This window comes from Schistocerca gregaria, chromosome 8, assembly GCF_023897955.1.
Source record: "Schistocerca gregaria isolate iqSchGreg1 chromosome 8, iqSchGreg1.2, whole genome shotgun sequence".
Classification (NCBI taxonomy): Eukaryota; Metazoa; Arthropoda; class Insecta; order Orthoptera; family Acrididae; genus Schistocerca; species Schistocerca gregaria.
In genome coordinates this window covers 421,755,968-421,808,654 of record NC_064927.1, presented here as the reverse complement: position 1 = coordinate 421,808,654, position 52,687 = coordinate 421,755,968, and the positions used below count along the sequence as shown (strand labels likewise).

General features: G+C 42.6%; 1 protein-coding gene across 2 annotated transcripts; it reads left to right on the top strand.

The window, feature by feature from the left end:
• The first annotated feature begins 24,485 nt into the window (after window positions 1–24,485).
• On the top strand, window positions 24,486–51,069 carry LOC126284484 (uncharacterized). 2 transcript variants are annotated; one of them, XR_007551486.1, is made up of 3 exons: window positions 24,486–24,663; window positions 47,983–48,138; window positions 48,999–51,069. XR_007551486.1 is itself a non-coding variant. In XM_049983441.1 (3 exons), exons 1-3 carry the CDS (start codon window positions 24,630–24,632, stop codon window positions 49,236–49,238), a joined length of 402 nt encoding a protein of 133 aa, XP_049839398.1. In that variant the 5' UTR covers window positions 24,503–24,629; the 3' UTR covers window positions 49,239–51,069. The 2 variants fall into 2 exon arrangements, 1 of the variants encoding a protein (XP_049839398.1); XM_049983441.1 differs by having other exon boundaries at window positions 24,503–24,635.
• Window positions 51,070–52,687: the final 1,618 nt, after the last annotated feature.

Below are 52,687 nucleotides of genomic sequence, written 5' to 3'. Positions count from 1 at the left end.
TATTTCGCTCTCATTTAAATATATGGCCGAAAGAGTCAGCCTACAGGAATTGTGAAATGAACCCTGTCATTCAGGACCGTGTGCCACAAAGGCCGCAGATTCACCACCAGATGGGGAAATTAACAGGCATCTATTGTCTATTGAGGCCTAAGTGCTGTAGTGTGTGAGTGAGACAGATGAGAACCTACATCATAGGGAAACCCGTAGAAACTGTTTGTGGCCGAGGAGACATAGCAGTGTTGAATATGGTGAACCTAAGATCAGCTATACAGGGAAACATTTATGGAAACTATTTAATTCTGTAGTAATGCAGGGAATCAAGAGACAGTAATCTGAATCTGCCATCCTCTATAAATTTTCATGGTGATCCCAATAAAACTTGAATATTGATCATATCTATAATAGTTTAGGATTACTGTTACGGTGAAATTCACAAGTTTCGTAACAAAGACCTGAATGCTAAAATCTGAACGCTTTAGTCAATCGTAACGATCGACATTTCATATTGAAACGCATCATTAAAATGACAAACGCTGTAATTATCAACTCTGTAACTTTATTGGTTTAAAAGATATAGTAAATTTAAATTATAAGTATTTTCAGTTGAGGATCAGATCATCATTTACTCCACACAAAACACATTGCACGATGACAACATGACATCTTATTGAATCATTAGGTAAAAGAATATTTGTTGTAAAGTTTAGTACATAATAGTTACTTTTGTTCTTTATTTATTTATCAGAAAGCATGGCAGTGGAAGCTAAGAAGGAAATCGTATTGGTTTTATGTAAAAGAATTTAACAATGGCTATCATTATTACGTTATTTAGAACGTTAAATTGGTCAAGCTTTGATTATTTAAATATGTTAAAATGTAAAATAATATGGAATGAGCTGTAGCCATTCAGATGGACGGCTTCAGTCAGTTGAGCGAGGATATTCGGCGCGCGGGATACACGGCCGGGGACGAGCAAAGTGGAGTGTGCTGGTGCAGATGCGAAAGAGGACAGTTCCGGCTGGAGGCACCACAGGGCACAGTTCGGATTGAGACGCGAAGGCGGAAAATCCGCCTTTATGCAGCTATGAAGTTAAGCAACTTAAAAAATTTCGCGTATGTGGTATCACGGGACTTGGTCTCTGAACGGTGAGCAGCTACGCATCTGGCGTGAAACCTAATTTTTCTTGTAGATAACTTGTATTTCGCGATGAGATTGTGAATGATCGAACTGTGTCAAATGGATATGCACTCGAGTGTAAATACGGCCACTTTCGCTATTAGTTTGCTTACAGAATAAACATTATTCTAACCAAATCGCAATGTTGGAAGAACACAAGAGGCTCTCTCCTGGAACTGCAGAGTATTCAGTAGGAACATTTTGACTGGGGAACAGGAAAGGAAATCTGTGCCGTTCGGGCACAGTTGGAGGAAGCAAGGAAGGAACTCATGAGAATCAAGGGGGATTGGGGGGGGGGGGGAGGGGGGAGGCAAACTCTTACTGCAGAACTACGTCTAGGGGTAGGGGATCACGCATTTATATCAGAAAAGAAACACAGTTCAAATCAAGACATGACCTTAATACAGTAAGTGAAGACAAAACAATGAAATATCAGCTATTGAATTAACATGGCTTGATATCACCAAGAAATTAATCATTTTGTGTGTATTTAGATCTCCCAGTAGTAGTGTGGACACTTTTTTCAATAAGTTAACAGTAGTTCTAGATAAAGTCTCAGTACAAAGGTCAACATAATTCTGTGTGGTGACATTAACATCAACACTAATATCATAAATGAATCCAGCAACACCTTCGTAAACATCCTTCAAAGTTTTGGCATGTCCCTATTGGTCAATAGTGCAACGAGGGTAACTACAATGACTTCATCAGTAATTGACCATGTAGCCACAAACATGGACAGGGAAAAATGTGATGTAGCTGTAAAAGATCTCGGACTATCAGATCATCTCTGTCAAATAACAACAGTAAAATCAGGCATCGAATCATTTCCTAAACTACAAGCCTACAAATGACATCTATCAGAAATCAAAATAAAAGATTTTTTAAAGAACTAGGAAAACAAAGGTGGGATGATGTGTATAAGGAAACCAATGTGAATATGAAATTCTCTAAATTCTCCACATTGTTTAAATTGAACTTTGAAAAGGCATTTCCAAAAGTATGCGTGTGTGTATCAACATCTCACAAAAACAGATGGATAAGAGCAGGTATTAAGAAGTCCTCCCAAACACTTAAACACCTCAGTTCCACGAAAAAGATTCGCAATGATCAAAATAAAAGATTTTTCAAAATAACTAGGAAAACAAAGCTGTGATGAAGTGTATAAGGAAACAAATGTGAATATGAAATTCTCTAAATTCTCCACATTGTTTAAATTTGAACTTTGAAAAGGCATTTACAATCCAAATTTCTATCATAGATACAAAAAGATCTGTATGAAGGTGCTGATTACTGCAAAAAAGCCATTGAATGACAAAATAATATATAATGCAGAGAATAAAAGCAAAGCAGTCTGGGATGTTATAAGAAAGGAAATGGGGAGAGGCAAACAAATGCAGAATAACATACTGCTAAGGGAGAAGGATAAGGTAATAAATGATCCACAACACTTAGCAAACTATGTAAACGAGCATTTTTCAAGTATTGCAGGGACGTTACAGCAAAAATTCCCCCAAACAAATATAACTCCTGTAAATAATATTGCACTAAATACAATGATGTTACTTCCAACCACAGATAATGAAGTCAATAAAACTGTTCAAAAATTAAAAAATAAAGAGTCAGTAGGCTTAGATGAAGTGCCAATGTGTGTACTGAAACAATGCGTAGGGATTATACAAGGCCCCTTAACAAATATAATAAATGAATCCTTCACATCAGGGACAATTCCAGATAAGTTAAAACAGGCAAGAGTTCTACCTTTGCTTAAGAAAGGTAATGCAGAAGACATAGAAAATTAATGGCCCATTTCCCTGCAGTCAGCATTCTCAAAAATAATAGAAGCAATTATGAAAGACATATTAACGAATTACCTGGATAAATACAATATTTTAAGCGAATCACAGTTTGGTTTCTGAAGTGTCAAAAATACGGAGTCAGCCCTAGTAGAATTCACAAAAGTTGTACTCGAAGCTCTTGGTAAAAATGAATGTGTCACAGGCATATTTTTGGATCTTTCTAAAGCATTTGATACAGTCGACCACAAGATTCTATCAAATAAATTAGAAACATTATGAATAAGAGGGGTAGCTACTGACTGGTTTCGATCTTACCTAAGAGATACGGTGCAAAGAGTAGAGATAACACATACTTCAAATACATCTAAACATTTAGTAAAACACTTATCAGAAACAAAATACATTAATATAGGGGTTCTGCAAGGAAGCGTATTAGGACCAATACTGTTCCTGATATAAATCAATGACTTTCCCAGTAGTGTTACTCATGGTGAAAAATTTCTCTTCGCTGATGACAGCAATATTATAGTCACTGAGAAGACATGAGAACTCCTTTCCGAGAAAGCAAATGAAACTCTCTAGGAAGTTTACAATTGGTCAGTAAGCAATAAAGCGACATTGAACATAAAGAAAACTAATTCCATAAATTTTAGTTTGAAGAGAAAAATGACAAGGTTAAATTAAATGTAGATGGCACCTCTATAGACTGTGTAACAAATGCAAAATTTCTAGGAATGGATATTACTTCTCAGTTGAAGTGGTGTGAACACATGAAGGTACTTGCAAACAGAATGTCATCAGTGTGTAACATACAGTGTCTTTTAGTTACATATTATTCAAATGTACACTCAGTTCTTAGCTATGGCATTCTTTTTTGGGGAACAAATGCACAACATATGAACACAATTTTCAAACTCCAGAAAAGAGCCATAAGAATAATAACCAAAAATACTAGTTGAGCTCACTGTAAAGAACTGCTCAAAATACACAGGGCATTTTAACTGCTCCATGTGAATACATTTACCAGTCAGTTGTACACATCAAAAAGAACATTGGTAATTACTGCACAAACAGCTCTGTCCACAACCATGCAACAAGAGATAGACTCAATCTATATTTAGCAAGAAAAAATAAACATAAAACTCAAACCAGCACTTTCTACCAAGGAATAAAAGTGTACAATAAATAATCAAAAGAGATTAAAGAGATTGCAAACATTCACTTATTTAAAAAGGCAGCTATAAAGTACCTTTTTTTTTTTTTTTAAGAATAGAGGTGGAGCCCCTCCACGCCCACACCGGCATGATGGCCAACACAAAAGGTCTGCTGCCATCTCTGCGTAAGGGTTAGTATTCACTAAAGTGAGGTGTCGCAGGATGTGGATACTGCGATGTTTGCGTACGTCTGGTTAAGATTAACCATTAATACGCGCTCATTTGGAGATAGATTGGTCGAAATCTGACGAAGAGTAGCGGTTTTAAGGGCAGAGGAAAAAAAGTGCCAAGGCAAGAGCCAAGGGAAAAAAAACCTCTGCGATAGTTAGGTCTGGTGGTAAGAGCAGTAGCGGTTGTCTTGCTGCCTGCGATAGGTTGTGCAATGAGAGGCTTTGTTAGTAGTGGGTAACATGCATGTCGATACCTTGGCGTTGTGCCCTGGGTGCTGGTACAGAGTCCTCGTTCCGCGTCAGCAACCTGCAACAGTTAAGTTTGTTATCGATCTTGTGTCCGATAGGTCATATACCGGAAGCACAGTGTGAGGGAATGTTGGCAGCTTGTTTGTGCGCCTGTGGGCGAGCTCGTCGGTGTCCCTGCTGTGGCCTGTTGGTCGGCTCTAATAGCAGCTGGTAGTTGCCAGTCAGTGTTGCTGATATGCAGGGGCTTACCGACGTTTGTCGCTGTTTGCGTATGTTAGTTTACCATAGGTGGTTATGCCCTAGCTAGCAGTGTCTTTGGCCGCCTGTGTTTCCACCTGCGGCTGTCATCGTAGTTTCCCAGAGTGAGGATGAAAGGATTGTTCGAGTGTCTCGAGTTCCTGTATAGTCGTGTGGCGTATTTTTTGAATACTTCCTTGAGGGTATCAAGGCGGTATTCATGGTGAAGATCCACGGTGCGTGTGTAGCGTGGAGCGTTGCTAATGATTCGTAGCACCTTGTTCTGTATGATCTGCAGGCGGCGCAGTCGTGTAGGAGCTGCATATCCCCAGACGGGAGCTGCGTACGTCATCAGAGGTGTAATCAGTGTCATGTATATGGACCTCGACACCCTCCTATTCAGTGTGCTTTCCCTGTTGAGCATTGGGTAGAGCTGTTTGAGCCTCGCGTGCGCTCGGTTGGCAACGTATTCGATGTGGTCCCCCCCCCCCATGTAAGTTTCAGGTCCAGCCAGACACAAAGGTACCTGATTTTCTCTCGGAAACGTATTAGCCGTGTATTTAGTGTTATTGGTCTACAGTGTTGGTGTTTGCGCAGTAGTTTCGGTCTGCGTGTGAACAGAACTGCTTCGCACTTGTCGACGTTTACTTTAATACGCCATCTCTCCAACCAAGGCTCAGCTGTTCTGAGTGCTGTCTGTAATCGTGAATTGATGTTCGACGGTTTCCAGTCTTGCACGAGGATGGCTGTGTCATCCGCGTAGACGGCTAACGTCGTGTTTTGTGTCGCTGGGAAGTCATTAATGTACAGGTTAAACAAGATGGGCCCTAGAATGCTTCCTTGGGGTACTCCAGCTTGTATACCGTGTTGTGTTGATTGTTTGTCCTGCACGTTAGTGTTGAAACATCTGTTCGTGAGATAGGAGTGTATGAGACGTACGAGTCCGTCCGGGAAACCAGCTTCGCTTAGTTTGCGTATGAGTCCATTGTGCCAGAGACGATCGAAAGCCTTTTCGATGTCTAGGAACACGGCCCATGTGGCTTTGTTCGTGTTGTAGCCGTGTGGTATATGTTCGACTACGCGGAGGAGTTGTTGTGTTGTCGAGTGGTGATTCCTGAAGCCGAATTGCTCCGGCCTTAGGGTGTCGTTGGCGATGCAATGCCTAGTGATACGTTTCAGTATTACCTTCTCAACAATCTTGCTGAGCGAGCACAGCAGACTGATGGGTCGGTAATTTTGTGGGAGGGAGTGGTCTTTCCCTGGCTTCCTGAACATCAGGACCTTGGACGCCTTCCAAAAGTCAGGGAAGTGTTGGTGTGTCAGGATGGCATTCGTTAAGTGTGTGAGGTATTCTACGGCTTTATCCGTGAACTCCTGGAGGACACGGTTTTGAATGCCATCAGGCCCAGGAGCTTTTCTAGCGTTGGTGTGCTTGATAGCCCATGTGATTTCATTTGTGCTAGTACGTCTTATTTCGTTGCGCGAGGGCTGGGCTACAAGTCGTGTAACCTCCTGGTCCGTTTCAAGTGTGAATGCTGTGTCTGAAGGAACCAGATTCGGCATGAAAGACGCTGCAAGTGTTGTGGCCATAAGCTCTGCCTTCTCCGTCGCGGAGTAGGCTTGGCCGTCTGGTCCTTGTAACGTGAGAATGTAATGTTTCTCCCTGGTGAAGTGTCTGGCCAGTTGCCACACGCCAGGACGTGTGGTATCCAGCCCAGCGAGTTTATGTGCCCATTGCTCGTTTCTGAATGTTTGTATTTTATTCCGTATTATGCCCTGTAGTCTGTTGACGTGCAGTTTAAAGAACGGGCGCCTGGTACGCTGCTAGTATCTCCTGAGGCGGTTCCTCATTGAGATAAGGCCCAGGATTTCCTGGGGCAGGGCCGTCGAGTGTTGTCTTGGTGTAGTATATGGAATGGCGTCAGTTATTGCGTCTTGAACGGCAGTTGTGAGAGCCTCCACAGCCTCATCGATTTGCTGTGTGTTGTTAATTTCGTGGGTGTCAGGAATGCGACTATCAAGCGTTTCCTTGTACAGTGTCCAATTCGCACGCTTGTAGTTAAGCATCCTGCTTGGTTCGATGTCCTGCAGTGTCTCTTCCATGTGCAGTATTACAGGCATGTGGTCTGAGTCCAGATCGTTTTCAACTGTAAGGTTGAGTGTGCATGTGATGCCCCTTATGAGGGCTATGTCTAACACGTCTGGCCTATGTCGAGCCTGTGTAGGCACGAACGTGGGAACGTCCGGTCCAAGTATAATGTAGTTTCGGCCTAGTGCGTGTTCGTACAGTTTCTTGCCGTTGGAGGTTCGTATAAAGTACCTGTTATGCAATATATTTTATACATTGAAGGATTACTTAGCTGAAACAGAGTAGGGGTTTGATAAAAAAATTATATAAATAAATGATAATAATAATGATTATAAAATATCCAACATTCCACATAACACCTTCACTTTATGGTGTCGATAGGTCGCATAGAACATGATTAACATCATATTTGGACTCTTATTGCTCTGCCGAACTTCCATGTTAGTTTTTAATTCTGTTCTGTATCTCAAGCTATGTACACATACATGACGTACTGCGAAATATATCTCTATGTGGGATTTATTGGGAACAGTTATTGCATTCAACCGATAATCGTATCCTGTTCCCATACCGGTGACCCCGAAGTTTCTATGTTTTCTGCGACTTCCACGCCGGGTGCTCTAAATCAACAGGTTATGCGCATGATACCATGGCTGCCTCACCCAATGCTTTGTTAGAGAATTTGGAAGCCCAACCACGACAACCGGGCTACTCCAATCCTCTGCCAATGGTCGGCCCTCCACTAAACGACAGTGATTCACGATCGCCAACCAAGTTAACCTGAAACTTTGTTGTTCCACAGCAGTCGAGTGCTACACCGTTAACTCAAACAATGGACTCAGGTTTCGTGTTACCAGACTGTCCACACCAACATGTGATATCTGAAGCGGATAATTTTCAGAACTGTGAAACTACCGATCGATCGTGTAATTTTCATAGTGATGTCATTCACACATGTACTTTGACTTTCAATAGGCTGCAATGTCAGTTACAGTCATGCCGAGTGCAACACCGCCATTTGTGCAAAACGCACACGCTATCAACGGCTACGAACCTATTCCGGTTTTGCCTCACTCACAAACTAATGATGCACATTTTCATGCATAAAATTCCCCTTGCTTACCCACCAGACCTGTTGCTCAGTTTTTCGACCATGTGGGCTCGAGCACATCTTACGGCGCTTCGCCTTCCAGGAATGTTTTACCGCAACAGTGTGATCTTCAGCAAGTTTCGCCGGTAATTTATAGTCTGACCACATGGGGTGTGTTCCCGATATGCACAGAAAACTCACACTGTTGTCACACAAAAGACTAACCCACTCACCCTACCCCCCCCCCCCCCCCCCCCCCCCCCCCCCCCACGTGCACGGGGTGGGCTTGATTCAGACCACTCAGCCCCTCGCCTCTCCAACAGTTCCACCTGTGTCTACCGCACTGGCCTTCCACATTATGTCCAGGGTGGACAATTTCAAATCTGTATCTTAACCCCCGATCCAGTTTATGGGACCGCCACATGTGTTGCCAAGCATTCGTTCCCATGGTACTGACTGTGCCAGCCGCATCATGTTTTCGCGACATGTCAAGGACAATGCAACCCGCCATTGCTTTGGATGTACTTGCCAATAGCACACCCAAGCGTATGGTGCCGGGCTGCAGTATTGCCCCTCCTACTATGGACTAGCAGGCCTTCCAAGATACACGGAAGCCGCCTTCATCCACCCCCCTGGCCCTCTGCTGAAGTTGCTCCCTTTATATGGGGACAACCCAGTATCATGTTTTATGCTTGTGGAGCATCTGTTTGAGTTACATCATGTGGTTCAGAGCTCCATGCTACATCATCCCACTAACACTCAGATACTATGCTCCCGCACTTATGTTCCACATTCTGTTTCTCTTCCAACCCCTGAGTTAGCACGCGAGTGCTCCGCACTAAGGGGCGACATTGTGACCTGCGTCACTAACTTACTGTCAGAATACGACTTGGCGGCACAACTCCTCCAGAAAAACGACAAGCTGAAACAACGAATAGCACACACAACGAGATCGTCGCGGCTTGTACCTCGCTGCTGAAACTGCAGACCACAGTGGCACCTCCTAATCATGTTTCTCCAGCAGACACCATCTTGGACACTCAGCAGGTTAGTCCAAAAACATTAATTATGTGTGACGATTCACGTCTGGTAGACACTGCACCCCTGATGAGCTTGCCACATTCAGTGCCATGTGTTTCAAACAGTGCTTCTAATGACAGTCGCGTGCACAATACGACCACGCCCACCGCATAGGCTTGTACCTCACTGCTGAAACTGCAGACCACAGTGCCACCTCCTAATCATGTTTCTCCAGCAGACACCAGCTCTGACACTCAGCAGGTTAGTCCAAAAACATTAATTGCATGTGACGATTCATGTCTGGTAGACACCGCACCCTCAACGAGCTCGCCACATTCAGTGCGATGTGTTTCAAACAGTGCTTCTAATGACAGTCGCGTCACAATACGACCACGCCCACCGCATACGCAGCCACCCCACATATTGATAAATATGCCCTCTCTCTCGGGCGTGAGCCACCTGACTCGGCGGCCATCGCTGTTTCCCGTGCGACGCCAACGCCTCTCTCGCCCGCGCCGGTTACCCAAGGCAAGGCTGACAACAATCACTGTGTCAACGCAACAAAATCGGCTACCACACCTCCACTCCAATAGGCAAGTTCGACATTCTGCAAGGAAGATTTTGTCATGTACATATCGACCTTATCAGTCCACTACCACCATCGGAGGGCCACAGATATATTTCCTCCACAATCGACCGCATGTCTTGCGGGGTGGAAGCTGCTCCTTTATCCAACATCACTGCTGAAACCGTGGCCAAGGGTTTCGTCTCCTCATGAATTGCCAGGTTAGTTTGCCCGACCACCATTACCACCGACCAAGGTCGGCTGTTTGAGTCTGCCCTGTTCACCATTTTATGTAACATCTGCAGCATTAAAAAATTCATACAACAGCCTACCAGCCACAAAGCAATGGGTTAGTTGAATAGTGGAACTGTACCCTCAAAACTGCCCTCAGGTGCCATGACTGCGTCTGGTCTGAGGCGCTTCCATGGGTGTTACTCAGTCTCGGTTCGACCTTTAAACCAGACTTACAGGGAACCATCTCTGAATTCGTTTTCAGGGAGAACCCAGTCCTACCAGGGGAACTTCTCCTACCTCAAGCACCCGAGGATTTCATTAGTCATATGCTCATTCACTTCAGACTTGCACGACTACATCCACCTATCAGCCATTCCCCGCTGGACACTTACGTGCCAACCACACTCAACACTTGCTCCCACGTTATGCTCAGGGATGATTCCGTTAAACAACCCCTGCAATCACCCTACCTCAGCCCCTTTTAAGTACTCCAACAGGGCGAGACAACATTCGACGTTATGGTTAAGGATTGTCCTCAAACTGTTTCATTACACAAGCTCAAACCTGCTTTCGTGGACTCCGACGCCCCTCTAACGTCTCAGTCAGACCCTCTTGATGACTTTTCAGTTACGGAACCTGAAAATACTTTGTCTTATCCCGTGGTGCTGTTTTCTCCAATGATTCGTGGTCGCCATTCGCAGGTTTTCCAGGTATGTCGCCATCCACCCCATGTGCATGTTTCGCCGCCACTTCATCGACTGCGGAAACTCGCTCTCCCACATTCAACCTGTGCTGCAATGTGCCACCACACCGCGTGGCTGATGTGTCGATCGTCACCTTCGATGACCGATTGCTCATGCTCCTAACAGACACCGTGGCCTCGCTCTCCAATGGGCAGTTAAATGTTAGTGTAGTGCATAGCCTGTCCCTCCCCAGCGAGTGCGACCTGTCAGAAATTCGCGCGTTTTTCTCCTCGGACGACTATCTGCATTCGGGGTGGGCACACCTGCACCATAGCACAGACCGTTGCACAAGCCTGCTCTCAGGCCAGCCAACGCATCGTCAGCCCCTGCTGCTTGACTGACTACGAGGTGGACCTGCTGCCAATCACTCTGCCTCTGTGCACCATGTCGACCAAGATGGACATCCGCGTTGTGCCCCTGCCGCCTCGCACGACTACTACCGACGCCGACGCCCACTTAACCTCCACTCAAGCCTCACAGGTGGTACTGTGTATTGAGGGGGGGGGGGGGGGAGGGGACTGTGTGGCGTCGATAGGTCGTATCGACCATGGTTCTACTACATCTACATCTACATCCATACTCCGCAAGCCACCTGACGGTGTGTGGCGAAGGGTACCCTGAGTACCTCTATCGGTTCTCCCTTCTATTCCAGTCTCGTATTGTACGTGGAAAGAAGGATTGTCGGTATGTTTCTGTGTGGGCTCTAATCTCTCTGATTTTATCCTCATGGTCTCTCCGCGAGATATACGTAGGAGGGAGCAATATACTGCTTGACTCTTCGGTGAAGGTTTGTTCTCGAAACTTTAACAAAAGCCCGTACCGAGCTACTGAGCGTCTCTCCTGCAGAGTCTTCCACTGGAGTTTATCTATCATTTCCGTAACGCTTTCGCGATTACTAAATGATCCTGTAACGAGGCGCGCTGCTCTCCGTTGGATCTTCTCTATCTCTTCTATCAACCCTATCTGGTGCGGATCCCACACTGCTGAGCAGTATTCAAGCAGTGGGCGAACAAGCGTACTGTAACCTACTTCCTTTGTTGTTGGATTCCATTTCCTTAGGATTCTTCCAATGAATCTCAATCTGGCATCTGTTTTACCGACGATCAACTTTATATGATCATTCCCTTTTAAATCACTCCTAATGCGTACTCCCAGATAATTTATGGAATTAACTGCTTCCAGTTGCTGACCTGCTATTTTGTAGCTAAATGATAAGGGACCGATCTTTCTATGTATTCGCATCACATTACACTTGTCTACATTGAGATTCAATTGCCATTCCGTGCACCATGCGTCAATTCGCTGCAGATCCTTCTGCATTTCAGTACAATTTTCCATTGTTGCAACCTCTCGATACACCACAGCACCATCTGCAAAAAGCATCAGTGAACTTCCGATGTCATCCACCAGGTAATTTATGTATATTGTGAATAGCAACGGTCCTATGACACTCCCCTGCGGCACACCTGAAATCACTCTTACTTCGGAAGACTTCTCTCCATTGAGAATGACATGCTGCGTTCTGTTATCTAGGAACTCTTCAATCCAATCACGCAATTGATCTGATAGTCCGTAAGCTCTTACTTTGTTCATTAAACGACTGTGGGGAACTGTGTCAAACGCCTTGCGGAAGTCTAGAAACACGGCATCTACCTGTGAACCCGAGTCTAAGGCCCTCTAAGTCTCGTGGACGAATAGCGCGAGCTGGGTTTCACACGACCGTTTTTTTCGAAACCCATGCTGATTCCTACAGAGCAGATTTCTAGTCTCCAGAAAAGACATTATACTCGAACATAATACGTGTTCCAAAATTCTACAACTGATCGACGTTAGAGATATAGGTCTATAGTTCTGCACATCTGTTCGACGTCCCTTCTTGAAAACGGGGATGACCTGTGCTCTTTTCCAATCCTTTGGAACGCTTCGCTCTTCTAGAGACCTACGGTACACCGCTGCAAGAAGGGGGGCAAGTTCCTTTGCGTACTCTGTGAAAAATCGAACTGGTATCCCATCAGGACCAGCGGCCTTTCCTCTTTTGAGCGATTTTAATTGTTTCTCTCTTTTTTAATTGTTTCCATCTTTGGACTCTTATTGCTCTAACGAGCCTCCATGTTAGTTTTCAGTCCTGTTCTGTATCTCGAGCTGTGTACACGTTTATGACTAACTACGAAATATATCCCTATGTGGAATTTAATGGGGGTAGTTATTGCATTCGACCGATAATCGTATCCCATTCCCATAACTTTATGTTTTCTTCCTTCTTCTTTCCTTTCTAGAAATACTTACCCCCAAGCTATGCATGTTGTTGTTGTTGTTGTCTTCAGTCCTGAGACTGGTTTGATGCAGCTCTCCATGCTACTCTATCCTGTGCAAGCTGCTTCATCTCCCAGTACCTACTGCAACCTACATCCTTCTGAATCTGCTTAGTGTACTCATCTCTCGGTCTCCCTCTACGATTTTTACCCTCCACGCTGCCCTCCAATGCTAAATTTGTGATCCCTTGATGCCTCAAAACATGTCTTACCAACCGATCCCTTCTTCTAGTCAAGTTGTGCCACAAACTTCTCTTCTCCCCAATCCTATTCAATACCTCCTCATTAGTTATGTGATCTACCCACCTAATCTTCAACATTCTTCTATAACACCACATTTCGAAAGCTTCTATTCTATTCTAGTTATCGTCCATGTTTCACTTCCATACATGGCTACACTCCAAACAAATACTTTCATAAACGACTTCCTGATACATAAATCTATATTCGATGTTAACAAATTTCTCTTCTTGAGAAACGCTTTCCTTGCCATTGCCAGTCTACATTTTATATCCTCTCTACTTCGACCATCATCAGTTATTTTACTTCCTAAATAGCAAAACTCCTTTACTACTTTAAGTGTCTCATTTCCTAATCTAATTCCCTCAGCATCACCCGATTTAATTTGACTACATTCCATTATCCTCGTTTTGCTTTTGTTAATGTTCATCTTATATCCTCCTTTCAAGACACTGTCCATTCCGTTCAACTGCTCTTCCAAGTCCTTTGCCGTCTCTGACAGAATTACAATGTCATCGGCGAACCTCAAAGTTTTTACTTCGTCTCCATGAATTTTAATACCTACTCCAAATTTTTCATTTGTTTCCTTTACTGCTTGCTCAATATACAGATTGAATAACATCGGGGAGAGGCTACAACCCTGTCTCACTCCTTTCCCAACCACTGCTTCCCTTTCATGCCCCTCGACTCTTATGACTGCCATCTGGTTTCTGTACAAATTATAAATAGCCTTTCGCTCCCTGTATTTTACCCCTGCCACCTTTAGAATTTGAAAAAGAGTATTCCAGTCAACATTGTCAAAAGCTTTCTCTAAGTCTACAAATGCTAGAAACGTAGGTTTGCCTTTTCTTAATCTTTCTTCTAAGATAAGTCGTAAGGTCAGTATTGCCTCACGTGTTCCAACATTTCGACGGAATCCAAACTGATCCTCCCCGAGGTCCGCATCTACCAGTTTTTCCATTCGTCTGTAAAGAATTCGCGTTAGTATTTTGCAGCCGTGGCTTATTAAACTGATAGTTCGGTAATTTTCACATCTGTCAGCACCTGCTTTCTTTGGGATTGGAATTATTATATTCTTCTTGAAGTCTGAGGGTATTTCGCCTGTCTCATACATCTTGCTCACCAGCTGGTAGAGTTTTGTCAGGACTGGTTGTCCCAAGGCCGTCAGTAGTTCTAATGGAATGTTGTCTACTCCGGGGGCCTTGTTTCGACTCAGGTCTTTCAGTGCTCTGTCAAACTCTTCACGCAGTATCGTATCCCCCATTTCGTCTTCATCTACATCCTCTTCCATTTCCATAATATTGTCCTCAAGTACATCGCCCTTGTATATACCTTCTATATACTCCCTCCACCTTTCTGCCTTCCCTTCTTTGCTTAGAACTGGGCTGCCATCTGAGCTCTTGATATTCATACACGTGGTTCTCTTCTCTCCAAAGGTCTCTTTAATTTTCCTGTAGGCAGTATCTATCGTACCCCTAGTGAGATAAGCTTCTACATCCTTACATTTGTCCTCTAGCCATCCCTGTTTAGCCATTTTGCACTTCCTGTCGATCTCATTTTTGAGACGTTTGTATTCCTTTTTGCCTGCTTCATTTACTGCATTTTTATATTTTCTCCTTTCATCAATTAAATTCCATATTTCTTCTGTTACCCAAGGATTTCTAGCAGCCCTCGTCTTTGTACCTACTTTATCCTCTGCTGCCTTCACTACTACATACCTCAGAGCTACCCATTCTTCTTCTACTGTATTTCCTTCCCCTATTCCTGTCAATTGTTCCCTTATGCTCTCCCTGAAACTCTGTACAGCCTCTGGTTCTTTCAGTTTATCCAGGTCCCATCTCCTTAATTTCCCACATTTTTGCAGTTTCTTCAGTTTTAATCTACAGGTCATAACCAATAGATTGTGGTCAGAGTCCACATCTGCCCCTGGAAATGTCTTACAACTTAAAACCTGGTTCCTAAATCTCTGTCTTACCATTATATAATCTATCTGATACCTTTTAGAATCTCCAGGGTTCTTCCACGTATACAACCTTCTTTCATGATTCTTAAACCAAGTGTTAGCTATGATTAAGTTGTGCTCTGTGCAAAATTCTACTAGGCGGCTTCCTCTTTCATTTCTTAGCCCCAATCCATATTCACCTATTATGTTTCCTTCTCTCCCTTTTCCTACACTCGAATTCCAGTCACCCATTACTATTAAATTTTCGTCTCCCTTCACTATCTGAATAATTTCTTTTTATTTCATCGTACATTTCTTCAATTTCTTCATCATCTGCAGAGCTAGTTGGCATATAAACTTGTACTACTGTAGTAGGTGTGGGCTTCGTATCTATCTTGGCCACAATAATGCGTTCACTATGCTGTTTGTAGTAGCTTACCCGCATTCCTATTTTCCTATTCATTATTAAACCTACTCCTGCATTACCCCTATTTGATTTTGTGTTTATAACCCTGTAGTCACCTGACCAGAAGTCTTGTTCCTGCTGCCACCGAACTTCACTAATTCCCATTATATCTAACTTTAACCTATCCATTTCCCTTTTTAAATTTTCTAACCTACCTGCCCGATTAAGGGATCTGACATTCCACGCTCCGATCCGTAGAACGCCAGTTTTCTTTCTCCTGATAACGACATGCATAGCACTATAATAACACCTCTTCCTCTTTCTGAGCTCAAAATCTCACTCATTATGGAGGGATGCTGACTCAGTTTTTTCAGGATAGCAATTGGTAAGTTGTACAGAAAATGGCCCAGAGATCACCAGTGTGTGTGTGTGTGTGTGTGTGTGTGTGTGTGTGTGTGTGTGTGTGTGTGTGAGTTATGAAACAATGTGTGTATAGTGTGTGCAGTGACTGATATCCAATAAAAACATTCTGATGAAAGTATCAAAGTCAATATCTATGTACTTAGGTACATAGTAAGTGCTGGTGATGTCCTGGATGTGTCCCATATTTACACAAATAACTGAAATCTGTGGGTTCAAACTACATCTGCGCAGACAAGTTGGAGCGTGTGGACAGGCGATCGCTGCAAATCTGGCGCGAAACAGCTGTTTGCTCAGCCAAGTGTTTGTATTTGTGCGCACAGAGCATTAAAATGGCTGATACTCGCCGGTGTTCTCGAGAGTTTGTGAGCGAATTCATTGAAATATATAGAAACCACCCATGTTTGTGGAAAATTAAAACCAAAGAATATAGTGACCGAGACAAAAAGACAGCAGCATGCAATGCTCTAATTGAAAAATTGCAGGCAGTTGACGCCTCGACAAACAGAGAAACGGTAATAATAATTTAAAAAAAATTCGTTGCGAACTGGCGAAATTATTTGCGGACGGATGTCGAAACTTATAATTATCTCTTAAAGCTTGTAACCCATCATATTCTGAGAAAAAATACTTGTATGAGAAGGGCAATTTTTCCTCATGAACGGCTGGCGGTAACATTAAGATTCCTAGCAACAGGAAGGAGCTACAAGGATTTGGAATTTTCAACTGCAGTATCGAAACAAGCGTTGAGTAAAATAATACCCAACACATGTGAAGCTATTTACGCTGTCCTAAAGGATGAGTTCTTGAAGGTAAGTCAAGTAATTTAAGTCTGTCAACGAACTGTTTACCGAAAAGAGTTATCCAAAGTTCAGAAATCTAGAAGGTCTGGTGTAAGAGTAGATCAAGTATACCAGCCAATGTTATGGTATTTTGATCTGCTTGGCTTTCTTAGTGATCAAGAAACGCCAAGACCAAGCAGGAGTACAATTGAAGATGAAATTGGAGTGTCAATGTGCCAGGAAATGGAACACGAGGTAATGTAAGTAAAACAAAACAGGTTCGCCCTGCAACTCTCGCAGTAAATGTACGTGAGAAAACTGCTTTCGCTTTTTAGCAGCCACTGTCTACACCATTTTGACCGCTTTCTCTGTTTCCTGCGGTTGGTCTGAATGTTTCTTGCAACACAAGTTGCGAACACAAACCACAACAGAACTTCCTCCATTTCTATATTTCAAAATAACTAAATTAAATTTTTGACGTTTACGGAGTGCGTACTCGCTTGCCACTGATATTTCTTTTCTACACCGACAGATAGCGGGCGAGTAGTAGATTGGGGTTTGTGTCCTGTGAACACACCACATTTGCACCGATCTTTTGCATGTACAGACATGCGCAGACAGATCGTTGTCTGCGCAGACAGATCGTTGCGTGTGGACCGGGCTTTTAGGCTTAACAAGCGAGACGTAGATGCTATCGAAAAACATGCAGCTTCCATAAAAGTAACGTTAATTGCTCTTCATTCCGAAACATGATATGCACATCATTCCGAAACATGTCAGACGAGAAAAATCGTTCCTCAACTAAGACTGTTTTCATCAAAACAGAAAATAGTTATCCTGCACATCCCGTTCGCAAGGCCTAATACAACGGAGAGTCTTTGTTGAATCATCGGAATGAAGCAACAGATGTTTCGCCGGATCACAACACGGAGTCAATGACTTTATTTTGTACACTGTCCATTTTCTCATAAACTTTAGTTTTGATAAAACAGCCTGGAGCAGTATTATCAAGTGTTTTCTATTTTACTTCTGTATTATTTACATATTTACATTATAGTTAGGCATGGATGTTACCCGGAGGAGGGGGGGGGGGGGGGGGGATATCTGTGCCAAGCGGCAATTTCGGGGAGGGCCAAAATCATATTCTTGAAGAAAAAAAAACTTGTTTCACGAAGCGCCTAGCACCCAGCGCACGTTGGTCTATCGATCATTCATATGATTTTGAAATGCATCCCATTTGGTCTTTGAACATTTTTGAAGACATTGTAAGTTGATTTCTCAACGAATCATAAGTTGCTTTTTGAATGCGTGCATAGAGTACGTGATGTCTCTGCCGAGGGAACCCCTGTCACATCTAGGAATACAAAGCATTAGCGTAGACAAAAAGGGGATACGACTATACGAGCTGAACCGAATAAACCGAACGTGTGAATGTCAATCGCTGTTTGTCTCTATGGCTAAGTGGGTGTGCGAATGATCAGCGTTGTTATTATTATTAGTGATATCGATAAATTCAGACTACCAGTATGGAAATAAACAGCTAACAGGAATAACGGATAAGAAAGATTACATATTATCTCCTCGGTGTACTCAACACAATGAAAGCTTGACCTTTTTTCCCAGATCGCTACTCTATCAGTTGAACAGTCCCCGGTTAGCAGCCCCTAGGTTCTGTTCTCAGAATAGCGAGGAAAAACGCATTGTACAAACACGTAAAAACGCCCTACCAGAGAATAAATGAGGGATACCTGTGATTCTGGTGGGGTTAGTGAATTTAACTGGAGGATAAGCTTTGACAATGGCAGGAATAGTAACAGAATTAGAGATGCAAAGATTCACGGTAAATGATAAAGAATAATTTTTTCTTTATTGAGTTTCGATTCCCCCCGATGGGGGCGGACTGGCAGTGGCGTATTATGCCGCTCTTCAGCCTACAGACTTTGTTTTAAAAATATGAAGATAATAAATAATAGAAACAGGCGATAAAATCGGAGACTTAAATGGTGACATGGCGAAAAAACCGTGGAGCTTAAAACATAGGACAATGGGATGATGATGCTAATAAAATACATATGATGCAGACAGGTAAAATAATAGGCAGACAATGCGGTGACAGTCTGGTTTCTGTTCACAAAAGACATAAAATTCACACCTAGCGACAGCATGGTTTCTATTCGAAACACTTTGGAAAGACGAACAACACTGAACATTCACTTGAACACTGCACTAAAATGTTGGCAAATATGACATACCACAACCGAGAGCAGGTGGGGTAAACTGGACAGATGATGGGAAAAACGAAGGGGAGGGGGAGGGGGAGGGGGAGGGGGAAGGAGCCGATGGAGGATGAGGTCCCAGATGATAAAGATTTTTTTTTCTTTATTGTGATTTCATTCCCCTGCCCCATATGGGCAGGGGAGGGCTGTCAGCGGCACAATCCGCTGCTCTTAGCCGAGTGACACTACAACTAAAACAAGAATAAGATGATACATACATAAGGAGATAAAAAAGCGGAACATAAAACAGAGTAAGGGGAGAAAATGGAGGTAAAATATACACTGACATGGAGACGTTCATGGGGGACAGTTAAAAAAGTCGGCGATTCTTAAAGCACAGAGAAGACACTGAATGCGCAGGCACAGGTTAAAAGTCGGCCACAGTAGTAAAAACACTCCGGAACAACACACTTAAAACACACTTGGAGCACACATGACGAAGAATAAAACTGCCAGGTGGGACCAGCCGAGGGAAAAGGTCAGAGAAGATGGAAAAGGGGGGGAGAGCATGGGGCAGCTGGGGAAGCAGCAGGATGAAGAGAGGAGGGGCATCAATGGGTTCACGAAGAGGCAGGAGACACGTGGGGCGGGAGAGGAAGAGGGAAGACAGGACAGGAGTGAGCGCAGAGACACTGAAAGGAGGCACAAGAGATGGAGGGGGAGTAGGAGGGGGAAGCCACTCAAGAGGAGGGAGGGGGAGGAGAAGGAGCCCTGAGGAGGACGCAGGAAGAAGGGGTTAGAGTTGGTAGGAAGGGTAGATGTCAGGGCGAAGCTCATCATCCAGGAGGGGTAGACGGTGGAAGTTGTGTTGGGAAAGGAGATGGAGGGTGTGGAGAGGGAGAGAGGGTGGGACACAACAGTAAAGGCGCAGCAACTGGTTGGGGGTTGAGAGGATGAGAGAAACCAGGAGGTGAGGGGGATCAAGGCGCTGGACAATATAGAGTGTGCGGATGTGTTCAAGGAAAAGGAGAAGGTTTGGGAAGGGGATGAGGTCATAGAGGATGCATGTGGGGGACGGAAGGCAGATGCGGAAGGCAAGGCAGAGTGCATGGCGTTTGAGGATTTGCAGGGCTTGATAGAACCGTGGGGGGGGCGGAAATCCAAGCGACGCTGGCATAACAGAGATTGGGCGGATCAAGGATTTGTAGGTGTGAAGGATGGTGGAAGGATGCAGACCCCACGTCCAGCCAGACAGGAGTTTCAGGATGCGGAGGCGGTTGTGAGCTTTGTTTTGGATGGTAAGGAGATGGGGAGTCCAGGTGAGGTGGCGGTCGAGTGTGAGGCCAAGGTATTTGAGGGTAGGAGTGAGGTGAGGTAGAAATCGTGGAGGCGGAAGGAGCGGGTGGTGTGACCTATGATGATCACCTGGGTCTTGGAGGGATTAACACGGAGGAACCACTGGTTGCACCAAGCAATGAATTGGTCAAGGTGGGTTTGGAGGGTATGTTGGGACCGTTGAATGGTAGAATAAAGGGCTAGGAAGGCGGTGTCATCAGCGAACTGGAGAAGATTAACAGGAGGGGGAGGTTTGGGCATATCAGCAGTGTACAGGAGATAGAGGAGAGGGGAAAGGAGAGAACCTTGGGGCACGCCGGCAGAAGGATAGAGAGTATGGGAGTTGGAATTGTGGATAGTCACATAGGAGGGACGATGGGAGAGGAAGGAAGCAACGAGACGGACGTAGTTGATGGGGAGAGCATAGGTCAGAAGTTTGAAGAGGAGCCCGGGATGCCAGACACGGTCATAGGCGTTCTGGAGATCAAGGGAAACAAAGATAGCGGAGTGACGGGAGTTAATTTGGAGGGCAAGAAGATTGGTAAGGTTAAGGAGCTGATCGTCGGTGGAGAAGGAAGGCCGGAAGCCACATTGGGTAAGAGGAAGGAAGCGGTGCTGGTTAAGGTGGCGGTGAATACGGCGAGAGACTATGGCCTCAAAGACCTTACTGAACACGGAGGTGAGGCAGATTGGACGATAGGAAGAGGTATCAGAGGGGGGTTTGTTAGGTTTAGGGAACAGCAGGACACGGGATGTCTTCCACATGTCGGACAGGGTAGCAAGGACAGACAGGAAGGATGGAGGAGATTCCTTGAGGTGACGGTAAGTGACGCCATCATGACCAGGGGCGGTGTTGCGTTTGGAGCGGAGGACAAGTGTGATGTCTTGTGCAGTAATGGGAGTGTTGATGTTAGAGGGGGCAACCGATCCAAGTACTGGAAGCTGGGGGCGAGCAGGGGGACAGAGGTGTCAGTGCGATCAAGGATGGTGGGGAAGAGGGAGTAATCAGAATGGGGATCGTCAGGAATGGAGAAGACCTCGGATAGGTGGGAAGCAAAATGGTTAGCCTTACTGAAGTTGTCAGGAGAGGGTCGATCGTCATGGAAGATGGGGTAATGCGGGGTGGGATGGCTACCTGTAAGGCGATGCAAGGCTGACCAGTACTTGGAGGAGTTGACAGGGAGGGTGGAGTTGAGGCGTGTGCATGTCTGGCGCCAGTCCCGGCGTTTCTTTGATGTAAGGAGGTTCCGGATATGTCGCTGTAATTGCCAGTGGCGGGTGAGAGTATCCCGGTCACGAGTGCGGAGGAAGGAGCGGTAGAGCCTGCGGGATTCACGCAGAACAAGGACGGCCTGTGGAGGAAGCGTAGGGCGGTGAGGGTGGATGAGTTTGGTAGGGACATGAGCCTCCACAGCGTCAGTGATGGTCTTCTGAAGGAAGGAAGAGGCATGGGTGATGTCATCAGGGTGGTGAAAGGAGAGGGTGTGGCTTTCGACCTGTAAGGCAATGGATTCCCGGTAGGCATCCCAATTGGAACGGTGGTAGTCATGGACAGACTCTGGAGGGGCAGCTGGGCACAGGGATAAAGAAAAAAACACTATAGCTTAAGTAACTGTAAAATTACCAGAGTATTACAAGCACAAAAACTTTTAGTCACTTACCAAAATCACATTCTGCAGTGGAGATACATAAAACAATTGTGCGAAAGGCGTCGTCATAGTTGAAACATCATCTCCACTTATACAACATAATTATGGATAGAGGGTTGATGCGAACACAGCATAGAATCATTACCTCGCCTGTGAACTAACGTGAAGAGGGTGTGAAAGCCCTAGGGCAGACAGTTTTACCGAGAGAGGGGACTTGTGGTTCTTTCTCAGTTCCGATGCTAAGTTTTTGCTAATGAAGGTGTCTGCTGTATTTTACTTCTGATGAAGGTATATTTAGATATTCCGAAATCGTGGTCAAGAATTTTAATAAATCTTTATCCTGCAACTGTTTGGCTGTTATTATTTACTGTGAAGAATTTCAACAGTTACTTTTTCAGCAATCTGAAAGATTGTTTATTAGAACGAGGTAGAAGAAGAAACGGGGACATCACACAAATTATGTGGAAGAATATGACGATTCCAAATTTATGTGAAAATTTCGGACTATATCTACTTTTCGATCCCGTGTTTCAGAGAATGGAGAGTATGAACGAAAAGTGAAACTGTTTCCTAAAGTAAAACTTTTTGCTTGTAGTAGGCCTAATAGGCATTTCATGTTGGAGGTAGTTAAAATGACCCCCCGTGCCAAAACAGTCTCTCTTATTTGGCACGTGTTACAACTGCTGCGATACTAGAAAGACCAATTTCGTTTTATCTAGCAGACAGTGACAAAATAGACGTAATCATATCGAGAAACCACATTAGTTCAAATGGTTCTGAGCACTATGCGACTTAACATCTGAGGTCCTTTACTGTTCTTGATATACATTAATGACTTACCATTCCACATTGATGAAGATGCAAACTTAGTTCTTTTTGCTGATGATACAAGTATAGTAATAACATCCAAAAACCAAGAACTAAGTGATGTAATTGTAAATGATGTTTTTCACAAAATTATTAAGTGGTTCTCAGCAAACGGACTCTCTTTAAATTTTGATAAAACACAGTATATACAGTTCCGTACAGTAAATGGCACAACTCCAGTAATAAATATAGAATTTGAACAGAAGTCTGTAGCTAAGGTAGAATTTTCAAAATTTTTAGGTGTGTCCATTGATGAGAGGTTAAACTGGAAGCAACACATTGATGGTCTGCTGAAACGTCTGAGTTCAGCTACGTATGCTATTAGGGTTATTGCAAATTTTGGTGATAAGAATCTCAGTAAATTAGCTTGCTATGCCTACTTTCATTCACTGCTTTCGTATGGCATCATATTCTGGGGTAATTCATCGTTGAGTAGAAAAGTATTCATTGCACAAAAACGTGTAATCAGAATAATTGCTGGAGCCCACCCACGGTCATCCTGCAGACATCTATTTAAGGATCTAGGGATCCTCACAGTAACCTCACAGTATATATATTCCCTTATGAAATTTGTTGATAATAATCCAACCCAATTCAAAAGTAATAGCAGTGTGCATACCTATAACACCAGGAGAAAGGATGATCTTCACTATGCAGGGTTAAATCTGACTTTGGCACAGAAAGGGGTAAATTATGCTGCTACAAAAGTCTTTGGGCACCTACCAAACAGCATCAAAAGCCTGACAGATAGCCAACTAACATTTAAAAATAAATTAAAAGAATTTCTAAATGACAACTCCTTCTACTCATTGGCTGAATTTTTAGATATAAACTAAGTAAAAAAAAAAAACTTAATCATTAGTGTCATGCAATATTTTGTGTAATGTAATTTCTTGTACAGACATCTTTTATTAACCTGACACGTTCCACATCATTACGAAGTGTCGTATTTATGATCTATGGAACAAGTATTAATCTAATCTAATCTAATCTAAGGTCATCAGTCACTACTTAAACCTAACTACCCTAAGGACATCACACACATCCATGCTCGGTCGCACCGGCCGGCACTACACTAGTCTTGGGTACTATTTGTATTAACAGCTTTTACACTACTGGACAACGACCTAAAGATTGAAGAAATGTGTACTGTCTTGCTTGTCTCTTGTCTTTACTGGTTTTATGTTTCTTATATTTAATTTTATGTCACACAAAAGAGATTAGCTAATAGACAATAAAGAGTGATCGTGAAGTTTCTTTTTTTATTATTTTTTTAAAGGGGTGGTAGGATGTCAAACCGGCCGACTGGCAGCAGGAGAGGCACCACAGAGGATATTTTAATTTCCAATTACATTTTTTAATTTCCATTACGAAATATAAACGTTTGAATTCCACAGAGCGAAATAAGAGTGTCGTGTGATAGAAGAATATCGTGTGAAGAGCCGTGGCACTGCACTTTGGCACACTTAAGACCAAAATGCATGACTAACATTTCCTCGATCATTAACTGTTTTATACAGCAAACTCTTCAGAAAGATGTGCGTAAAAAAGAAAATATTTTGGAAAAATCGATTTTTAAAATAATTTTTGATGTACTATCTCAAACGCTCCGTTTCGGAACTATCGTAGATCTGGGACTGAATATAGTATGGAAACCCATGACCGTCTCTCCGAACGCATTAAGTATGGTACAAAATCGCATGCCAGCTACATTGATTCCAGCTACGCTGTCGCCACCAGACTGCGCGACTCGTAACTCTTCGGCTGTCTTCGGTGAGCTTCGCGAGCGGAGCCCAGGACGCCGTTTGTCAGTAATCAATAGTGATAGCCCGCTATGTAATGACACACGTCGGGCATAATTCGACAGTGAAATATGGAGGTGTGGCTCTAATCCATATCTCTTCTTTGTAAGTGAACAAATATGTTCTTCTAATCGGCGGGACAGGCAATCGCTCGCATGCAATACCGTCCGTTTGTATGTTGTTTTATTATGTTCGATCGATAGTCACACCAAGCGGACTTGCACCTGTTGTGCACCAAGACTTTACGTCGTGTTTGTAGAATGGGTGTTGAATACATATACTGAAGCTGTAAGGTTTTTCTTTAGCATGGTGATGTAAAAGGGGGTACGAAATCAGCTTTTTAGAAATATTGGGTGCAATATCCTTGATCACAACTAACAGTTCCCAAATTTCCCTGTATATTTACTTGGAAGAGATATACTTGAACTGTAGCCCGAAAATCGGTGCAAACGTACGAAGCGTTTCAAAGTATGCCCTTTACACCAAAATGTGAAACGAAATTTGGAACTTTTAGTTGTGAACGATGATATTGTGGCCAATAATTCTAAAAAGATCAGCCTTACAGCTGCCGATACAACATTGCACAATATAACACATTCCCTGAAACCTCAGTTTAGGTTTACAATCCATGTGTACTATATATGACCTGAGAAAGAGATTTATATGGACAAATAATTAAAATTTAAAACTACTACGCAGTATATCTCGACACTTGCTCGGACTAAAGTTATGTATTGAACACCCCTCCCCGACTAAAACCTTTTTTTTTTTTATCTCGGTTTTAGCCATAAATGCCAAAAGACTGCTGATAGTATTTGGGGGTCAAGGGGAAACTAGTATTGACCATTCCTATGTATCCAATATTTGTTTCGTATCAAACCCATAAACTGAAAGAGAATCAGCAGGTTTAGCATAATGTTATTTGTTTACTGTTCTGTCTTGTATAACAACTTGATTATTGGCAAGTAACATCGTGTTAATATATGTATTCATCCCGTTATTTATACCTGATGAGCCTTCCCCATTAACCATCCGGTCTAATGCACGGCTTTCCGGACTGGGAAAGAGCGCTTGGTCTAAGACACGAATCCGCCCAGTGGACTTGTGTCAAGGTCCAGTGAGCCAGCCAGCCTGTGGGTGGTTTTTAGGCGGTTTTCCATCTGCCTTGGTGAATGCAGGCTGGTTCCCCTTATTCCGCTTCAGCTACAGAATGTCAGAGGTTGCTGCAGAAACAAGTTCTCCACGTAAGTGTTCACCACCGTTACTCTACCACAGAAGCATAGGGTTTACACTCGTTTCATGTGATACGTTCCCCGAGGGGGGGGGAGGAGGGTATCCGAAATGCACAATAACCCTGAAGGAGTGGTTCGGTGTGGGGTGGCAGAGGGGTGAAATGGACTCCGGGTAGTTGCCGTGGGGTTGTGGACTACTGCGGCTGCAGTGGGAACAGAACCTCTCCATCATTTATAGACTCCCGGTTAACATAAAATATAATATACCTGATGTTCTGTTTCTTTTCCATTTGCTGATCATGATATAAGAGAGGCTAGATACTGAATAATTTTGGTGACAAGCTACACCATAGTTGTACTCCGCAATTTGTTTGTATTTCAGATGTTATCACTTTACTTGTGTCAGTGCTAATTCTGATGTTCACATACAGGCTTTTTGCAACTTGGATCATGTGTTTAGGGATTCCCATTATTGCTCATAACTTGCCTCTGTAAATTCTGTCGTATGCTTTTTCATAATACACAAATGCAATTCAGTCTGGAACCGCGCGGCCACTACGGTTGCAGGTTCGAATCCTGCCTCGGGCATGGATGTGTGTGATGTCCATAGTTTAGTTAGGTTTAAGTAATTTTAAATTCTAGGGGACTGATGACCTCAGATGTTAAGTCCCATAGTGCTCAGAGCCATTTGAACATTTTTGAACAAAGGTGAGTTTCCAGATTAAATTCTCATTTCTCATGAATTACCTGTTTCAGTGCAAAAATGTCCTGCATACGTGATCTCCCCATCTGGAAACCTGCGTGTTCCTCCAATAGTATCACACCAGTGATACTTTAGAATGTTTCATTTATTATTTTGCTGTAATTTTATAAGCAATGTTCTGATTACTTATGCCCCTGTTGTTGGCTGTGTTATTTCTTTCATCTTTCTTACATATTGAAATGACCTTAGCTATTTTATATTCTTTTGACACCTCATATTTTACCCAGCACCTGTCAGAGAGGTGTAGTTACTTAATTCTACGAGACATTCTCTATGTTTTTAATCGGTTTGGTATTTATTCCATCTAGTCCTGGTGAGTTTTGGTTTTTCATTTATTTGAAATTGTCTTCGATCCTGTCAGATCAGTGTAATCTGTTCCTTGCAATTGTTCTTTTTTATTTGCTTCTTTAATTTCTGGTTTGTACCATAGTTCTTTATAATGTGAAACATAGTCAGATGGTTGTATTACATTTAGATTTACAGTATCTCTTTCTTCTTTGTTGAAATGTTTCATTAATTTGGATGCTGTTTCTTTTCTCCCATGGATGTCATGTTCAACTCTGCTTGCCGATGTGTCCCACAATCTCCTTTTTGTTTGTTTGTTTGTTTGTTTGTTTGTTTACTTATTTTGTTCATTTGTCTGTAGACAAATTTCTTTATATGGACATCATTGCCCACACACTTGTACACATAATTTATAATAGAGGTGTGTAAGATAATGGATAAAATGGGATATACATAAGAAATTCATTACACAAAAAATAAACATGATTGATCACTGAATTATATAAGGCAGAAAGAACAGGCTTCAAACGAGAGAAATGAATCATAAGACTCCTCCGATACAATACCTTGGCTTTAGATTGTGTGGAGTAAATTACAAATTAAAATTTATTGTGTTGCTTATGCATTTACTCAATCCTCTTTGTCTACATTGTAATTGGTCAATCTAATTATTTATTTGTAATAATTTTATGATACATAAATTCTTTAATGGATTAAAAACTATTTTTAGTAAGTATCATTTAAGATATCTTTTAAATTTGTAGAGTTCCTTTTGTCTTTGTTAACTGTCGATAGTTCATTATATATCTTGAATCCTTGGTAAAACAGTGGTTTGACCCTTTGCCCCATTCATTCTGTCTAGGCAAAAGCAATCACTTTATCTGGTTTGATGATCATGTATGGAGCTGTTGCTGCATATTGCTTTTATTTTTTTTTAAAAAAAGTTTGAAATATGTATTCACTTGGAACTGCCAGAATACCCCATTTTTTGAATAGCTCAATGCAGTGGGCCCTTTTTTGACTCTTGCTTATTGTTCTGATGGCTCATTTTTGCAGTTTGAGTACATTTTCCACATTCATAGCATTTGCGCCTCAATCCCACGAGCCATTATTTTGTGGAGAGCTGGGGAATTACCCCAGTTACAATACCTTAACATCCACTTATCTCAACAACCAAATAATTGGCCAGTACCGGCACCCCACTTGCCCACTAGGAGACACACTAATTGCAGATATATGCAAGGGTGAAGGATATACTTGTCACAGCATTCTACAAGTATTATCATCCAGGCCTTCCAATGCAAAAGAATTTCAGTCTGCTAGTAACGGACACTTTCATAATCCCTGAAGTATAAAGTACGTGCGGTCGAATGTCTATTACTACTGTGGCATTAACAGAAATGGTATTGGCATTACCTCCCTTTAATTCACGACTACCTTGACGACCACCAGTGTCAACCTGTAGCCTCACTAATCAACTCCAAAGCTGTTAGCTTGATCTACATAGCAATTAAATTCACATTAATATATAACAAGCAGAATGTGTGGCATCATCAGCCGTGCCAGCAGTTGCATGGCTAATCTGTGCAGTATGTAAAACCCACGAACATTGTCAGTATGTACAACTCAAATGAACTCAACAGCAGTCCAGCTGATTGCAACAGCACCTAAAACCAGTGGTAAATTTAAATGACATACAGCTACAATGCAGACAAACACAATGGATACCCAGCTGATCTATGCAGCACTTAAAACCCATGAATATTCCATCAGCAACTGCAAAGACAACAAATGAATTCAACAGCTGCCCAGTTGATCCGAGCAGCATCTAAAACCGCTGGTAAATGTAATCCACAAACAGCTAAGAAGCTAACAATCACAGTGGCTCCAAGCTCATCTGTGCAGCACTTAAAAATACATGAAAATTTACACACAACTGCAACAACCCAAACGAATTCAGTAACTGCCCAACTGATCCTTGCAACACTTAAAACCACATTAACATTTGAACACAAGTCCAAAGAATTCCCTTCATGGAAATGAAAAGCCAGCACAACCACCTCAAGGTGGCACACAGCACAACCCACCGAAGCACACTCTCAACTTTCCGCTTCCGTGCCATCACCGGAGCTCCACGTGTCTCCTGACCAATACAAGAGGGTATCACCTGTTTGCCCTGTGTGCAACAACTTAAACCAGCAGGTCTTTCAAATTAAACCTGTAGTTGACCTGTGCCAAAGGGAGAGATATGCTTGCAGCACGTACCATATGGCGCAAACTCCAGGGCACGGAATTTTTGGCCTGGCTAACTTAGGTACCCCAACCTGCCGCAACCAGCTTTAACTGAGATATATGATCCTAATTACATCACTGTGCTGCAGTCCAAGCAATTGAACGTTTGACAGGTGTCAAGAAATTGAGTACTGAAATGGTTTCCTGAACTGTAGTAGTGGCTTCTTCACGATCTTCTCAATAACCCTACTTGTTGATTGATAATTCTTCATGAACACCACCCGATATGGATTTACCTGCCACCCTACAATGTATTTCTTACACTGCTATCGATACACACTATGGATGTTAGCCTTAGCTGCCTTCAGCTGCTGTGCAGTTATGTCAGCACTAACCATATCCGGCAATGAATCTGTTTTGCCTAAGAGGTTGCTGAGGGGCGAATTGACAGTAAAAGTAAACATCCATTGGGCAGCAGTTGCCTGAGGGGCTTTGTGCCTGGCTGTGTTAAAAGCACTGAGCCAGGGCACTGACTGATCCCACTTATTTTGACTGTCATGATGATAAGGATCAATGCTGCCCAAACATTCTGGTCAACTCTCTTGGTATATGAGGGGATTGGGTAATAGGGGGTGGTTGTAATGTGCCTAATACTGAAACTGAAACTAAAACATATACTTCTGAAAAGATTGGAGTGAAAAGCAGTTGTGTTGTTGTTAACAAGTGTCCTACTAGGCTCAAATACAACACACATTTGTTGCAAACCCTGCACCGTGAATTCGACAGTAGCACCCTCGGTGGGAGATAACCAAACAAATCTGAAAACACATAGAAACACCAAAATATACTTGTGTCCATTAAAAGTCGTAGGCAACAGCTCAACAAAGTCCACATGTAATTTATGAAAGGGACTGCTTCTGGGTTGAATGCCAGAAAAATGTACCTAGGATTTTGCACTGGCTTACTCATAGCACAAATCTGACAGTTTCTTACTTCACCATTAATTTCTCTATCCATTCCTTTCCAAATAAACGTGTTCAGATTTTTCTGAGTCCTTAAATGACCAAGATGTCCACCTACCAGACATTGATGAAAGAGTTGAAATATGTATGATATTTCCATCAACTCTTGCTGTACAGCACAACACGTGTTCCTTAAGTGAATAGGGTGGGACGGACACACTGTTATGTAGCTGATCCTTAGCACCTTAATGGCTACAGCTTGGTCTTGATACTCCCCAATCCCTTCACACAATGGCAGAAAGTCTATTACAATTAAATTGAGTTGTGAAAGGGCATACTTGGTACACATGCTGTTCAGTTGTTTCCTGGTTGACCAATCTACTAAGACTGTCAGCAACATGATTTTCAGTCCCCTTAATGTGCACAAACTCAAACCTAAATGCTAATATCCATGTAGCCCATCACACTATTCGCTTGTTCTTAGTGTTTTCCCAGGATCCAGCTGAATGCCTGGTTATCTGTCTCAAGTTAAAAAGTGATATGTTTGATATAATAACGAAACTTCTCCAGTGTAAAAAGAACCGCCAGCACTTCAAGCTCATAAAATGAGTATTTCATCTCTGCATCAGATAATCCCCTCAATGTGTATGCAGCAGGTTGTTTATATTATAAAACACATACAATGATTTTTTTAAAATTGAGCAACACTGATACTGGAGCCCAGGCGAAGGCCTGAAACACAGCTTTTTGTGCTGGACACCACTCAAATTTCTGCTCCAATCACCTAAAGTGATTCAGCAGGGCTGCCTTTTGGGCTATTTGAGGGACAAATTCCCCTCATCCCCCACAGAAAAAAAGGCAAGCTAGTAAAACTGGGAAGGCTTTGATGTCGGTATTTCTTGGACGACTGGGAACTGCTTGCAATATCTTGGGTTCGACAACTAGTTCCTAGACAGGCACTATATGGCATAGAAACTAAATTGGTCTCTGTGCAAAGTTCCCCTTACTGGATTAACAGTCAACGCTGCAATATGTAATCTACCAAAGATGTGGTTCACATGACCCCAATGCTCCTCCACAGTTCTATAAACAAGCACACCATCCAGATAGTGTAATGCGAACTTAATATCTGAGAAGATGGAGTCCATGAACTGTGATAACTCTGCTGCTCCAGTGGTGAAACAAAGTGGCATCCTTGCAAAGTCAAGTAAATTCCATTCTATAATAAATGCAGTGAATTTCATGGAGTATGTTGGTCACTTGCCTCAGGGCTTCTGGGGAGGGGGATTGGAGGATGTGAGAGGGAATGTTTTATTGTTTCTCTTCCAATACTTCACAAGTCATAGGTGTGCACGGCTTGTACTGATTAACTGCTATGATACAAATTTTGACACGGAAGTCACATGGATTCACGAATGTGTATTGTACAGAAAAGTCATTTTCAGACACTGTCCATATCCGTAATAAGGAATATAAAATTAAATTAATGATGATGTTATGCAACACAGTGAGTAGAAGAAGAATGACATACAAAACATTTAGAAAACATTTGTGCCTCATATTGTGTAATACGGTTGAATATAAGTACAACTGCGATTGTTAATCAATTAATCATCCCCTCCCAAAGGCAACATAACAGTTCATCAAGCAGTTACTGTCACACAACTTTGTGGGCAGTGAGGGCGGCAGCAATCTTAAACAGAGAACATTCTACACATCAGAGTCCATCAAACAAGCTGATCGCTCATCTCTGTTGGCAGGTTACATAAAGATTTAACTACAAGAATACTTTGTGCTTGATGGGTAGCACATTTGTTGAATACTCGTTAAATGTGAAAACAAATGTTTGCACCATTTTAAGATGAATACAACTGATTAGTATGCTAGTTTGTTGCTGTGGGTGAAACTTGAGTTTGTGAATACGCATTAGAAGTAAAAAAATGATAAAAGCAGTGTGTGTAAGCTAGTTGCCCAGCATGAAAAAAAGGCAAAGTTGATTCACCTCCTTGATTTGATGGCCATGTTTTCGGGGATGTAAAAAAGGAGCCTTGTGGATCAAGAGGATGAAACAAATAGATAGACTTCCATAAGCCGCAAGATATCATATGGTTTGTGGTGAGGTTACCTGTCATTTTCCCACTTCTGTTTGTGAATGGTGTGTGGGAAGGTTGATTGCTGATAAATTGGCCAGAATTATGAAAGAAAAGAATAAAATAAAGTCTTAATTATACATGTATGCATAAAGTTGCTTTGAAAATTGGGATTGAGTACGGATACTTGGAGCAACCTCACTATTATTGACTAGCAGTGTCCATAAATTCTCATATCCAAATAAATGTGTTACTGAAAAATGTTTTTTGTATATGTTGTAGCAGCTGTAAAGTATTATTTTGCAGATCAACCAGAATTCCATTTCAGGAATGGAACCAACATAATTGAAGAATACGCTAGAGTTTTGCAGTGCCCCCCCCCCCCCCCCCCCCCACCTGAACGTCTTTACAATGATCTGTAACATAGCATTAGGTCTAAGAGCATGAAATGTGCCACCTTGGTTGGGAGTTAGCAAAGCTTATGAGTGGGTACGCAAAGTAAACATTTTGGTAACAGCCTTATCTGTAGTGTAGTTTGATGTTTGTTTGTGCCATCTTTAACATACTTCTGATAAAAAACTGAAACTGCACGGTAAATTTAGAAAATCTGTATAAGGGTCTAAAATCCAAAAAGGTTTTTGGCATATATTATGTACACACATTGCACATCAGCTGTGAAAAATGTAAAGGGTGTGGGGACGTTACATAAGTCGTACCAAAAAATGTTGTGTAAAGTAAACTGACATGAAAGGACACTACATAACAAACTTGGTGTATTGTTTTTCACCAGAAGGCACAATCTTTCACTGCAAAGTTGAGAGCTTGTCAAATTTCCCTTGTAACCACAAAATTAAGTAACACACGAAAATTTGTGCCATGGCAGACTGAAATGATGCTATGGACAGCACAATGGACTTACATTCAGGAGAACAATGATTCAAGTTCCTGCCTGGTCTTAGAGACATAGATTTTCTGTAGTTCCCTTAAATTGGTTAGGATAAATGCTGGGATAGTTCCTTGCAAAAGGACGTCCCCATCCCGATCAACCAGCCTTTAACTCACTCCTCCACTTCATTGTGTTCCACAGACATCTTCCTCTGCCTCACTTGAGTGAATTTACTTTTGCCACATTCCACCAAGTTCCCTTGCCATCCCTCTCTTCCCTCCCTTCTCCTCCGTAACTGCTTTCTCCTCCCACCCACTCCACTCACCACAATCCTTCCCCCCCCCCCCCATTTTGGGCTGATATGCAGTGATAAAGTAGTTTTTCTTTCTTCCGTGTGAGTGTGGCTGTGACTGTGCGGCTGTGTGCCCAGCATTTATGTAGTTAACTCTGAGAAGGACATTGTCCAAAAGCTTTGCAACATTTTTAGTCTCATTAATGTGCTTGTCGAGTGTTCAATGCCTCACTTGTATGCTGTGTGGTCACCTTTACTTGCTTCTGTACAAGAACCAATTAAGATGTGTATCGGCAAGGTCACTATGGTATGAGGCAAAATTTACAGAATTATTATTTTGAGGTTTGAGAAGCTTTAAATAATTCTACTCCATACTGTTAGGTTGCCAAGAAAATGGCATGCAACTGTAATGGAATGTCAGCTGATATATGTATGTTGTGAAGACTGATAAGGAATGTGCTGGCTAGGAAAGTTAGAGAAAGACAAAATACATTTAAAGCGGAGTCCTAGTTTTTATATTACTAGGATGGGGAGGTAAATTAGGTACACAATTTTCAAAGGAATGTTACTGAATGTTAATCCATTTCATTAATTATTGTGTGAAGCAGAAAACTGTTATGCTGTTGTACACACTTTTGGAATTTACAGAAAAAAAATTCTGGAAAGACATCATTGTTATATGAGTATAGCTACACTTGTTCAACAACTGTAAGTAGAAGTCAAGGCCTTTTTCTATGTACAGAAACATAATGGCAGGGGACAAAGACTACAAGCAAGACACTAATTGATATATTGCCAACATATGCCACAATATTATAGCAAAAATGTGATACAGTTAACAAGAAAATATTTTATCTCACTACTGATTTGTTATTTGATAAAAATTATAAAGTTGTGTTAAATGAAGAAATGTCTCTGATAATGCTTCTAAGATTCCATTTCCACAGCCCAAATATGCAGTGTTTGACTATTAAATTCCTATCTGGGATTGCAGTACACGGACAAAAAAGCCAGTGGAAAACTACATGGAAATGTGAGAGCAATTGTATGGAATTAATGATCAGTTCCCAATCTACGAATGGTTCATTAAGGCAGAACTAAACTCCTTTATAATTGCGTAGGCTTCCGCAGCCAGAGTCAGTTGATATAAAAGTTTTCTGCGTTTGGTACCCGCGTCATAATAAAGACTACTGCTGCTGGAGGAAAACCAACGTTTCAGCCACGATTGCAGCGACCTTCTTCTGGGCCTAGAAGGAGGTCGCTGCAATCGTGGCCGAAACGTTGGTTTTCCTCCAGCAGCAGTAGGTTGTTTTTTTTTTACATTAAGGTGCAGTACCAAACCCAGAAAACTTTTATGTCGACTAAGCTCCTGTAGTTTCATATAAAAAAAATATAGAACAAAGCACAAGAACAACACTAATATTGTTTTCTGCCTGACATTTGACATTTTATTTTTGCTATATCTTCACTATTTTGGAAGAAAACTTAGTAGCAGTAATTACTTTCAAAACTGATTGTAGGGTAACATCTGAAGTAACAAATTTATTTTCTTTCCTAATTTAAAGTAGATGCTCACATTAATAAGTATATCCAGACGTGGAAATAATTTCATATGCAAATTTTCCAGTGTTTTCAAAACTGGCAGGTAAATATTCATGAAATTCAGATACGCCAACTTCATAAAATTTTGTATTCAAATCTGACTTATACAGAAGGAAATTATTGCCATTTGGATTGATCACTTACTGATTTAATATTTAGTGCAGAAATTGAAGAGATCAAAGAAAACTAGTTTTTCAGTAATTTAAAATATACAAATGCTGATTCAAGCTTTCGGAGACTCACAAATTTTTATGGATGTGTTTTGTATGGTGGTGTTTCATGTGACAGGAATGTGAACACTATTAGGAAAAATAGTTTGGTGCTCACTGTAAAGATGACATGTTGGATTGCAGATGGGCACCTTTTATTAACCTGACTCGTTCCACATCATTACGAAGTGTCGTATTCATGATCTATGGAACAAGTACTAATTAAATATAATCTAAAAAAGACTGTTGCACATTTAGCTTTTGGTCAAAGTTCTCATCAGACACCTCATGCACACCTGATTGACGTTTCTGGCAGCTTGGACTGGAATGCAGCTGTTTAAGGAGTTTGGCATTCTGATTACTGATTCACAGTACATTATCCCCTCACAAAGTTCGTTGTAAATAATCCACTACAGTTCAAAAGGAATAGTGATGTACATAATTATAATACCAGAAGGAAAAATGAAATTCCATGTTAAGGTTGTTTTTAACACAAAAAGGTGCAACAAAAATTAGTGATCACTTACCCAGTGATATAAAATGTCTGACAGAAAGCAAAGAAAAATTTGTAGCAAACTGAGAAAGTTTCTACTTGACAACTACTCCTATTCCGTAGAAGAATTTCTATTACTGTAGTGTGTAGATGATGTTGGGTAGGAGTTGACAACTCATCTGCATATCTTTTTTTCTTTGTGGGAAAAAAATCTCATAGAAATGTCCAGAATGTAAATGTATGTACAAATTAATTCACAATGTAAATGACTCATTCCACATTACGATCTGGCATGTTAAATGATCTATGGCATGTAACTAACCAACACCTGTCACGTTGAATGAAAGTAGCAATCTGGAGTGTGGTGGGGAAGGGGGAGGATAGCAGGGTACAGGAGGGGGGAGAGAAGAGAGCTGCCTGGCAGAGCATGCAGGATTTAGATGGAGCCTTGACAAGACTGCTAGGAGCAGCATTGGGGGGCTGCAAGGCAGGTTGGTATGAAGGGTGTAGAAAGAGAGGAGCAAGGAAAGAGAAAGATGGGAGGGTGAGGGGGGTGGTTTGCATTGGCAGAGGGTGGCACAAAACAAGGGTGAGGGGACATGAATACAGAGGTGGTGTTAGGAGAGATAGGACAGAAAGTGCTGGAAGGAGGGTGTGGGGGACAGTAGGTCACTGTAAGTTGAGGAGAATGTTATGTTAACTCCCATCTGTGCAGTTCAGAAAAGCTTGTCGTGGAGAAGAGAATCCATATAGCCCAGGTTGTGAAGCAGCCATTGAAACAGTATGTTATGTTCAGTTGCATCTTGTGAAACAGGTTGGTATACCATGCTCTTGACCACAGTTCAGAAGTGGCCGTTCATCCTGGTTGATAGCTGGTTGTTAGTCATACCAATATAAAAAGCTGTGAAATGATTGCAGCAGAGCTGGTATGGCATGGTTGTTTTCAGAGGTTTCTGAGTCTCTAATGGGGTGGGATAAGCCTGTGAAAGGGCTGGAACAGGGTGGGTGGATTGGGCTGGTCTTGCACTGCATCAGCCACAGGAATATGATCCATATGGCAAAGGGGTTGGGATTGGGAGTGGCATTGGTATGGGCTAGGATGTTATGGAGGTTTGGTGGTTTGGAACACCACTAGTAGTAGTGGGAAGGATCTTGTGTCATAGGTCCCTCGTGTCGGGCCATGATGAATGAAGTATTTCAATATATATAGACACATACAGAACACAATCCCATTTTAACTCTCTAAAATTTTCCTAGTCTTGGTCCAACATTTTGAAGCTATACAAAAAATTCCACCAAGCCACTTATTTTGGAATCAAAACTGCATGTCAAATCCAGTTAATATGGTGGATGTTGCAATAATTGAAACATCAGTTCCAAAATTTTTCCACTGAAACTATGTAGGTGGGCACCCATGCATTGTTGTGATTGAGGAGGATCTTTTTATTTTTTAATTCCTTAGAGGGTCATGGATCTTTCGTGAGTTTGTGTGTGGTGCACAAGAGGCCCCAAGCTATTGCAGTCCATTCTTCCTTCCCAGGCTGCATTTCTTTCCACTTGCTCTTCCCTCCCTGTTCTCACTCCTTCACCTTCGCCCCTTCCTTCCCTTGCTCAGTGTTCTTCATGGTGTGGACCTGTCTGCCCACTTGCTTTCTTGTATTCCTTCTGGATTTTGTTCCTCTTGCCTTTTCTTTTTCCCCTTTTCTTTTTTGGTATTTTTGGTCTCCCTTTGTGGTTTGACCTCCACTTCTAAATTTTCTCTCCGTATTGTGATCCATGTGGGGAAGAACTCCCTCCCTAGCATCTACAGTGTGCATTCCTCTCCCTCCCTCCTTCCCCTCTTCCTTTCCTGCAGTAGCCCTATCCTCCCTCCCTCCCTCCCTCCCCCTGCCCCAATAAGTCACCATTGTGTGTTGTAGCCAGTACATGTGATGTTATTATGTACCCATCTGGCTGAGCCCGCTGACAACTCAGGGACCACACCTCTTGACACGTGAGCTGCTGCCTCCCTTTGTATGCCTAGGAGTGGTTGCTCATCATTCTGGGGCATCGGAACTCCTGGCAACAACCACCATGTCGGATGGCTCTTACCACAGCTGTGTGGCAACCACAGGAAGAGGACGACGGTTCAAACCTGTGTCCGACCATCCTCATTTAGGTTTTCTGTGATTTCCCTAAATTGCTTCAGGCAAATGATGGGATGGTTCCTGTGAAATGGTACAGCTGACTTCCCTCCCCATCCTTCCCTAATCCGATTAGACTGATGACCTCACTGTTTGGTTCCCTCCCCAAAATCAACCGACCAACCACAGGGAGAGGCCCCCTATCAGAGTTTATAGTATCAGGGCGGATACTTTGCATATGAAAAGCATTAAGCTCCAAAAAACTGGCCATTCTTGTATGGTTGTTTCCTCGGTTGGCAGTGGATCATTTAATACTGCTTGTTACGACCCTGCGGCCTTTTTCTTGTTTGGCTGCACCCTGGGAGGAGGGCCAGGCTCACTGTCTTGGGGTGAAACACTTTCCTTGCTACCTGGTGTACGCTAGGACTGATGGGGTCACTTTCTTCACCACAAAGCCTTTACTTTCTGTGGAAAACATCAAAGACAAGTTTGGCGAAGTTGAGTGTCTCAGTAAGACGTGGTCGGATTTGCTGTTGATCAAAACTTCTCCGGATCTGCAGCCATTCAAACTTTGACCATCTTGGCAATGTCTTGGTGTCCATTACTCATGACCAGTCTTTGAATGTGGTTCAGCGAGCCATTTTTCATGGGACCTCATCCTTAAAACTGATGAGGAACTCCGGGCTAATTTGGAATGACAGGGCATTTAAATTCTGTTCAGTGTGTTCAGAATGGTTGTAAGGACAATCCTATCAATACTGGCATCTCTATACTTTCATTTGAGGGAGATACCCTCCTAGAGGTCAAGGTTGTGTGTTATAAGTGTGACGTGCAGTGATATGTCCCGCCACACGAGACATTTCGTGTACGTGTCTTATTGCTGTATGGAAGACCCTTTATGTAGTGAATATGTACACCCACTCCATGAGGGGAAGCTGTGTTGTGCCGCCCGTGTATATATTAATTTTCACAACTGTAACTCTCCGTGCTCACCAGATTGCCCAATTTATAAGAAGGAAAAGAAGGTACAAGAGTATAAGCCCCGTGATAATTTATCCTACACTGAGGCTCATCAGAAACATGACCATCATCAACCAATGTCAGTGACATCTAATTTTCCCTCTATGTCCTTTCCCCCTACTGTCTCCTCCTTACACCAGTCCCACTCCCCTCCCCTCTTCTCTCCGCTTCCCTTGCAGTTCCTGCGACCTCCACTCTAGATGCCACTCGCCCTGCCCAGCTGGAGAAGTGTCCCCTTCTTCAGCACCTGACAGTGAGGAGGCTCCCTCCCAGGACCCCTATTCAGGCATCCCACAGGCTGGAGGTCTGTTGCCACAACTCAGCCACAGTACCAATGGTCCATGCACCCCAGGGTCGCCTCCTCTCTCTCTCTCTCTCTCTCTCTCTCTCTCTCTCTCTCTCTCTCTCTCTCTCTCTCTCTCTGTGTGTGTGTGTGTGTGTGTGTGTGTGTGTGTGTGTGTGTGTTTTGAATCTTGCAGAGGCTTGGTCTCTCTCTGTGCCCTGTGCTCCTCAGACTATGAAAGAGGAGGAGGAGGAGGAGAAGAAGATGATGTCCTAGGACAAGGCCCTTCCAGTCCCCCAAGAGGTACCATCACCCTCTTTGCAACTTGAGCCTGATCTCTTATTTATGGTGTCACATCTTCTCATTGGTGACTTAGCAATGCAATTGACTCCAGCTCGTTGACCTCACATTTGGATCCTCATTCTATGCTTATTCAATGGAACAATAATGGATACTACTGTCACTTACTCAACTTGCAGTCCCTTATTTCCTTTTACTTGGCAGCTTGTGTTGTTCTACAGGAATCTCATTTTACTGATACTCGTCGACCATTTGTGGGTTCTGTCGGAATCAGGTCAACCCTTTGAGGGCTTCCGGTGTCATTTGCATGTTGGTCTGTACAGATGTTGTTGGTACCTGGATCCCCCTTCGTACCACATTGAAAGCAGTTGCCATCTGAGTCCACTTGTACTCTGTGGTCACCGTTTGCAATCCCTTGTCTCCCTCCTGACCAGCCAGCTACACCCGTTGCCCTAATTGCCCTCCTTGAGCAATTCCCCCCCCCCCCTCCCCCTCCTGTTTCTCTTCCTTGGGGATTTAATGCCCATCACCCTTTGTAGGTCAACACTTTCTCTTCTCGTCCCTTACTTCTAGTTCCCTTATTCATTTTAGTGCTGCCCACGTCACTTTCTCTGCCACTGATCTTTAACCCACTTCCCCTCCCTTGTTCTTTCCTTACACTAGTTGCCGCATTGACCTCTGTGACAGTGACCACTTCCCGTTCATCGGGCTTTCCATTGAGCTGATTGGCCTCTGTGTACCTCCCAGGACATGTTTACACCTTCTTTGTCAGGTTGTATTGATATTGTTCATGATCCCTTCCTCTATAGTAGTAGGATACACTGCACACCCTCCGAGGTTGTCAGCGGAAGTCTTCCATTCCAGATCCTGCCCCTCCAAGTGGCCTTTGTACATATCCATCAGTTCTTGCAGAACACCTCACGACCCATTTTGCGATGGCGTCAGCATTGGCATCCTGTCCAGCCATCTTCCTCGTCCGGAAATAGCAGGCTGTAGCTTCCCACCTGTGTTTTACCCCATGTCAGGCAGTATCCTACAGTGAACCTTTTACAGAATGGGAACTTCTGGCCCTCTTTCCTTTCCCCAGTTCAGCCCCTGGCCCTGATTCCATCCATCACCAATTGCTTCAGCAACTCAGTACTTCACAACAACAATCTCCCTTCCAGGTGTTAAATCTTATTTGGCTCCAAGGCATTTTCCCCTCTCACTGGAGAGTCAGTATTGTGGTTCCTGTCGTTAAGCCTGGCAAGGATGCATTGTCCTTGATAGTTGCTGGCCCACCAGTGTGACCAGTGTCCCATGCAAGTTATTTGATCGGATGATGGCTCATTGGCTCAGTTGGGTCCTGAAATCTCAGGACTTGTAGTCTTGTTACCAGTGTGGCTTTTGGGAGGGATGGCCTCTGATCAGTCGTCTGCTTTGATTGGAAACCACAGTTCAGCAGGTCTTTCCTATGACACAGCTCGGCACCCTCGCATCCTACTTACACTCCACGAGGTTGTCTTCTGGTCCCCCCTCCCAATTTTTATTCACCATTTTCTTTCCCACCAATCGTTCAGAGCTTGGGTTGGTGGCACCTTTCTCAGCCCTCTGCAGAAGCAGGAGAATGGCATTCCACAGGGTTCTATATTAAGTGACCTTTTTCTCATCTCTCTTAATGTGCTTGTGGCCTCTGCAGGACCGTTGATTGCCCCCGCTCCATATGTGGACTAGTTCCCATTGAGTGGCCTCTGTGGAGCCCATTTCCAGATTGCCATCTGGTGGATGTGTGGACACTCTTGCACGGTTTTAAATTCTCACCCCTGATGTTGAGGGTGGAGCATTTTGCCACCCTACTATGGTCCATCCTGATGTAGTACTCTACCTTGATGCTCAACAATTGACTGTGACTCCTAGGTCCAGTTCTTGGGTCTTCTTTCTCCAACAAGTTGAATTGGTTGCCCCATATTTGTCTTCTGAAGGTTGGCTGTTTTTGTAAACTCAGTGTCCTTTGCTTCCTTGCTCACACTGTTTGGGGTAAGGATCATTAGACTCTTCTGTCTGTATTGGGTGTTAGTTCTGTCCCTTCTGGGCTACAGTTGTTAAGTTTATGGGTCAGCTTCTCCTTCCACACTGCTCGTCTTGGACACAATTCACCATCACATCTGCTGCTTAACCACCGGTGCCTTTCAGACTGGCCCTGTCAATTGTCTTCTGGTTGATCTGGGATGCCCCCTCCCATTTCAGTTGAGTGGTCCCAGCTCCTGGTTTCCTGTGCCATCACTACCTGCTTTTCTCATGCTCACCCCCTCCTATTCTATTATTTTCATGGCTTGGGGACATCACCCACCCTCTGCATGCCTACAGGTGGGTTTACCAGTTGGGATCCGCCTTGCTTCTCTCCTCCATGTTTTTCATCTCTCCTCCTGGTCCTCTTCTCCACATTCTCACGTGTCCATCGAATCTTGGTTAGTTCCTTGGCTCCAGATTTGGTTGGATCTCTTCTGTGGCCCAAAGGCCTCCATCATTCCAATGGTGTTCTGTTGATTATTCCACCTGCTCTTTTGGGAGTTTCAGGATGCCATTGTTTTTACATCAATGGCTCTAAATCCACCAATTATGTGGGATAAGTCTTCACATCTTCTGTTGGCATGGAACACCATCTCTTGCCTGTCACGTGTATCTTAGAAGTGATCACCATCTATTGGGCACTCTGCTTTATTAAACATCCTCCCCCACCTGAATTTTATCATGTACAGACACAATGAATGGCCTTCAGGCTATCGCTCGGTGTTTTTGCTGCCACCCCTTGGTCCCCATCATTCACAACTTTCTCGCTGATCATGGTGCTGCTGCTCCTTGGGGTTTATTTCCTTTGGTATCGTGGCCTAATGGGTATTTACTTCACACTAAGCGCCCCCCCCCCTCCCCATGTAGCTGTGCGGACTTGTCATAGTGATTTGTATTTTGCTGAAACGTCCCCCCTTTTTGACCCTTCACGCTAAATACTCCCTCCTACCTTTCTTGTCGCAGGTGTGAGCAGATGACCCTTGCATGGTTACGTCTGTCCTTAGTTTTCTTCAAAAAAGTGGCCATCCAGGTTAAACTACCTGAATTTCCTTGTAGAATTGGAGGCTCTCTGTTAGTGTTGGCATTGGTTATAGAGGCCTTATCCTTGCCTCCCCGTGCATCAGGTTCCCCCCGCACCTTTTCTGTGTTTTGTCTTGTCTTTTGTGCTGCTTTGTTTCCCCTTTTCTGATGTCCTCTTCTTCTGGAGTTGCTCCTGTTATCGTGATTCTGGTGTGATGGGGGAATCAGGAAGAGTCAGCAGTGGCGCTGGTGCCCCAATGCACAGAGCATCTCTGTGGCTTCCTTGCTCTTGTCATACCCCCTGCCCCCTCTCATCTCCTCTCATGTTGTTTCCTCTTACTGCTGTCCCAATGTTCTTTTTACCTCTGTGTTTGAATGTTTTCCGTTTCCCTTGACTGGACTGTGCTGTTTGTGTAGTTCCTCCCTTGGTTCGTACCACTTCAGATCATGGGACTGATGACATCACTATTTGGTCTTCTTCCCCAACCAGCCAACTAACCAAGATGTCTTTTTTAAATAAGTATGTTTGTCCTAGAGTTATTCACTCAACCAGTGCAATAATGATGCGTAATATTTGCCAGTTATTGTTTGTTGTCCCTTTAATAATTGGCATAGATGATACTGTGAGCATCATAGTCATCACCTTGCCAGTCAATTTCACTGTCTTTGCCTTTTTTCGAGCCTGTTTGCTTTTAAAAAAAACCACTGTTTTGCTAGTTTCTTAGTCTCTGAAACATCTAGTGTATTCATGTTTCGTCCAGAGTTATGTATCAGTGCAGAAATCCGACATGTTTTTGATGGAAAAGTGCCAAAAATATCTCAGCATTGTGTTCATTCTCCACTAAGAGCAAACGTGGCACCGATCTTGCCAAAAATTTTTTGCACCTAATTTTTATGCAAAATTGTTTGTGGCGTCAACTATTTCGTGCACTTGATTTGTTAATAACTCAAAACCATAGTATATATTTTGAAACCATTTTGAGGGTAGTCACTCGCACCGGATGTCCCAAACACTATTCTTTTGTGGATGTATGACCATATTTAAATTCATTTACCCAGTTGTAATCAGTTTCAAACAGAGGGGCAGATGTGCTGCGAACTTCACCCAACTCGGCTTTTATCTGTTTTGTTGTTAAGACTCTTAAATACAAGTGTTTCATCACTGATTGAAACTAAATTTTTTCCATGTTACAAATTAAATATGAGCTTGTTGTTTAAATTGACTGTGACAATGAAATCATTACCTGCCCTCTAGCAACAGATGATGCTTAGTACCAATGAACTGTTTCAATATTATGAGTGGCATCCCTTGGATTTTCTAGGGGTTTATGAACGACCCCATAAAAACTGAAAGCCAGATCAGGAAAAGCCATAAACCCAACCATATCCAGTATTATGAAGGTGTGCTACTTTATAGTGTATTGGGAGAGAGTGAAGGCTCTTGAAGAATGGGGAACTCTCGTAGTGAGATAGAGCTTTGAGCTTGAGTGTAGAATAAGTGTTGTTTCATTTCTTACCAAAGAAACGCATGATCAAGGAGACAAGTTTAACTTGTTACACAGTGACACTCTGCTAAAGAATATCTTAATTCAGTCTCAACTTCTGAATATTTTTACACTGTGAGGAGCATTGTTTATTACCATTTTAAAGTGTGTGACAAAGTATTAATTCCTACTGTTTATAAAATTAAACTTTACATTAAAGCATTAACAATTAAGTTTTGTGCAGCAGTATGTTGTGAAAACCTTAACTAAGGAAATAACGTGATTGTGGAGGGAGAAGTCTCCCCAGATGCAGCCAACAAATCAGTTCTTATTAGTCATTCAGTGAGTATAACTAGATAATGTGAACAGTAAAAAAGAGGAGGAGGAGGGGGGGAATAGAACAGAGGCTGAAGAGGACAGGGGAGGGTGGGTGTAGATTAATGGGCTGAAGTGGGAGGCAAGGGTCTAAGTGTTTGTTGTAAGGACAATTCCCATTTACTTAATTCAGTGAAGCTGGTACGATGAAGGTGAGGGGATCCAATGGCGGGGGTTGTGAAGCAGCCATTGAAATTCAGTCTGTTGTGCTCAGTGGCATGCTGTGTCACTGATTGGTCAACTTCGCTTTAGGCTGAGGTTTGATATTAGCCATTGAAGCAAATGGACAGTTGGTTGGGGGGGTCATGCCCACATATAGGCTGTGCAGAAGTGACAGTAGAATTGGAATATGACAGGAATACCTGCACGGGTGGCCTTGCCTCTTATTGGGGACAAAATGCTTGAGGCAGGAATGGAATAGGCCATTAATTTTCACCTCTCCAGGGTTATGCATCTCCCAACCATCAGCAAGGATAGTGGGTCTCTGTGGTCATAATTACTTGCTGAATTAAAGGTGGTAGATGACATCTTAGAAACTCAGTATGTCAAACAAGTTTACTGTTACCTGTCACTGTTTATTTCTACAATACATTTCGAAGGCGTAAACCTCCATCATCAGGTGTATTTGAGTATAAGGGGCACTCAAACGACAATGAGAGTGCTGAAAAAAAAAAAGTAAACAGCAGTTTACTTTTGAAATAATAATTGCTGTAACTGCTAATACATTCGTCCCACTGTGAGACAAGATGGTCAATGCTTTCATAGAAAACTTTTTGTGAGTTTCTACAGAACCATAATTGTACCCTGGCATGTATCTCTTTGTCTAAGCTAATCGGCTGCCACTAATGTTTTTCTTCAGGGCACCTAAAATATGGGAAACACATGTTTTGACTTTATTACAGAGGTTTTGTGGGACTCCTTCACATGTTCTCCATACAGTCAGAGTATCTCCCTATGCGATTTTTATATTTGTAGAGTCTTGAAGAAAGGCCTTTGTCATCGTCGATTTGGTCTGGACAAAGAGGTGTGTGTCTGATACAATGGTACAATCGTGGTTCCATAGGCAGCCATAAATATTATTCCATGAAGGCATTGACCATCTTGTTTCACTGTGTGATAAATGTAGTAACAGTTACGGCAATTATTTTTTAAATAATAAATAATTTACTTTTTTCCCATCTGTCTTGTTTTCATTTGGCTGTCCCTTATAGAGTAATATGGCATATACACGTTGTGTTATAACCTTGTAGTAACTTGTGAAACTGTCTCCAATGGTCACGGGCTCCTTTATCTGTCATGGTACCCCACACACACCATCACACTTTGCAAACACCGAGGGAACAAAGATGGCATCTAGAAACTAATAAGTGCACTTATATTAGCTTTGTTCCCCTCTGACTTAGGCAAATACACTCCTGGAAATTGAAATAAGAACACCGTGAATTCATTGTCCCAGGAAGGGGAAACTTTATTGACACATTCCTGGGGTCAGATACATCACATGATCACACTGACAGAACCACAGGCACATAGACACAGGCAACAGAGCATGCACAATGTCGGCACTAGTACAGTGTATATCCACCTTTCGCAGCAATGCAGGCTGCTATTCTCCCATGGAGACGATCGTAGAGATGCTGGATGTAGTCCTGTGGAACGGCTTGCCATGCCATTTCCACCTGGCGCCTCAGTTGGACCAGCGTTCGTGCTGGACGTGCAGACCGCGTGAGACGACGCTTCATCCAGTCCCAAACATGCTCAATGGGGGACAGATCCGGAGATCTTGCTGGCCAGGGTAGTTGACTTACACCTTCTGGAGCACGTTGGGTGGCACGGGATACATGCGGACGTGCATTATCCTGTTGGTACAGCAACTTCCCTTGCCGGTCTAGGAATGGTAGAACGATGGGTTCGATGACGGTTTGGATGTACCGTGCACTATTCAGTGTCCCCTCGACGATCACCAGAGGTGTACGGCCAGTGTAAGAGATCGCTCCCCACACCATGATGCCGGGTGTTGGCCCTGTGTGCCTCGGTCGTATGTAGTCCTGATTGTGGCGCTCACCTGCACGGCGCCAAACACGCATACGACCATCATTGGCACCAAGGCAGAAGCGATTCTCATCGCTGAAGACGACACGTCTCCATTCGTCCCTCCATTCACGCCTGTCGCGACACCACTGGAGGCGGGCTTCACGATGTTGGGGCGTGAGCGGAAGACGGCCTAACGGTGTGCGGGACCGTAGCCCAGCTTCATGGAGACGGTTGCGAATGGTCCTCGCCGATACCCCAGGAGCAACAGTGTCCCTAATTTGCTAGGAAGTGGCGGTGCGGTCCCCTAAGGCACTGCGTAGGATCCTACAGTCTTGGCGTGCATCCGTGCGTCGCTGCGGTCCGGTCCCAGGTCGACGGGCACGTGCACCTTCCGCCGACCACTGGCGACAACATCGATGTATTGTGGAGACCTCATGCCCCACGTGTTGAGCAATTCGGCGGTACGTCCACCCTGCCTCCCGCATGCCCACAATACGCCCTCACTCAAAGTCCGTCAACTGCACATACGGTTCACGTCCACGCTGTCGCGGCATGCTACCAGTGTTAAAGACTGCGATGGAGCTCCGTATGCCACGGCAAACTGGCTGACACTGACGGCTGCGGTGCACAAATGCTGCGCAGCTAGCGCCATTCGACGGCCAACACCGCGGTTCCTGGTGTGTCCGCTGTGCCGTGCGTGTGATCATTGCTTGTACAGTCCTCTCGCAGTGTCTGGAGCAAGTATGGTGGGTCTGACACACCGGTGTCAATGTGTTCTTTTTTCCATTTCCAGGAGTGTAATTTCAGAACCTGCATGCTCAGTATACTTCTGTGTTTCAATACTGTTCACATTGTTGTATTTGGGTGAGATGCAGTTCATATAGCGGAAATAATGCAGCTGTAGCCCAGTGTATCAGCAGAATTAAAACTCGTCTCCCAGATTTCACTTTCTCGCATTTTAGTGCTGCTTCACAAGAAATCTATTCAAAGTCCTTCCATTTGCTATCAAATCTAGGATACCAAGAGATTTTGCAAATTCTTTTTGTGAATTCAATCAGGTTTTCCTTCTACTTTCATATGCTTTGCAATTTCGCAGCAGCTGAAAGTGGTTTCTTTTGCTTTCGTGTGCATCTTTTGTAGAGATCACTAAACACTTTACTTTGCATGAGTGAAAATATAGTTCCTTCACAGAGTACTTTGTCACAACTACACAGATGTGTAGAAAACACAGGCTGCTACGCTGTCCAGTCACTTTAATGTTACCATCTGTCAAAAGCTTGAACAACCACTTTTTGCTGTGTCGGACATCCAGAAACAGAGCCAGTGAGTTTCTGGAAGGTACTGACTAGGATCTGAAGCCAGGCTGACTCCAATGCCATAGTCATCTGTGTTTTTTTTCTGGTTTAGAATCCATGTCACGAACAGCCCAGTCAAGGCGGTCCCACCGCTTCCCAATTGGGTTTAAATTGGGGAGTTCAGTAGGTAGTAGATGCCATGGTCCTGAGGAAAAACAAACTGCCTGTAAGGCTGGACATGGTCCAAGTAGATGTGTGATGGTGGATAACTTGGAGTGCTTAGTCACTCAGCAAGAGAGAGTACAGAACTGAGCTTCATTAAGGTAGTTCACACTGCATCTGAATTAAGTCCAAAATTCTCTCATCCTCAGCATGCGATGTTATTTCTATTCCAGCTGTCTGAAGTAAATGTCCAAGCAGTAGCTGCAAGGGCAGAACTCGAAGAGGAACACCAGATGGGAAGAGCATTTTGGGAAAATCAGACTGCCTGGCAGGACAAATTCCAACAGCTAGAGGAACAGTTTTCTACTTACCGAGAAAAAAAGGACAAGGTTTGTTCAGTTACTTTGCCAGATAATTTTTAGGCTAGTGGCACTTATTTTTGTTTGGGAATGGTTAGATATTTTGTACCGTTTCTCCTTTAATTTTAATTTCACAAAAGTATAATATTCTTGGTTATTTCCATTCAAAGAGTGCTTATGCAAAGAATCTACATGTCCTTTCTCTTTTCAGGAATATTTTAAATACAATTTAATTTCCAATGTGTTCAAAATAGCCATTCAGGTAATGAGACATGTATTTATTTTATTCATTCCAAAATAAAAATGACATAACATGTTTGTATCAGCTCAACACAAAATTCTGTAACAAAACAGAGCTGGCATAAAGTTTTTAACTGAAAGAAGTCCTGCACAGTTATTGTTTTCTCTGTGGTCTTTTCCTATTGGGGGAGGGAGGTGGGGGGGGGGGGGGGGGGGTAGCAATTGATGGATGATGTTAAACACAAGCTGGGCACACATCAACGACACCATCATACTGCATTGCTGGAGGCACCCGAAACAAATATTAAAATTTGCCAATACCACTGTATTTACAAATATCCCCCAAGATAGGCAGTCAGTCTAACCATTCATAAACCAAGTGTTTGAACCTTTTCGACTCGCAGATGAGATGGGCAGCGAATTCTTGAAAACAAAATTGAGCACTGATTCCTAAGTTTCAATTACATTCAAGCCCCTATAATTGTATGGTACTTTTGCAACTCCCAGATGCCTACACTCTTTAATTGTACTGCACAATATTTAAGTGAGAGATTAAGAGACGAGTATTGTGACACAAATATGAGTGTGTACTACACAGTGATTATTTTTGAAGTGTAATTTCACTTGGAATACTAATTTTATTTTAATAGTTACAGGAACTTCCACAGTTGTGTGAGCAACTGAGGGATGAAATGTTCTATCTTGAGCCCCAGAAGCAGATATCAGAATTCTCAGACCATCACAAAATAGCAGAGGGGCAAATAGTTGGCACAAGCCATCCACGGTGGCTTCTCATGGAGGAAGCACAGCTGGCCGACATGGTTGTCACAGGTGCAAGCACTGTACTACATTATATTTCATCATCATATTTTAAGTGTTGTAACGGATGATGTATTTATAATAGTTGAAGGTGATACTTGTTGATCTTGTATCCCTTCTTTTGCTACAAAAATGAGGCCACACAACACAATGTGATTTATTTAGGTTTTCATTGGGTAATCAAGTAAAACTGTATCTTGCAGTTTGAAGGCCTGTAAATTGTATCCGATAGTGCATATAATTTCCAGCCTTCGTGCATGCTACAGCGTGCTACTTGATATTATGAATCTGATTACAGCATTACAATTTTCTATATGACAGGGAAGACTACACACAATTGTGGGAGGAAGCACTAGCATTTGTGTGGAAACAGTATGTAAAATAAACAAGAAAAACATTATTTTACTCCCTGTCATTATCCAAATTGAAGTTAGGACAGTTGTCGGTGTTGCAACAACTCTACTTCTCAAGTTACATTTTTTTTTTAAATGCTATGATAAAAGCTTACTCTTGTATATTTATTGATCAGCTGTTGCTGTTCAAGCACTAGTAGCTGGAAAGGACATGCTTATTATGATACGATGTATATCTAAATACAAGTGTTAAAAAAAAATATTAAATGTTGCAAAGATCTAGATTGTTGGTTGAGATTTGTTGTAAATGGAGGAAGTGTTAATCATTTTTGTAACAAATCACCATCATTATACAAATATACAGTTACCTAACTTTGAGTAATTATTTATTTGTTTTCTGCATGGACAAATACAAGGATTTGTTTTGCATAGTTTACATATTGGTCATTTCCCCTTATAACATTGTGGGGAAACAATTATATACAATAGGCCTACAGATAAAAAATTATGTTCCTTTTTTTGGGTACATGTAAATACTATTTATACAAATGAAAGTATTCTATTCCTCTTAGAGGAATTCCTTAATACTACATAGCACACTGGACGACGGTTCAATTCTGCGTCCGGCCATCCTGATTTAGGTTTTCCATGATTTACATAAATCTCCCCAGGCCAATGCCGGGATGGTTCCTTTGAAAGGGCACGGCCGACTTCCTTCCCCGTCCTTCCCTAATCCGATGACCTCGCAGTTTGGTCTCTTTCCCCAAACAACCCAACTCTTTCAAAGCAGCTCCCACTTATGCTTTTTAATTTTTTGAAATTTGTTATAAAATTTGATCCCAATGTAATAGGGGCTCTTGTCAGCACTTTTTGTATTTCTTTCTTTCCAGGTGATAATCATGGTAGCTCCTAGTATTGTACATGTGCACTTCTCTATTTAGATGATTGTACTGCTTGTATTTTAGCATCAGCTGAACAGTTTTATAAATATATAGTGATGGTGGTGTTAGTAGTTTCTTAATTTTGAAATTGGCTTTGTAGGTCTCATTTGATCTAAGATTACACTGAAATTATGTCTCCATAGGCACAGAGAAAAATATAAACTATGAAAACTGCACTTCATGACCATTCAGTTGGGCTGTCAGTAGCAAGTGCTGAATTTTTTGAGAATGTAGGCATGTTGTCCCCTTTAACTTTGTTTCCTATTGGAGTACAGAATGCAAAACATTTAGACTCTGTCTAGTTTATATTAAGGATTGTTAATGTGCTTTGAAGTAAGGATGTATAAGCCCATTGTATTTGTGTATTGATGTAGTAATTTATATCTCCACTGAAATAGGGTTTACCACATCAGAAATATTATGTAATGTGCACATAAAGATAAATTGGTTACAGGTAGTTCTGTTAAGGATTGTGTAGTATAGTTCTATTAATACTGGAGTTAATTTTAAAAAAGAAATTGTTTTTATCTCACGTGTAAATATGATAGCCTGGGTGTTTTGTACTTGTGAAAATTTTAGGAAAAATAAAACGTTGTTGTAAGTTTGCATCCATTTCTCACAACTGTTATTATAATGCAGATGAACAGTGAAAGCTTTGTTACGACAATCAAATTATTTCCCCATTCCATTTTTGTGTATCTCCTGAACGTTGTGATGTGTTATCACAGTGCTGCTTGCAACCAGCAGAAAGTTAACTGCTGACCTCCTGGCAACAGTAAGTCACATGGAGTACATCTGCCCTGAAGCTCAATATAAGCTCCTAGTAGCACTGTTAACAGGTAAGCGATGAAAGAATAAGTATAACCAGAAAAAAAGGCTCTGTTCACTGCTTTAGAGCAATTGAATAAGTGTGTGTGTGTGTGTGTGTGTGTGTGTGTGTGTGTGTGTGTTATTCAGCTACTCAAAGCTCCACCTGTACAGCAGCAGACTAGCTTGCAGGTGACCAGACTGATCTTGTCAGAAAACTCAAGGGAGTTCCTTCCTTTGTGCTTTTACATCTATAATAAACGAGCTTCACATTATTGGCCTTGTCAAAATAATATGGACACAAACTTGGCATTCAAAACAGCAAAAGTGCTGATAATTATCAAGCCATACAACAGTAAGTAGTTGTTGCTAAAATTTTACACAATTATTTGAAAAACTATTTCAGTTCAGATATAGATGGTGGAAAAAATAATGGGCTCTTAAATTTTCACCCAACCTACTTTTCGAGGGTAGGTACGAGATGTTATACTTCTTTTCCTAATAAACCCAACCTTGGCCATTTCCAATAAAGTGTGTGTTGGCTGGCATCATCTTGGAAGAGACAAGGATCTTGAGAAAGATGGATGCACCATTAAATAACTGTCTGAGAGTCTCACAGAAGCCATCAGTTACACATCTTTCAGTGCAACTACAAGACTCAATGAAAACCATAATACTGCTATTATGGTTGGAAGAATATTGTCTGGACTGTAGAATTCTGTGGTGTTATTGTATACATAATCATGCAGTGGGGGACATTTGTAATCATTGGAACATGTTACTTGTTTCCATTGTTAGTGCTACACAAATTGTGATCCTGTGATAATTGGAGCCTCTCCTTTGTATTTCTCTGTGTTAAAGACATGTGGCAATAGCAACTATGATGATGGATTGTTTTGTTTATCCAGTTTCTATCACTTTCAGTTCTCTAGAAACGTGGAGTTCAAAAATAATTTTCATGATCTTAGTCTTTTAGTTGGAGATAGGGTTACTATTGGTAATTTTAAGTCAGAAAATCACAGTAGCTCTTCTCATTTCCCAGTGCACATAACTATACACACTGGGCAAAGTGTTAGTGGCAGGATTTGGAGAGAGGGGGAGGGGTGTATAGAGGAGGGAGGTTGCAAAACACATTTACAATCAGTGTGTTGTTAGTGCATTAAGGCAATTTTTACAGATGTGATGAAAACGTACACTTTTTTTTTAACCTCATTTGTGTGAGCATTCAATTACTTGATTTACTGTGTCACTTGAAGGGGATAACGTACTGTGTTAAGACTGTCTGTTCTTCCAGTCTAACTGTTGTCTGTCCATCTGAAAATAAACTAATTTTGATTTTATTTGTAACAACATACTAAACTGTTTTACTTAATGTACTAAATTATTTTGTCACCAGGCAATTAACTGCAGAAGAATTTC

What these genes read in the sequence shown, in the direction of transcription:
- LOC126284484 (XM_049983441.1), top strand. An exon ending in ACCGAGAAAAAAAGGACAAG is followed by an intron (nt 48,139 to 48,998) that starts GTTTGTTCAGTT and finishes TTATTTTAATAG; the next exon opens with TTACAGGAACTTCCACAGTT.